At 34.1% G+C, this 60,948-nt stretch overlaps 2 protein-coding genes across 2 annotated transcripts in view; both read right to left on the bottom strand.

The window, feature by feature from the left end:
- LOC128227744 (deleted in malignant brain tumors 1 protein-like) overlaps positions 1 to 18,454 on the bottom strand; it is a 25,434-nt gene extending 6,980 nt beyond the window's left edge. The window contains exons 1-18 of the mRNA XM_052938553.1: positions 18,355 to 18,454; positions 17,383 to 17,542; positions 14,844 to 15,004; positions 14,433 to 14,571; positions 13,499 to 13,644; positions 12,506 to 12,653; positions 12,032 to 12,177; positions 10,409 to 10,568; positions 9,066 to 9,205; positions 8,693 to 8,731; positions 8,025 to 8,178; positions 7,528 to 7,688; positions 6,779 to 6,844; positions 6,109 to 6,256; positions 5,427 to 5,599; positions 4,632 to 4,688; positions 2,026 to 2,248; positions 1,323 to 1,474 (exon numbers count right to left, since the gene is read on the bottom strand). Of these exons, the coding sequence (XP_052794513.1) occupies positions 1,323 to 1,474; positions 2,026 to 2,248; positions 4,632 to 4,688; positions 5,427 to 5,599; positions 6,109 to 6,256; positions 6,779 to 6,844; positions 7,528 to 7,688; positions 8,025 to 8,178; positions 8,693 to 8,731; positions 9,066 to 9,205; positions 10,409 to 10,568; positions 12,032 to 12,177; positions 12,506 to 12,653; positions 13,499 to 13,644; positions 14,433 to 14,571; positions 14,844 to 15,004; positions 17,383 to 17,542; positions 18,355 to 18,454 (2,473 nt within the window). The remainder of the gene's footprint in view (positions 1 to 1,322; positions 1,475 to 2,025; positions 2,249 to 4,631; positions 4,689 to 5,426; positions 5,600 to 6,108; positions 6,257 to 6,778; positions 6,845 to 7,527; positions 7,689 to 8,024; positions 8,179 to 8,692; positions 8,732 to 9,065; positions 9,206 to 10,408; positions 10,569 to 12,031; positions 12,178 to 12,505; positions 12,654 to 13,498; positions 13,645 to 14,432; positions 14,572 to 14,843; positions 15,005 to 17,382; positions 17,543 to 18,354) is intronic.
- A 9,415-nt stretch (positions 18,455 to 27,869) lies between these two features.
- On the bottom strand, positions 27,870 to 54,732 carry LOC128227746 (deleted in malignant brain tumors 1 protein-like). Its single transcript, XM_052938555.1, has 25 exons — positions 54,663 to 54,732; positions 54,225 to 54,384; positions 51,217 to 51,386; positions 50,811 to 50,949; positions 49,693 to 49,838; positions 47,700 to 47,847; positions 47,282 to 47,427; positions 46,792 to 46,951; positions 42,726 to 42,862; positions 42,486 to 42,524; positions 42,114 to 42,267; positions 41,454 to 41,620; positions 40,673 to 40,741; positions 40,147 to 40,294; positions 39,466 to 39,638; positions 39,121 to 39,165; positions 36,044 to 36,266; positions 35,285 to 35,430; positions 34,188 to 34,338; positions 33,628 to 33,794; positions 32,782 to 32,940; positions 30,431 to 30,633; positions 29,748 to 29,883; positions 29,158 to 29,425; positions 27,870 to 28,683 (listed from the first exon to the last, which is right to left on the bottom strand). The coding sequence occupies exons 1-25, from the start codon at positions 54,721 to 54,723 to the stop codon at positions 28,410 to 28,412; spliced, it is 3,789 nt and encodes a 1,262-aa protein (XP_052794515.1). The 5' UTR covers positions 54,724 to 54,732; the 3' UTR covers positions 27,870 to 28,409.
- Positions 54,733 to 60,948: the final 6,216 nt, after the last annotated feature.

Genomic DNA, 60,948 nt, shown 5'->3' on the forward strand with positions numbered 1-60,948 from the left:
GCAAGGTTAACAACTATCACTTCATATAGGCTAATTATGAAAGTATCATTGCACAATCCAGGAAGAAAACACAGTGGAAAAAGATATACAAATTCCACATACAAAATAAAGATAACCCAACCTTCAAGGTTCCAGCCCCCACCTCAATCGAAAAACGGTGTAAAGAAGAATGGTTTAAGATATGGGTAGATGACATGAATTAAATTCTTAATGAATAAGAATGAATGGGGGAACGTAGCAAACGAGCCCTTCTTATTCATTAAAAAATACTTGATCTAACTGGCCTAGAATAAAACTTCATTTGCTGTTACAGAGACAACGCAAAATCTGAAGCAGTGAGTTTGTATTAGGATGAGTGGCAGTAGGCGGACATTTAAACATCCGCGAAAGATGAAATTCTTTCTGATTAAGTCTAGTACTTAATGATTTGCTATTTGCAACTTTTGGCTTAAAAGTGAAGAAGGTTGTATTCTCATATCTTAAAAAGGTAATTGAAGCTGACATTCGTCTTTTTAGAGAGTAAGGAAATAAGAGAAACAGTTGGGGATCTCAAAAATAAATGGTATAAGTGTAATAATGTTAGTCAATTAATTCAGGGTTGAAATAAACATTAATTATTTTACGAAGAAACTCTTTTTTCAAATACCTAAAGACAGGTCTCGTTTTAAATACCTTTATAGCCTCGGTTCAAGTATGTTTTTAAAGGTCATTAAGACGATCAGTTAGTCATATTAGAGAAGGCATTCTATTTTTATGTAGCTTTTTGAGAATGTCGCCAAATCAGGCGAGTAATACCATTACAATATTTTATTAAAAGCTTTAACAGTTTTTAAGGGAGATCTTCTTTTTTATATAAGTTTCCTATTAAAAAGTAACTATCATCGCACACCATTCCCCACTGCCCGTTGTGGTAGACCTCCACCCGACAGGAATATGGACTGTGCCCGTTCACAAGACGGATACCTGGCGGAGACAAAACCGTATTATGCAAGTAGAACGGCATACCGCGCCTTACTTGATACTGAGGTAGAACCCAAATTATCGTTTGTTATGAGAAACAGCAAGCTCGGTCGTTATGTAAGGCGTTTTTGTTTCTACTTTCAATGATACACGAACAAGTGTTGAGCTTCTAAGAAACCCGTTCAATGAAACTAATGTGAATTTCATTCATGGTTTCGATTTGTTGTAAATATAGACTTCAAAACACTATTCCCATGTCCTACATTCAAATCTAAAACGGTACATATTTGATTTGGATATATGAAAAACTTGTTGTTGTTGTGTTTTTTATCTTATTAGTGGAACAATTGTTTTATATATACCGTTTGAATTTGGTACAAACGCAGAATAGGTAGCGTTAAACCCTGTCATTGTGACAGAGCCGTCCGTAGTAAATACTGCAGTCATTGTAGGTCCGGTGGAGCAAATCTCCGTATTGTTCCAGCTTATTCCCGGGGCAGATGTTGAAGTCACGCTTTAAATGACAAGTTATTCAAATGTATCAAATTAAACTTAGCCAACTGTAGGGCTAGGCAACTATAAATGAACTCAAATTTAGTTTCGATACATCAGGATGACAATCTTGAATGCTGTGCAAAAGAAAAATAACGATGCCCTTCGTAATTGAAAAAACGGGTTATAAAGTCCTTAAACGTGTATGCGTTTATGGTGTGTCTTAGATAAACATAAGTACCATTTCTTCAATACGACAACCTGAGCAGGTGCTACTGCAAATTTAGTAACGCTGTCCAAAGATTTAAATAAGAATATCTGTGATGAAATGATAAACATTTTGCAACTTAAAACAGATGGGAGCCCTTATAGTAAAGTGAATATTCCTTCTTATTAAAAGAATCGTTTTCTATCCCTCTTTTATTTTTTTGAATACACTTCTCAATGAGAATTATAGCGAGACGTTAAAAAAATACGTCAACTTCTCTCTGTCAAGATACCATTCCTGTCAAAGGCATTTTTATTGTTGATACCTCGCAAATACTTAAATGAAATATATGTGCATTAGCATACCTGCTTATTATGTTATACGACGAAGAAGGGCCATCATAAAGCTGAAGATGGTCACAACAGGTCTGAAGGTTCATGTCCTCAATATACAGACATACCACGTGACCGCTTGGAACGCTGAGATGGTACTCGCAATGCTGGCCGTTGAAGTATGGGTTAGGATAGTTTGGTGAGGCAATATAGCCCGACCACCCGTTGAAATACCCTCCGCAATAGGGTAAACTAGCTGCAAAATCGAAGAAGCGTGCAAGAAGAATGTAACTGTTACCCCAATCTTTGTAATAATTGCAAGTTAATATGTAAGTCTTCTCTTGAACGATAGTTTAGCAATTGCAATTTGCGATAATATTCATACGTCGACAAGATTGCTCAGATAGTAGCGTTTCAAGCTCATAATCGGGAAGTCAGAAGTTGAACCTTTAACCCGACAGTTGAAACACTTGTACAGATAAATATTATTCTGAAACCCATATGTCTTTTTACTGTTACCAGAGCTGGTCTAATGCATTGAAACTAGAAAGTGAGTCTAACTGCATTTTTGAGAAATACACATATATAAGCAGGTTTTTCGAGGGTATTTATTATAGCATGGCATGTTTTTCAAATACGTAATTGAAAATATTCCGATTCTTTTTGAGAACACGATGTATACTTTCAGTTTTCATTTCGTCAATGATATATCAGGACGATAATACTATAACTTGAATGCAGCACATTTGTTTGAAAATATAATAAAAGTGTATATAACTGATGTTTGTAAGCATTTTAAATGAGTGAATTGCACAAAATCAAGGAATACAAGCCTGCCCAAATCCTAAATCTTGTGCAATAATTGTTGAGCTCCATATTGATATTTTTTAAAAGTAAAACAGATTTCTCAAAAGTTTGTGTTGATCACCCCAAAACGCGAAAATCTGTATTTGTTTTATGATTCCTCCAAAATTTTATTTTAAAACTGTATTTATATGCATCAAAGCTGCTTCACCTTTTCGTAAACAAGATCTCTGAGAAGACAGATACCTAAACCTGAATGTGTGCCACGAATATTAAAATACTGTTTCATCTCCAAAATTTCACATACTGAAGAATATTTCAGCCATAATCACCACATGATCTATGAATACATTATTTATTGAATGTTGAAATTTGAAATATCATGATTATCACACCACTTATCGCACGTTTGGAGTTGAATAAACGATTTTTTTCATTTGCAGCCAAGCCCAGATAAGAGATAACAAAACAAACTAGAGCTTTTTCGACTCGAAAAAATATATGTTATCCCTTCGATTGCAGAACTCCTGTATTAACGTAATATCTTGTGGTCATCGAAAATACCCTCTTAAGAACAACGAAAACATGTCATATGATGTTTCCAAGCCAGTACTTATTGGGGCATATATATTTGCTCTTGTCCGTTTGCCCGTATTAATATATGTGGTTGAAATCTTGTGACACGCACTGTTCGGTTATATAATGATGTAGAAACATCATTTTTATCCCATAGGCATACTTAATTGATATAAGTTCACCAGAATGCATAATTGAAATGATTTGATATCAATACGTGTTAAACTCAAAGTTGATACCTCTTTGTAATACTCTTGACTAAGTAAAAGCACATACCAATGCTTTTTCTTGGCTAAACAACAAACAACACCTTAAGTGCTGATCAACATTCATGTATATGTTCATGGCTTAAAGACTTGTAGACAAACACGACACAAACTTTACACATCCTTAAGACCTTTGCACTCACAGCGATAATAATAATAAAAATCTAGTGCCTCCGTGTTACGATTATAGGATAAATAGTTTAATTAGATAAATAAAAATAGAATTAATCCTATGATATTAATAGCTATCAAGGACATATAAAAGGACAGCTCTAGTTAAAACATAAATGTGAAGTGTAATGTATGTGTTAACTTCGAACAAACTAGCGGAGAATAAATACTGTGAAAAGAACACTTCTAAGATTTCTTATTTGGTAAAGATCGACGGCTTAAAACAACCATTATGAAAAAAATAAAACAATATAAGGTAAAAGTTACTGAAATTGTGTTGTGAATAACTAGTGAATATAATATAAAATACCATAAAATGCGTTTTGTCGTTGTGTTGTTTGTTTATATGAGACTATCAAGGTGTGCCCGCGCCTCTTGGCCTAATTTCTCTTAGCCATCACGACGTACATTGTGTTTTAAATGCCATTAGTGACATGAGATAGATGTGACAGCAATTCGCAGTCAAATTCTGAAATTGGAAAACTTGAAGAAACTAAGTGTGATACAAAAGATCCGGGAGCGATACCCTAGCTCTTTGCGAAATGACCTCTTGGTTCTTTAACGTGCTCGGTGTAAAGCATCGGTACATGGGATACAAGTTTCTTTGGTTGAACCAGTACTAAGTTCACCATTTCCTCAGTTCTACCCTTTTAATGCCGAGCACTAGGCAAGGAAGCTACTGGCGTCATATTTAAACGGCTTTCGGTTTGACGCGGTCGGGATTAGAACTCCCGAACTTCCGCACTCGAAGCTAACGCTCTACCACTGAGCTTTCGGAGCAGTATTGTTGTGCTATTAAGTATATTTTTATTTAATACTTACCAGTAGTATATGGAGACCAAGTGGAAGTAGCCTCTGTTGTCATTGCCGATATTTTTCCTAAATTCAAAATAGAAATATAGAAAAAACACTGTTAGTCATTAAATCGATTTGCTCTTGTTTTGGGACAAAATTTTCTCGGTTATGCTCATGAAAACACTCAATCTTTAATAAGTTAAATGTTAGCTAGCGAAATGGCAGAAAAACAAACAATACAAGTGTACAAAATGGTTAAGTGAGAAGCGTGTCCACACAGGAAGCATAACACTTTTTTTAGAAATCTTATTCACCCGGCCACACAGACTCATTCATTACGAGATGATTATTTTAATCATTGTTGAACCATTGTTGAACACATTAAAAACATCACTTGATAATGCAAATAAAGCTAAATCCTTTTGCTGAATCATGTTACTAATGGTGATTAAAAATCATGGACTTCAGAGAATATATTTGAGCAAATACTTCAACATTAATTGAAGGCATTCAGCTGTCAGTTTAGTTAATTTTTCAAGATAATTTAGCATATTTTATTTCATATTGAAAAACAAATCTGTAAGAGTGCATGCTACAAACCATGAAATAATCCCTGTAATAGGTTTCTATCACTTAAAATATAATTGGTATGTTGGATATAATATTTTTTCGACATAAAAATAAAAGGTTCATTCAGCATTTTAGATTTTTTTATAGTACGTTCATATTTCTTTCATGGTTTCCGAACATTCATTCCTTCATATACATATGACAGCTTACAATACAAAAGTATGAAACAAAACGTATATTATTAAAACTTACCTGAACAATCCACGCCAACATCATCGTAATGACTACAGTTAGTATTCGACAACCAAGGCCCGGAATCACACTGAGCTAGACTCCACTCTCGACCTCGACATTGGAGGTTCTCTATCATGATTGCTCCATAGCCTCGTCCCTCAATACTGTACGAGCGGTAATAGGTCGGGGATCTGTGTGGATGAAACGCGCAGTATTTTTATTATCTTAATTTGGTCAAATTAAAATAGGTCAGAACGAGGCGATTTTGTTCTGTCTATGCCTTACCTAAGATAAAAATGTGATAAATGAATACTTTTTGTCTATCTGATCAAAAGTAATTTGTTCTTACACATAAACATTGGAATTCCAGCCAGAATTATAGAACACGTTGCATATATATTCAGTATGGTAAATTTAATACTCGTGTTCAACAGTTCTGTGTGGAGTATGGGGCTAAACAGTGTTGAAATATTGTCATCGACATGTCCCAAAGGGTAACTAATACCAGTCTGACAGCAAAGTGTAAAAGTCAGAAGGAATGTACTCTTTTACACTTATCTAGAATTTCATGAACGTTTCTCGAACTCGTTTCGGACAAACAAAAACTTTGATCTCACTATAAATATACTCCTTTCCAAATTTAATGAGATTGGGTAACGCTTTAATTCCACTATGAGTATTACCCCTAACTACATTTTACCCGTAGTGACGGAGGATACGACACACGGTCTCTGCGTCCCGGATGTCAAAACCTATATTACAAACAGTTCCCCACTGTCCGCTATAGAACACCTCCAGTCGTCCACTGTCACTGCCATAGCCACCACCAGCAAGTCGAATGTCTCCATCTGATGGTATAAATTACCAAAAACTATTATACCCACATAATGTAATACTAAGAACCGATGTACAATAATGTTAAATTTGGGTGCCTTCTGATTCCAAATTATGTTGGTACCAAATGAAATTCAAACTTTCAACCAAAATGATATATGTTAGCCTTTAGGATTGCTAAATAGTTCATTTTAGTTAAAAAGTAGAATCTGCAATAACTTCAAGAATAACTGATGTTCAGTGCTCAACAACCAATGTCCTTTCAGATGATATGATACCAAAATTATATGGGCTTACCAGTCGGGCATTCAAATTTATCATTCAAACAAATGGCTCTATAAAATAACAAGCTGAATTGTTGATCGGGCTCCCTAAATCGACAGTATCCTTCAATGTTATAAGTGTAAGTTTTGTTAAAACACCGCAATAAACAATGTAAAATATTTCATTCCGACCGTCCGTCCTTTCGTCCATCCATCCATCCTTCCATCCACCCATCCTTCCATCCTCCCATCAGTCAATGCGCATTAACTCACCTACTGGCCTGCCAATGTAAATATGAATCGATCCATATGGCATTGATGTTGATGTTTCTCCATTATCTGCAAATGTACGTGTACAACGTTACTGTACGATTTCACGCATGTACGCGTCTTACCAGTGGTAGAAAGGAGAAATTAATAACGGTTTAAACCGTTTTGTTTGCTGGCATTCGCACAATTGGGGTCAGGTGCCAAATAGGGGTAGGTCGAAAAACCGGATTTCTTTCATTATTTTTAGCCAAAGAATAACATATCCGATTGTTACAACCTTCGTTATAAGCAAAATGGAGTTGTGATATATTTGAACTAATTTACGTCTGTTCTTGATTCAAATGTGTTACTTTTCAGCATACTTAAAAGAAATATGCAAACTCAATTTTAGGACAAATTAAAAAAAATCAATTTGCTTATTATTCACTTCTTTTGAATGAGTGTATATTCTTGACAAACTTAATGGACTTTTTGCAAATGATTTATTTCTTGGTTATGATTTACAAACTGTATAAATGTGTTGCGATAAAACATAAATGCGAAATTATTCGCTTACAAGATCACGCAATGTTTTGTTACGAAAAATCTAAATTGCTTCATGTTTCGTTCCTAATTCTCCTTGATTATTTATACATTTTAGGAACTAAAGAAATTAGTTTACTTCTGAAGTGGCCATGAACGTGATTTTTTACCCAGTTATCGATAGTTATTATAAGTAAGTTTTATAAAGGTATCCAGCGAAACAAACTTACAATAACAGTCAATACTGACATCCTGGGAGTGGCCACACGTATTTGACAGCCAGACCTTGGATGTACACTGTTTTACGTTCGATTCAATTCCCCGACACTGTAAGTCTTCAATAACCACGTTTCCACCGGAAGCTGGTACCCCTTCGTATATCTTTCCATATCTGACAGGAAAAACCGTTCAAGGTTCACAATACATCTCAAATGGAACGGTCGCAAGATAATTTCCTAAATATAAATGATCACAGGTATTTAATAAGTGTAATGTTGCTGGAAGAAGTACCTCTTCAGAAGCCTACTTTAGTGTTCATAGACTAAACGGGGACTACAAAAGGTTCCATGCAAGCATGCATCAAACATATGCTCGAGTTCCATTTCTTTTTGTAATATTATGGTGCAGCATTCAAGTATTTAAGTCGGACTCTTTGCTTTGGTCATTGCATATATTAATATTAAATCTGTCGAGTTTCTTACAAACAGAAATAAGCTATAAATAGTACCCGTAGCCACGGTAGTAACCCAATGTCCTGCATACAACTATCAGATCATTATGGTCGAAGTTTTGTCGACACACAGTCCCCCATTGGTTCTGGTAGTATACCTCAACCCGCCCAGAATGGTTGTGGTCACCGTCAACCAGGCGCACTTGTGCAGCTTTTCATCAATATCATACACAGATATGAACGTTAGTTTATACTCGCGTTAGTTTGTTCATACAGAACGAACATTTGCTCGTTCGCTGGTACGAAACACGAGAAAGCATTACTTTTATCCAAATATCAGGTTGTCAGGTAAGCGCAGTGATTAGCACACTCACCTATCCTAGGCGACCCGGGTTCGATTCCCGACCTGGGCGCATGTGATTTTGGTTTGGGCTCACCAAAACGGACCAATGGGTTTTCACCGAGTACTCCTTTTTACCTCATAACACAAGACTATACTGTAGCAAATCATCGTGTTTTAATAACTTGATTCACAATCTTGGTAAAATAAATAAGTTTTAACAAAACTTAAACATGTTCTAAATATGTACAAAAGAATATATCATTTTCACTATCAATAATCTTAAAGAATGAACTCGAACAATTTGTTGCAATCATAAATAAACAATAAGGAACCTTGAGTCCATCAATAAAATCAATATGTAAGAAAAAACAGAAACACTTACAATAGGACACGGTTGGATATGGTGTTGTACGATGTTGAACTATAAAATAAAACATTTGATTTTAAGATTTTACTGCAGAAAGTATATTTTTAATACGGAATAAAGATGGCTGGCTTCTGTTCTGTGTCATTGGCGTTCACCTTGTGCCATTGAAATGCGTTTATGTTTAAAGTTTTGACTACGGGAATTGTTTTACATAAATTATGAGGCTGCAAGACCTTAACAATAAATTATCGGTTCATAACTAAATAAATAACTCCCGTAAGGCGTTTACAGACAAGTAGTTTTCAGATGTGCAGAGTCTGTTAGCGAGGACTTGATGGTGGTTGGATATTGTTACAGAGCTATTTAAGAAGCCAATGAATTGAAATACCGCTACAATCCACTCCAGCATCTTCACTGCAATGTCCGTCCTTCCAGTCGATTGCACACTGTGATAGGTCACCCTCATAACCATGGCAATTTATTTTGTATATAGATGGTCTTGAAAAATACCTATACAATCGGTACCAGCTGAAAAAGAACGAACAAAGTCAACATACACAAACGCAAAATGATTTAAACATCGTTTTGAATGTGTTGTTTTTAAAGTAACTCTTTCAAAGAATGTTGGCAATATTATTGTTTTGTTCAAATTCGGCACTTCTACTTACTCTTATAAATAAATCCAAACTGGCTGATACTCATTTGAACAGAATCTGCACAGTTTTAGATCATTGTTAACAATGGAGTTGTCCTTATTTATATTGTTGATGATGTTGAATCATTGTTACATGCATGTTGTGCAAATGTTTGCGATGTCTGAAAATTAAAAAAAAACACATGAATGTGTCCCTTTAAGCTAAATATGAGAATACGTACGAGGGGAAGCAAGACAATAATGTTATTAATTCTAAATAATGGCCGGAACCATTTTTCAACCAATGAAATGGCATTGGTTTTTTTCCTGATATATGCATGTTAAATTTAATTTTGTTCGACGTTTTACGTGCCGAAATTATTGGTTGAATTGTCGAAATACTGGCATACTTTAATTGAAACGATATTGTTTGTCTGATTATTTTGTGACGAAAGCGTCATATTTCTATAACAATGCTGTAGGAAGTTCGCGAGTAGCTGCCCTAATATGGTTTTCCTAAGATTACAGACCATTTTAAAATGCAAACAATTGTTTTATTTTTGAACTGACCTATAAACTTATGCATGGATATCGCCTAATTATAAAGAAGCTTTTCATGTCGTTTTGAACGATCAAGGAAAACAACTTATCATCTATTTTGACTGGATAACTTATCATTAAACAGCGGATTTGTTATTTTTGGTCTCAGATTCATATTGAGTTAGAGGAGTTGATGGGGGTTGGATATTGTTACAGAGCTATATAAGTTTATAAATGTTCATAATCCTGCTTAGGCGACAACAACGCCGTCTAGGCTGTCAAGTCCTTGTAAAATCTTGGGGAGAAAAACAACAACAAAGTAACCAAAACGAAATAAACAAACAAACAACGATATCATTATCTTAAATATGGTAGAGTAATTATTAATGAAAAAAATGTCAATTTATTTCAGTTTCAGTTTTGGTTGTTTCAGTTTCTTTAACGTACATATTTTAGCAGGGAGCGAAAACAAGTTCGATTTAAATGGACGTACAATGTCAGTCAATATCAAAACTTATTCAAAACCACTAAAACAAACGATAACCTATACATAATACCTAGGTGTTCCAGTGTTGAATTCCAGTTGTCGGCAAATAACTTTTGCGTCGTTGTAGCTGAATTGATTGTTGCATACGGTCTCCCAAGTCCGGTTGAAACTGTCATATACTTCTACACGACCGGTCTTATAATCAGTTCCACCAGCAAGACGAACCGTGTCTAAAAACAATTTTGTGTTACTTTATAAGTCTACAGTTTCGAGTATAAGTAAGTAAGAGTTAAAACATGGTTTTGTGTTACTGTATTTAGGAAGTATATTTACATTGAAAATAGAACTTTAACTCTGAATGTCGGACTACAAAAGCACAGAGAAATTATTGTGGTTTATCATTGTATGTAACGCAAAATATCGCCAAATATGTCTCTTTCCTGATGTCATTCAGCGACTCGCATTTATGGATCAAAATTGATATAGCTTTACTATGTTTAGGGCCTAGTTTATTTGTTTGTTTATGTTACATTGTACCTTCTAATACTAGCAGGAAAAATCAAGTTGAAAATAGCATTCATGATATAAATTAAAGAACAAGATATCATCACAATTAAGCAACAAAATGATGACATTATAAACATATGTAAGAATTATCTAAAATAATGAATGATGTTGTAAAATTCCCAAATAAAACAAACTGGGCAGTATATGTTAAAACGATATTGAGTTATATAGGGTTTCATCACATGTGGCTTGCAAAAGGAGTTGGTGATATTTCAAGTTTTTTTGTCATTTTTAAAGCAAAGAATACGAGACGTTTAAGTTCAAAATTTAAACAGCAGATTGTCAGACTCCTCAAGAGCTTTATTTTATAGAAACATTTTTAATTTTGAATTAAAACTCTTAAGTGTGTTAATGTACAGAAATTCAAAATTGCTTTAAGCCAGTTTAGGTAACCGTCATATCGGTTGCATATACCCACATTGTTATGTCTTAGAAGACGAATTTCATTTTTTGATTGAATGCAGCCTGTGCACAAATATTAGATCTAAATATATATTAAAGATATTATCCTACTCATCCAAATATGTTTAAAACCATATAATTTCTGAATAGAGATCATTATTGTTTGGTTAAAAATATTTTTATTTTCGTGTCTAAAGCATTTGCTCAGAGAAAGAATTTTATTACTTTACATGATACATACTTATATATATGTTTTAGTACAAGCCGTTAAATACTTTTAAAAGTATATGTACGTAATAATTATTTTGATAAACATTTGCTACTATTTTTGCTACTGTAAAAATCTCAACTAGTTTTAAAGATATATAAACCGCCAATCAAATATTAAATAATGGAAAATGATCATGGACTAGCATAGTCTACTTCATGGTGTATATATGTGTGATGTAATATGTGGAAATAAACTTATGTTCTGTTCTGTGTTCTGTATTGTAACATGTAAAATTGGGACTTCATTTCTTAGTTTTAGAAGCCATTATTGTATAGCATTTATTTACACATATGTTTTTAACAAATACAAAGATAGCGATGTCTAAATATCGGCAAACTTATTGTAACCTTACATTTTTAATAGATTGAATGTACCTTAACAAACATATTGATCTAGCTCTATATAGATCAGTTTATCAGTAGTATCAATTCCCTTAGACATAGATGTACGTACTACAATCCACAGCGGCGGCGTATCCGCTGTTGCAGTAACCTCCAACGTTTGAGGTACACAAAGACACGTCATCCTCACTGCCCGTACATTGTAAGTCTGACACCAGTCCGTAATGGCCAACATATTCGCGGGATATCTGGCCAGGGCTTATAAAAAGAAACTTAACACAGTGATGTTATATGATACAAACATGGGCAATCATACAAACATATCGTCGTCCTTATTGGTCGTGGACAAAATATCCCAACAGAGGCATTTACAAACCAAAATGGTTTAAACAATATTGTTTTTCAATATAACATATATCATTGATTCAGTTCGATAAATTTTGAGTTTAATATTAATAAACAAAGACCAAATGTGCCATGCATTGAAAGAAAACATGTTAAATTATGCACACAATATTGAAGACAGAATTGAGAAGAAAGTCTTATATTAGCTTATTTAATGTCTCGCTTCTGTCTATATTCTTACACGTCAGTTCCATTAAGAGTTTTGCACACGACCCTAGCCTCATTTGGCCCAAAGTCATCAGCGCAGATGTATCGCCATGTATCAGTGACATTCACAAAGACAGTTCCGGTCAGATTGTTATGGCCTCCCATCAGCTCAATGTCTGTGTCTGTGTGGTGAAAACAGATTGATACAAATGTAGGCAGTACTAGACAGTACTAAAGGATAAATGTTCATGATATCTCAGATGATGCTTAAATGTTAACTGTTGTACTTGTTCAACGTAGGGGTAAGTAATTTAGTGACCGCTCGGTCTAAGCTCCAAGTTATCATAAATTTAAACCAAGACACTGCTTGTCTCGAGGCTCAAAACTTGGGAACTAACAGAAACTTAGCAATTGGATATAGCTCATGTTTACATTACTGCTTGTTAAGGCATTATCATGTAATGATTATTATGTTTTGCTTGCCATGGATTTCATTTCAATGTAAGCATTCAATACCAAAATCTATGAAGCTGTTTGTCTTAATTGGTCCAGAAACGCTCTGAACGTTTAAGCCTACACATTTATGTTCGTCTCGCTATACATGTATTTCAATCATATTCGTTATTAATATATACTGAATAGCTAAAATTCAAATATCATTAATTACGACGACCAGTATTATACTAATAATATTTATTTCGAAATAAAATTTTGAGCAATAGGGAGGCAGTATTTTCATAATTGCCGTACGATTAATCGTAAATGAGCCATCAGCCATTAATGGTTGTTGCTTTGACATGTGTTTATTTTAATAGAAGCTGGGGCAGTACACAACCAATAACTTCAAACCTTACTGTTGTTATTGTTTGTTAAATCACAAAGATAAGAGTAAAATGTCTATAATTTGAATATAAATCAAGTTTTCCATCGTGTAGGAAACAATTTTACCACATATTATATTCTAGTAGATCGAATATGTTTCTAACAACACCCCCTAAAACAGAAACAAACAAAAAACTACTTTTACCTAAACATTCCACTCTGACACTTCTGTTTTGACTACAGTATGACTTGTAGAGATTACACTCTGATATGTCAGTTTCATTTCCATTGCAGTTCGCGTGAATCAGTTGAGAGGATCCGGCGTACTGACCATGCAGTATTAATGCATTCCTGTAAATACGCCGTCCTCTTTATACTTCGATAAGAATGCAAATTGTTTTATTTAAGCACAACAATTTCCAGATACAATATAATTCTGAAATCCTAATTAATCTGTAACTTTAGTTAAACTTAATAAAAGTCCCACTGATCAACGAGCGGTTATAAGCTTTCTCAGATTTTCATTTGTTAACGAATTATATCAGGCTCGAACAAGGCACTTGCCATACGATTCTCGGCCTGTCGTTAACTTGATTCCATCTTTTAAACTATGACATGAGGAAGTTATTTAAGAGCGTTCGTGTTTTATGTACGCTGAACCTTTGTTGTACAATATGGAACAGATGCATAAAACCACAAACCACTTAATCATCCACATAAATATTCACATAAAATATAAAAATAAAACTACAATAAAACTCAAATATCTTCTACCTCCCTTAGTGTTATCATCTATCGGTTTGTGCATTGGCTCAATATTTCAGTTATCTTTCTTCAAACACACACTGGTAATATATCGTTTTCTTACTTTGCATTTACAAAATTATATTCCATTCTGTGTTTATGTGTGTGTATGATTTATTATTATAATTTTATATATTGAATGATCAATATTTTGTCGTAGTTAAAGACAAGATTGTAAACAAGATATTGATGTACCGTAATGTGTTTTCTTTCTAAAATAAGGTTATCACTATAATTTTAAATAATAATATGTTTCTTTAAATAAACTTGTACAATAACATTTACCATCTCGGACGATATGCTGTTCTGCAATACACTTGTACAATAACATTTACCATCTCGGACGATATGCTGTTCTGCAATACACTTTCGCCTCCTCGGGACCAAACCCTTGGTCACACATGTACTCGTAGCTCCCAGCACCTCCGATGGCGTAATCAGTTATCCTTGTGTGATAAATGTCAACAGGAGTGTCTGTGTAACAACGGTTAAATACGTGTAAAAAACGTTAAAAAACATGTTAATGTAATTATTGTATAATTATGACTTATGTACAATACACCCTTGTGTGAAATGAGAGTACCGTGAAACTTATATTTGTGCATATAAGAGTTTACGGCTTAAATAATAATAGATTACAAGAGCATATTCTTTTCGCAATACAAGTAAAAGGAAACTTATTTGAAAAAGCTTTAATCACTATTATGTTATGTGTTCTTAAGTATTTTATGTATCGCGGCACTTACTACATTCAATTCGAAGAAAGAAGGAACTTTGACATGTGTGTGCCAGCCAACGGCCAGACTTGCAGAACAAGAGGTCTTCCTCCGAGCCCTTACAGTGTAGGTTATCCATGGTGATCCCCTTATTTTGGATATTTAAGTGCTTCCAAATTGCTGAGCCGTTGCTATATTAAAAGATATATGCATAAACTAATATGTTTTGACAGTTTATACCTTAATGTTTTGATATTATTTAATTATTAAATGCTAATATCTATTTTCTGTTTCTGCAATCGTACAGCTCTTACACGTTAATCTACTAATATATAACTGCAATATTAAAATATGCAATATTAAAATGATACAATATTAACTACAAAACAAACTGGAACTATTTATTTCCGTTGTTCCGATAAAGCCTTTGGATAGAGTTTGCTTAAGGAAAATCAAAGGTTTATATATAACTTTGTAAGAAATTGCCAAATAGTTCTTATACTTTACATTCTGCACGTTGTCAATTTATTTAAAATTTCATTCTGATTAAATCTTTGAAATCGTTCACATGATTTATATGTTTTGCTGCAATCCAATTTTAGTTTTAAGAAATCATTGACAGAAAATCATAGCACAACCGGAGATAACTTAGCAAGAAAGTGTCCAAAATATAAAATGCTAGCGGTGTACACTAATTAACCAATATTTTAATCAATGCTCAAAGTTCCATTCAATAACTTTAAATAGTTTCTGAGTTATGTTTTGGACAGATTATTTTAATAGATATAAAGAATAAGGACAGATATTTCTGCAATAATGGGACCAAAAGTAATAATTTTTGCGCAGTGCATGATTTCATACAGTCATGTTCAAAGATTTGATTCAGATTTTTTTTGAGAAATGCCTCGGTCAAATATTGCTTTTAAAATGAACAAAAGTAAAGAGTGCCAAAAGTTATAATTTAAGTGCACAAATTTGCATTGTCATCTATCCATGTTCAAACAGTCAATCATTTTTTAAAGTAGTTTCTGATTTCAGTTCCTGACAAGAATGGTTTAAATTAAAGCTGCACGCTCACAGATTAAACGTTTTGACATTTTTTTTTGTCTTCGAACGAGCCAATATATATGAAAGTGCATTGATACAAGTGATATAAGATCAGATCGCAGATTTTCATATTTAAGTTCAAAAAATAATGTTTTATGCATTTTTCTTAAACCGTTAGTAACGCTTTTAGCCATTAAACATTAATTTTCGAACGGAAATATGAAAATCTGCGACCTGATCTTTTGTCAGCAGTCTTACATCTCTGGTTTGCAGATATTTACGCCGAAATTTGCTCATTCCAAGACAAAATATAAAAAATCTAAAACGATAAATCTGTGAGAGTGCAGCTTTAAGACAAAAAAACCAAAACCAACAACCAAAAACAATATTAATAATAATAATGATAGTAGTAATAAGGATAATAATAGATTGAAATGTTTTCGGCAATGGCATACTTAACGACAACATTAAACGCTTGCAAGTTAACTAGTTGTTGTGGCTAATATTATACTTACCCATTTTCATTATTAAATATCATCAAAATGCCGTTATCTTTGCAAAAGTTTTATTTTTGAAAACTGTTATTGTTGTTGTTTGTGTTGTTGTTGTTGTTATTATTATTGTAGTTGCTGTTTTTGTTTTGTCCTTCTTTGCGTTTCGAAGACACAAATCTTGGCAGCTAGATGACGCTTAACATGGAATCAATTTGAAATAGCGCGATACTGAGAAAAGCAAATATAAAAATAAATCAATATCTGCCTTTATCTAGCTCATTCATAAAGTTTTGAAACAACGTCGGAAAAACAGCTGAAAATAATCGCAAAGGTTAAGTTGTTGTTTACTTATTCATTTACCAGGATTAATGTAAATTCGATTCCGAGCTTATCATTTTGGAAATAATACTGATATTTTTGGTAGATACATGTATTTATGTTTCTTATCGTTATTCCATTCTTTATTTTTTCATTGTTGTATGTTTTTATATGTTTTCCATTTCAATTTATTTTGCAGTTATTTTAATCTATACATTCGCACAGGAAATAGCCCAAAGGTGTCAGAGTATCACATATTCACAATATCAACAACTCAACGCATTTTTACCTTCTCCAACACAACGAACTATGAATTCAAAACCATAAAATATAGTGAAAATGACATTTATCGAAAAATGAACAAAATCTGATAAACGTTTAACAATAAATATCTTTGAAGAAGATTAGAGGCAGAGAGGTTTAAAGAAATAATGTAGAACTGCGTGATATGATTACGCAATCGTAATAACTCGACCGTCTCAGGCAATATCGGGAGATAAAGTAATAGCCTAGCGTGATCCGATATATGTATCAAGAGATTTGCCCTATTTATGTATTCCAACATAAACCCAACGGGGAAAGATGTATACATTACTGAAAACTTCATATTAATATAGAAACAAGTTTGTTCTCTGTAATCCTCTTGAAAGTTTAGAATAAAAAAGCAGTAATATACTGAAATCATTCAACGAAAACACATAGTCACTTACAAAACGTTTGCAGAAACATTAAGCATCCCACACACAACTTGGGCGATTGGGGCTCCGCTGTGGTAAGGTAACGCGCAAACCGTCAACCATTCCCCACTGATATCGACCTGCAGTGTGCCCTCGGAGCGACTTTTTCCTCCCGCCAAACGCACCTTTGTTTCTGGGTCATGGAATTGTCGAAAAATATATTCTGGCTACATATATATATATATATATATATATATATATATATATATATATATATATATATATATATATATATATATATATATATATATATATATATATATATATATATATAATTTATCATTGACATACTATTATCAAAAATCATCATCATCATCATCATCCTCATCATCATCCTCATCATCATCATCATCATCATCATCATCATCATCATCATCATCATCATCATTTTTATTATCATTGTTATTTAAGGCATGAAGGACTCCACGCGTACTTTGACCAGCCCAATTGCGTTCATATCCCCGATAATGACATCAATCCCGCAATTCATTACAAATATTTAAACCAAAAGTTCATTATTTCATTCAAGAATTGTTAAAAAAATACTTCCAATCATTTAAAAAATCTTTCAGTAATCCTTTCTTACCCATTCTGTAAATAGAACGACCCGACTATAACCGGAAACATTTTATCAAATGACGTCACAATAACGCGGGAAAAGATCAACACAAATCACATTTAAGTGTGTGTTTTGTCTAATTGAAATAAGCTACTTAAGGCTGTTAAGCTTAAGAGGTTTCGAGAAATCAGGGCCGGGTGGTAACCGCAATTGCCGAAAGGCAGTTCATTTAAGGAATGGAAGTGGAGGTGTAAATATTGCATTTCAAGTATTATTATTATTATTATTATTATTATCATTATTATTATTATTACAATGATTATTATTATTATTATTATTATTATTATTATTATTATTATTATTATTATTATTTAAATATAACTTACCCCCATATGACGGCGAGAAGTCAAGCAAAAACACAAGTATGAATGACGCCAAAACTTTCATGGTGATCCAAGTCACTGTACTCAACGCACTTTCAATCATAATTATAAATGTTATTGATGTAACGCTAGTATCAATATATATGCTGGTATCTTTATATGAATAGATTTATCAGTTGGAAATATACTTAATATATGATATGGACAAGCAAATAAAGGAGAAATATACCCATACCTAATCTATTTTCACTTATACAATTATACTTGTATACGATATCAGTCTGTTCTGTATATGTATATCCTTAAATGTACGTAAAGAACATATTATGAGAGAGAGAATATAAAGTTTTATCTATAGCTTTCATTCAAATTCACACATTACAAAGGAAACTAAAATTAAAAAGCTTAAACCATCGGGTCTATTCCGTACCGTATGTATTCTAGTTTTAATCTCAACTAGACTTCGACTACTTTCAGAACCTTACATGACAGTAAACTGGCAGAAATCTTAAAGACAGTCTTGAACTCAAACCAACAAACCCTTACTAAACGTTTTGAGTCTAAGGCTCAGACTCAGGATTCGAAACCGAGAAGAAGACTAAAAAGAGTAAAAGTGGCGAAAAATAATGGATATTTGAAAGTAGAATGATTTCTACGCACACAAAACAACTTTCCTAAAGTTGTTTGTTTAGTTGTTAACAGAAAGTACATTTTTAAAAGGTAATACATATGGTATGTTATAAAACTGGAAAAAAATGATTCAAGTCAAGGAATAAAATGTTATTTTTCTATTCATTCGGATGAACGAAGATATGACGTTTATGTATGTACGTCATGAATATCATCAGGAATTTACCAAGTCGTATCAGGTCATGATAGTGAATCTTATTTACAAGGATAAACCTTTGATACAAACCTTTAGAATGCAGATGCAAAACTCATTACGTTATGAAATGTTATGATTACAGACGTGTGTAAGGGCAATATCTCAGGTTGATGATAGTGGCATTAGTCCCGGAAGCAAATAGTTCGTAACACTAGATCAAACGCAAGGTTTAATGATCAATCAAGGTTGAGACTAAGTGAATTTATTAACTCGACACATGTACGACCACATGCTGGTCTTTCCATATTCAAACAAGTGACTAAGATTTACGCTCAGATCACTCATTTGTGACGTAAAAAAAACTTCCGACTACAATGAAGGAATATTATGTTGTTCTGCTATGGCAGAGGGCTTTGCTTATATTAAGATTCGTTAGGGCGTTTGTCCAAAAGGTCACGTCAATGTATTCATGGTCCGCAGTAATGGATCTTTCACCCTACATATTGAAGCAATTGCAGGCATTTTGTACATGCCATGTCACTAGAACAAAAGGAAAGTGGACTCAAGACAGGACCAGTTGTGTGTGTAGGTAGGTATACACGCGACTCGTGAAAATGTGTTTTTCTATGACACTCGTGAAATTAAATACGATCTAACACTGAAATAAACAAGTTCTCTGTTTCTTTTAAGCTGATTTTCGAAGTTTTATATGTATTTTAATTTCTTTCTTAATTATGCCTTTTTTTGAAAAGGGTGTTTTTCTATGCCGCTACCCGTGGGACGCCCCTCACACAAAATTGTCGCTGATGACGTAGTTGTCAATTTTTTATTACCGGTTTGTTGAGAAAAGTTATCTGATATTCTTTTTTATAGTTAATTAATCGCACGTTTTTAGTGCGAATAGTTTATGAATAATAATCAATGAAGTTTAATTAGTGCATCTATCTTCCAAATGATAACGAAAGCACTTTTATATTAAACGGGGCGTGACTACATAACCAAATTACTTTGCCGCCATTTATTGAATGAAAATTCGAAAGGCCGAACGTGTCAGCAAAACAGTTGCGGATAATCATTGGATATGAAACATATTTTCAGTTTTAGAGTGTGTTCCGTGGTACTTGAGTATTAAGTCATCTCACTGTTTGAGATCAGTTTGTTTCGTTTGAAAACATGTCGTTTTTCAGGTAAGGAGTGAAGACTACGCTATAGGTTGTTGACAAATGTTTAGGCGCGTGTGGGGTAATACAATTATCAGTTAATCTGTAAAAGGTCGTGTGCATTTTCCGGGAAGTTCATATTACGTATAACAACGACATTAATTATTGGGACAGCGTTATGTATTTTTTACATGTTTCTAATCATTCGGTGCTTCTTTGTTGTTTCCGTTTCATTTGACATCGGACGAGTTTTCATAATATTAAAGTTATAATTAGTGACATTGGTGTAAAATGCTTAACGCGATCAAATCGGAACTCACTTTTTGGCGCCTTCTTAGAACATTAGTATCAAACATATAAAAACACGTAAAACTACCGTCTAATCTATAAATTCTTCAGATACATAACTCAATTTAGTACTTACCAACAATGCCGGGTCACGGACGTCCACGTGGGAAAAATCTTCAAGCAACACCAGATATTTCAGAGGCACTCGAAATATACATCGGAAATCAGGATGGTGTAATTGATTTTAAAAACATAATCTAACGATAACGTTTACTACCTGATCGGGGTAGGACTACCCAGCTGGGTATGGTTTGGCTGGTGCTTGCACATCCAAATCTCATCTCGATCCCCACGCTCCTCATATCACCTCGACAGCATATTTTACAGCCACAAACCGCTACTACATTTTGATCCCCACCCACCGGATCCCCTATCCCTCGTATTTAAATACCAGCTGCCTCTACTACAGACATGGTTAGGTTGGCAGTCGATGACTTTTCATCTTTTATGCTAAATCAATTTAAATGATAGGTATTACTTTAATACAGCTTCAGTCTTTGGGGCATCCATCAGCTGCTTCATATTCGAACTTTTTCAAATCTTATCATTTTTTTGTGTCAAATAACATTTTGAATCCTTTGAACTTATCCAATACTTAGATGACTACCTCGGGGCAACTGCAAACACCACGGAATGCGTTAAGAAAATGCAAGTTTTTAGAGGGTTATCCTTAGAACTCGGTGTTCCCATAGCAGAGGAAAAAACTGCAGGCCCTTCGGAGGTTTTAGTCTTCTAAGCTTGACAGCCACAAGTTGGAAGTTTGTATACAGTTGGCAAAGCTTTAATATCATATCCTTAATAAACTCACTTCTAGGTCTGAAATGTTATGGGTCTAGTACGGGAACTCACATGTCTTCATTTAAACATAATCTTTAAAGCTAGTCATGTACCTGACCCTCTCTATAACATTTGTGATCCTCTCGCTACGAGATGGACAAATTCAAGAAACTTGCATTATGAGCCGACTCTGCGCCAGACTCGATACCGGAGTTTGTCAAGAACATATTCATGCAGGAGCTTAACAGCTTACAGGTGCTGAAACAGCACTTAACTCACAGCTGACTTATGCTACCGCTCTTCGGGTTCAGGACCGTTTACGTGAGAAACACTATTTACCTAAGGTACCTTAGACCTGGCACAACTCAGACCTGTCAACATTTTTGTTTAAAGCTTTCTGCTTCGAGAATGGGCTTGTCCCAAACTCCATAATCACTTAAATATCTGGCATCAATAACCAACAAAAGCTTAATTGAAGTCCCAGCGAAGAAGATATGTTAATTAATAAGAAGGCAATGGAAGGCTATCGCAGAACTAGATGGAATGCCACAGACGCCAGGCAACCTCGCACTAGACCTGTTTTAAAAGAGTTGTACACTACATTACCGCGTGACTGCTTCAATTATTATGAGACTTGCCTTTTTCAAACGCTGTTCACGCGAACATACTTCGGCTTATTCAGAATTAGCGGACAACACGTTACACTCTGATGTCCATATAGACACAGCCTCTCAAACAGTAAATTTAACTTGAAGGACGTTTGAAACCAGCTCGGGCATCCAACAATAATTAAACTGCTGAAGGAAACCAGTTTACTATATTTATTTCAGACATTATCAGCCTTTTTGTCATGTCGCCCACAAGTACAGGACCCTTTTAAGTGTCATTTTAACGGCATAGCTGTCTACCAACCTCAATATGACACAGACCTAAGCAACTGCCTCCTGCTTACCAAATACAAATCTCAACACTTCAAAAGTCACAGTCTCCAAATACTAGTAGGCCGAGCAACTGACCATGCAACTCCCGCAGCCATCATGTGGCTTCGCCAATGGAAATCAAACGCCTAAAATCATGCATTCATTGAGCTAAGGCCCACTACTACCAACTTCATCATCAACATGTCACCAACATGCAAATCCACCAAGGCCGGGGCAATCTTGACCTTGACAAGGAACCTGGGCCTGTTTCCGTGGAGGGAAGATCAGCGAAATCCGCAAACATATTAAGACCAGAGTTCGCTTCTTAGATAAACAACCAGAGGTAGTCCTTCATTTTGGCAGAAATGACCTGGTTGGTCACCCATTAGGAATTATTTTCTCTTCCATAAAAATCAAGGTAGGCTACCTTCGTGCTGCCTTTCCATGCACAGCGGTTGTTCGGACTAGTATTCTACCAAGACTTAACTGGCATAATAAATAACTGTCTTCAGGTAATTTGTTTCAACGAACAAGTGTGGCTACTGCAATTTGTCGCTACGAAATACGGTGTTAAAAAGCTGTTTTGGGAAGAAAAAATTACAAGCATCATGCGAATTATATAACGACAGCAGCTCAATTCCATACATTTTCTTCAATGCTTTATTACCTTAAGTATCGGAGGACTAGAACAAGACAAAATTAATCCAATAAAAGAATGCTTTCCATACTCTCTGTAACTGGTTGCTTGAACTTTGACCAACAACACTGTCAAGAGTTGACTAATGAATAATTCTCAATATAAAATATTACATAACTTATTAAATCAAGTATATGGTTAAATTCTAAAAACATGTCCAGAATATTTCACCCTTTTTCAAAATTACAAAGGATTTGGTATTGTCATATAACACATTGATTGATATAAAAACTCAACTTAGTTACTGTTTTTGTTTCGTTTGTGTTATGATTTTAATCGAACTCGGAATAAAATATTATGTTGTTTCTTTTCAAGAAAAAGCAACACATCCATTTAATTATCTTTCTCAGCATTAAATATCCCGTAGGGAACTAGGAAGCAAAGGAACGACCAGAAACCACGCAATCTTGATGTTTTATGTCTTCAACTTGACTTATGTTTCCAAGACCGTGCAGAAATGTGTCCTGTTTTGGACTTTTAACAAAATTATTTCCGAACGATAGTTGTGTCATAACCGTGCATTCATAACAAAAGTCATACTATTTGAAAACATGTCAGATGTTGGGACTATGGAAATTGAATATTTCTGTCTCTGTGGATTGCAAATAATGAACAGTCCTTAATCGCAAACTTTGAGCAGGTTATTTTAGTAATGTTTTTCGTATGTATATATATATATATATATATATGTATAAAATATCACCTATTTAAAAACAAACAAACTGTTTTTATGTCAAACAAGGGTCATAACTTCATAAATATGAACTCTAGGGTTATAGGCCTTTGTCGCGTATTATATCTTTCGTCGTATTCAATACGTTAACAGTTTTATATTGTCTATCTTTAGTTGTTTTAGAGTTGTGACATAGGCTTAACAATTTAACCAACGATGCAAATGATGACGAAGCAAACAAGACAATGACATCCCATCAATTTTCCTTTGAAAATCAGATTAGCTAGAAATTGCCTGCTTTATCATCTCAGTTCTAATATTTTTGTAATGTTTGTTATGTTTGTCTCTCGCTTGCAGAGTGTTTGTTTGGCCTTGATCCTTGTGCGTTCGATCAGATCTTTGTTTCCATAATGGTATTGTTAACAGCAATTCTATGGTTCGTACATTGACAACGTTATTGAATCATCTGTAGCGATCATAGTGTTCCGTATCAAGACGAGCAGCGCTGTATCATTTCGATAACTTTCGTGATCAAGAGTTTTCTTTGCATTTTGTTAAAGATTGAAAAACTACAAAACCGGCCTTCTGTTACCAAATTGTCTCTCATATGTTATATATATACTTTCAGAAATAAAAATGGTTAAAACATTAATGACAAATTATAATAGTATTCCAAACAAGCAGTAATGAATAGCTGAGTGGTGTTACTTTTATTTATTTTTAAACCCATTTCACAGCGGTTTCTTTGTTCATGTAACAAACTTCCAACATCCGCTCAGATGATAATACTTGGAGAAAGACGGGTTTTTGTACTGAAATGTAAACCTGTACAAGTGTGTGTATTGTACACCATTTACAAAATTTAAAATGCTTATCCATTTGTATTTGTATTAAAAATCTCCAAAAAATGATCTTGTTCACTGATAACGATTTTAGTTACTTTTGAAATATATTTATAACTAAATGGATATTACTTATAAGTATGCGAAATAAATGACCACAATTCCATGTTACATAAATTTAGTGGAGTGTTTAATTTTACTGATTGAAATATAATGTAAAATGGCATATGCTTCTATTTTGAATATCCTTGAATAACTTTCTTCTTTCTTTTTGTATCGCGCGATTTGGGGCCTTCGGACATAATTATTACAAATGAAATTATAATTAATAAAAAAATGCCAAAAATAAACATTCGTTCTATAGATATCAATTTCTTCCAAACTTCTTTTAAAGGTTTGTCATCGGTACATCATTTTCTCGACGATTCATGACCATTAGTTCACTCATCCATAGCAACCATGGATTTTGTCCCGACTTATTTTGACTGCATTCATAGTCTGTGTTTAAATCTGCACAATGTATTAAAAAACATAAATGAATCATCACTTCTTTCTAATTTTATGTTCCTTAAAGGTTCAGTGTTAAGAAAATAATAAGAAATTATAAGCTAAGTTGTAATATTGATTCTTTAATTTTGCACATCATTTGAATAATGCTTTTTCAGAACGACGTCATGTTATATGATGACATCAAATTTAGTATTCAAAATGCGCAATACATGGTCTCACTTGTAAACACGTATCTTATGCAATTTAAGTGATATCATCATGAAGTTTTCAGGATTACTTCCTGAAATGTCATTTAATTCAAATACCTTAAAACATTACAATAGCAAATAAAGGTCCGAATGCCCCAAATCGCACGATGCGGCTCATATAATGTTTGCATATCTTACATGATAACATGCGGTCATAAGGCATTCCAAATTCCAATATTTATGTGTCGGATTACTTATATACATCACGTTTGTTTTAACAGAAACTAGCTCAAGACCACACTTACTGTTTTTCAACTAGGATAGTGGACAGCCATGTTAGTGTCAATATGGAACATATAGTAAAACAACTGTTGCCTCAAGCGAACAGCGGAGATGTTTTAGTTACCTTGGCTGTTTAATTTCGCTTCATAGATAAACCAATGACTTAGGAATTACAGAGTTATTGTGAAATTGAACAAGTATATCAGAACTCTACTGATATCCCTGATGACGGCCTATGTACGCAAGGTAGACATACCAGTATTTCATGATTTTGTAATCAAATTTCAGTAACAATTTTTAATCCGTAACGTATTTCTTTTATAAAACTGTGCCTACATAAATATTTGATTTATAGTACTTGATTTTAACAAATGGCACAAATTAAGAAGCTTTTAGCTACAAGGTGTGTTAATGTTTATTACGTTGGCTGAAAATAATAAAGATAAAGTGTCGAACATTATGTAAAGAAAACCACATTTATATATCTTTGAATCATTATCAAATACAAACGTTGACAGATGACAGTATTTAGGTAGATATGTGATAATCATATAATGATATTGAAATGTATGATAATTTATTTATATTAATAATGACGATCGGTTTTATTGATTGGTTTATGTTTTTAGGTCGGCTTTTTGGTTAACAAATCAGTTAGACTCTTCGTTATTAATGCAAAATAATTTCAATGCCTTTACAAAGCGTATCTGATTTCAATTAAATGTATGTGTTTGTATATGTTGCATTTCTTTTCAAAGTGTTCAAGAAATTAAGAACATGTCTTTGTGTTGAACCGAGAGGTGATTGTCAATGGAATCATAGTGAATTTCGCAACAACATATTAGTATTTAGATAGAATGTCAAAATGTATAAGACTCAAGCAGACATTTTTTAAGATAAGCAAGCTCCACAGTCACAGTAGTCCCTGTTTTTTTCGTTTTTCACTATAGAGTCGAACCCCGTTGGCTCGAACTTGATTGGCTCGATTTCATCGTTAGCTCGAACTTGATCTAAAGGACCGATTTTTTAATACTGATTGTTAAAATTCCCGCTTGGCTCGAACACCCGAGGCTCGAGGTATTTTCACCGGTCCCTTAGAGTTCGAGCCAACGGAGTTCGACTGTACATCGTTATTCGTGTAATACAACTAGAACCAGTTGTCAGCGGTGTTTGGCATTTAAATACAAGAAGAAAAAAGTTGCATTTCAGTACATATTGTTTTTTTTTTCCATATTAATCTGATTTCAGTATACGTCTATTAAGAACAAGGGTTTGATAGGACTACATAACTTATATGTCGTTTTAAAGAACTATAGATTAACATTTAAAGATGCACTATTACTCCCAAATAAGATTTTACACATTTAATACAATTGTTTGAATAAACCAAAAAGAATGAATAAATGTCGAAAACAATGGTGCTTATGAAGGATACCGAGTTTTATTTGAAAGAAATGTGCAGAAAACACGGTATTGCTACCTTATGTCACGATATTAGATCGTAGTAAATCTTTTAGCATTCACCAATCATTTAATATTTTTGCGTTTTCAGCTATTGAACACACAGTTACAATATTGTTATCAGTAATAAATATTTTGCAAAAAATCATTATTTAGAAAGTAGATTAGGGTTTATCACTCAAAATTTATATTTGTAATACATGTGTATGTAGTCATTTTGAATAAGAGTGTCACTTTATCAGTTCACAGCTTGTTCTAAAACGTGTTTAAGTCATCTTTTTATTGATGGTTTTATGAAGTGCTATCTTTTCCTGTTACGGACGTTCATATTTTTACTAAAAAATAGTCTCCTACCAACTTTAAAGTTACAAGTTTATTACTTGGACGCATAATAAATCTCATTGGACGCGTTGTTAAAAGCTTACTGAATTAAGGAACCATATCGGGTACGAGCGCAGCTTGAACCCGAATATGGTTTCCTGCGCCCCGTATATCCCATATCGGGTCACCTACTATCCTCGTAAAGTATATACTATGTCGCCAACCTGTTTGCATGTTTAAATGTTTCATTTATTAATCGGTATATTCATCGGAAACGGAAAATAGACGCCATTTTGGTACGATATCAATTTGGTGACCCATTATGGAAAAACATGTTGGAGGCGTGATATGTATCTATATCATGTTAATTGCACTGACATTGCTGATGCAAAGTTTCGAGGAGATTTTCTACCTGATTAAGTTGATTGAGTTCGGATACATTATTTTCATTGACCTTAATATTAAAAAAAAAACTAAAAAAAACACTAACTCATTTCTTTTAATTTGGCTATGGAAGTTTTAAGAATTTGACTTAAGTTTAGAAATGACTTAAGACGCCATAAGAACACAAAGAGGCCAGGGGAAAGCCTTTTATGAATTCTCTTCATTTCCGCCCTCGGGTCATTGTAAGCTGTCGGCGTCCTGTGGCGCCACAAACCCAGGCCCATAAAGCGATAGATCAGTAAGTGCTACAAGCTGACTGCATGATTATATATTTATTAGTTATAAAAACATACATTGGTGAGAACATGTATCGCATCAATCTGTATTTGGCGCCGTTGATGCTGCTATATAGTTCAAAATTCTGCGGGTTGTTTAATAACAAAAGAGATGAAAAAAATAATCGCTGTTCTTCATCTTTAATTTATATGGCTGAATGAACGTGAAATTCCGAGTACTAAGTAACTCACAAAATTAAACACATGCAGACCAAGTATTATATTTCGATTGGAATTTTATTATCAGTTTATATTTAACTTTCAGATGAGCTTTCGTGACTGTCAGTGATGACATCATTGACAGGGCTGACGTGACTGTCGGCGGTGACATCATTCACAAATCTGAGTTGACGACATCGTCTGTGTTGACATTGCTTTCTGCTGTTGCTTCTGTTGTTACTTTTGGGAGGTACACGTGTCCCGCCCGCCTGACCACCGGGTTACACGTCTGTGTGCATTGGCGGGAGACGTCATTGGCGCTGCAGAACGTGGCGTCACACGTGACGTCAATACCCTCGTGGCTGTTCGTGTACTCAAAGTCTTTGAAGACAAAGCGAGTCTCGTGTGCCGACTGCGAAATCAGATGAGTGTTTGAATCCATTTCGCACCTGTGGAAATTATTTTCGTTTGTTAATAAGGTACGTGTATACACATGCTATATCCAATTCATTTCTAAAACAAATAGTCATATATGGCATTTTTGTAATAAGCTAGTTTGGTTACACATAAGTCTACTATGTTTTTGAAACTGTACACAAAGCCATGCATTTCTTACTTCAAGCAAATCTTTCGAAACAGGTTTCCAAACCACCAAAACCTTTGAAACTAAAACTATTTTGGCATCAACAAAAATGCCAACAGGCAATCATTTCATTTTCATTTTCAATCAATCAAAACACACTAGAAGGCGTAAAATTAATCTATTCCGTAATAGCCGATAATAACGTTTATATCATATTACCTTACTCAGCGTTCCTTGTCAACCTAAGATGAAATAGTTGACGAAAGTTTAAAAATGACACAACTCATGGCTTTCATAATTTCAAAGTTGAAGAACAGCTAGATCATTTCAGCAACGTTACCCGTTTTTAATGAGGAAATACTGAAGGCTGTTCGAGGAGCTGTTGGCGGGGCGCGTGTAGCATGAATCCACGCGCATCGCCACGGTCCAGTCGCTAGTCGTCGTGTACATCTTCACATACACGTACGTGTCAACGGGCACGTGCAGCGGGTTTCCGGGCAGCGGCATCTGGAAGTTGGCATCGCGATAGAATGTCATGTTGACGTCGTACTTCCCGGCGCCCGCCACCGGAACCGCCGTATGTTGGTCGTTGTCATTATGGATGTGCCCTTGAGGAGAGTGTAATAGGGTACTATACGTTTGTACAAATAATAATAAGATATGCACTTAATTCCAGGCCTAAGTGCATGTAATTTTGCATTTTAAGACAAACGGACTATTGATTCATTGCATTTAGTATTTTGAAAGCTTAATTCTGTAAACGATCTATTACATACAATGGTGTTACTTTTATTAAACAGCCTTCGGAAGTTCATTCTCATGGAATAACCCTGTATATAAATAATGCAAAACTCACAAAACAACTAATGTACAACGGACTGAATGAAGTCTGATAAGCTGTCGATCTGACCCAGCTTGAACACACAATACCTGAAGAAGTATCGTTTCCTTCGACATCACACTCCACCCCGACTGTCCAGTTGTAACTGCGGATGATGAAACTGTAGACGGGGTCATGCTCGGCGTACACCAGCTCGTTAGAGTAAACCAACGTATTGTTTCTCATCTGTGTGATAGTGTTCAATATTATCATAGTAATCAAAGCCCTCCCCATGGAAGCCCTTAACCAGTATAATGGGTGTGGGGAGAGGGGGGATACGGGAGGGGGGATTGCCCTTCTGCCTTATGAAAGGGGTGTGGGTGGATCTGTATGTTCTGGCACAATCAGAACATATCAAACTTGTGATTTATTTCAAAAATATTGTTTGTTTTAGTTAAAACCTAAAAAAAGCAACAAAAACATAGTGATCAAATAATCACCTGTGATCCAATTATCGGCCTCTCATGTATGCAATGTAATCTCAAGTGTGTTTCTTTGAAATTCATAACACGGTATCAAACTTGGCATTGAAGCCAATTCGAGCCGTGGCTTACGTTAACCGGGAAAACCCTCATAAAATACATAAACGATGTAAGAGAAGAAAAACAAAGTACGTTCTAAGTTAAAAGAAACAACATAATAATAATAATAATCATCATCATGTCCTAATAAAACAAAGGAAATTAGCATTTGGTTGAACGTGAAACAAGAAAACCAATGTTAGTGTACAGACCGTCTCGGATGTTAGACATTGCTGTAAGCCCTGTCGGAAGTGCAGGACGCCCCACTCCTCTGTGCCCGTGCACGAGTTATCCCCAAGGTAGATGTCGGAGGCGAGGGCGCCGGACGAGGCCATCCGCAGGCGATTCATGTCCACCTGGATATCCCAGCCCTGTTCATTACAGCTCACCCGGATCGCATCGTACACAGTGTAGCCTGGAACAGTGATCAGAGTTTGATGTTGTGACTGTAAATCCTAATGCCATGTTAAACTTCTTTAAACTTTGTTTCAGTTATTGCGTGCAGTCTTCAAGATAGGAGAACCGTGGGTATAGACCGAAGGTTTGAGGTATTATGTCCCTTTTGTATTTACTTATTACTTTACCATTTATTCAAATTGAATGAACCTGGAAGTTTCAATTTATTTCCTACCATAAATCTTAATAAACTCAATTACTGAGCATCGCTATTAAATACTTAAACGACCGCCATGTGGTCACTAGAGCATATCCATTGTGCTTTATTGGTGCTTGAAATGAGCCTAGTAATAGAACGTCCAATTCGGAAGCAAGAGGTTGTGGATTCGATCACACTAAATCAATTAAACGGTGCCGGTAGCACGCCTTGCTAGACGGCCGGTGGTGTTAAAAGGGAGACCATGAAAACAGCGTTTACATGTATATTTGTTAGCAGATACCGTGTTTTATTATTTACCTATAAATATTCTGTCAAAACACTGCATTTTGTAACTGAAAATAACAAATGATTGACAAAAAATCCCGTATTACACACTGCAGATTTTTGTTTCCGTATTACACACTAGCCCGGGACTCCTTTTTTCGATCGTACATGTTTGGTTATTTTCGTCATTCCGATTCTATTTCCGATGAACCTGGTTTACTTATAATATAAATAAATCGTTGAAATGGTATTATTGTTCAGTTGTATATGACAGCATATCTTAATAAAGGAAAGAAATGTTTAGCCATGAAAAGTTGGCAGTACCGGCTCGATCGGATAACATTTCCGCCCCAATGCAAACCAATAAACAACATATCCGATGTAATTTCCACAAACACAAATGCTCGGCTACTCAACTGTTACATCACCATCAACCAACGTTGATGGATTTGTGTAATCGATAGTGACAGTGATTGAGTGCCCCTTTAAGTTATTAGTTTCATGAATAAAGCTCACATTAATTAGTTCAACCGTTTACTTGTTTTAAAATGGCGGACGTTTACTTTCGTTTTAGTCAATTCATAAGTGACGTCACACAATGTCGCTGAATTATTTATATTACTACGCCACTCATAGTTTGTATTGTACATGTATACTTGGTACTCTTTTGTCTTGTTGCTTACGTGTTTGTGGGTTCGATGAAATTGAAAGTTAACATAGTTTGCTGTTTTGTTATTCAGAAATAGTTTGAAGGAATATAATAAAAGGAAAATTATGTTAGTCAGTTGTTGTATCACATCTCGTTGCTTGTGGAAAAATCCGTATCGCACGACACCGAAGGATTCTTCCACAAACAACTCGAAGTGATAAACACCACGGATCAACAGACTAACATAATATTCCCTATGTATGCCACGGTATCGGGATAGATAACTTGCTAGCAAACCTACAGCTCGTGTTTCGATTGGTTCATTTTTGACATAAGGCTTTTTAAGCAATTGGGTAACAAGTAATTGCCACCGTAAATATCGGAATTGTTTCGCCAAATCATTGATTTTGATTTGGTTTCAAGGAATGCTGCATGAATTTAAAGATTTTTGTCTCATTAACACTCATTAACATTCCGTTAGACTGTATCAGTGTGTGTCTACCACGTAATAAATTGCGCCACACATGCTACATCAGAAGGCACTATTTTGCTTGTAATAAAGGCCTTAAACAAAGAAAACTTCACTATTTTTCTCCATTTTTAATGAAACATAGCGCAGTCTATGCCGCTTACGGAGCCCTACCTTAGGTCTTTAATAGAGTTTGAGTGAGAGTTTAGTATCTTAAAACACTTTGACAAACCTTTTCACAATACGACCGTCTGACGGAGCACTGTCAAAACATTATTTTGGAAACAGGTTTGTAAAAGTGTTTGATTAAACTAATCACCTAATCAAACTTCGGTAATAAAACGCTTCGGTAATAAAACGAAGGTGGGGCTCTTTGAGTGGCATAGACTGGCCTTTTACATGTTTAGTTCTTTATTTTAAGCAAAATGCGGCCTGCCGATGTCTCATTTATGACGTAATTGATCACTTGGTATACACACACTGTGTATAAACCGGAGATTCTTATAACAAAACAGGTATACTGTGATTGTATTTGCATTATGAACGTTTGGAAGCGGGAGTTTACCTGAGGTTGTCATCCACCAGAGCTGGTAGGCTGTGTACTCTGAGGTCTGCTGCCACCAGGGCTGGGAGGTTGTGTACTCTGAGGTCTGCAGCCACCAAGGATAAGTTGTCCGATGATGTGTTCTTGAAGGGTAATATGTCGTAGTTTCATAGAAGTAGGCTGGAAAGTAAGCGTCTTTGTTATCAAACTTAATTGCACACAGTGGCATGGTCAGAAGTTGTCATTTTAAAGTGAAAACAACACATTTCACAGCAGCCAAACTAAAATAGAAATGTTACAATAGCAGCAAACTCCTAGCCAAAGAGTGTCCGAAGTCATGGCGTATATTTTTTTATATATCGTCACCTTGTCACAAACATCCATGTAATGACTTTTCTCAGTGTAACAACTTTTCTGTGAGACGTACTCTTTGATGTATTTGAATCAGATTCACCATTTCACATACAATGTGTGATTCTTGTATTTTCTATATTGCATTTTTAAGTATGATTGACTATGGAAAAGAGGATTGAAACATGTCCTGTCCAAACAAAATGTGATGAGAGTGTATGCATTTATCATACACTTGCTCGTAAAAAGTAAATTTAGTGTATAATGTATGATTCGAATGATAGTCTCTATATAAAAATAACCAGAGTAGCCAAATTGGGTCATGAATGTGTCTAGTTACACAAAACCCGTCTTTAAATCGGCAAGAACCTTATGGGCGAAGAAGAGTCCAGGCCAAGGTGACGACAATTTTCGAAATAAAGAAGACTACCAAATACTTCAAATTTTAATTCATGTAAATATAACTCGAATTTGATGATTTTGACTTGGCAAAGAGGTATACAATGCAAGCATTACCATGACAGTCGACGCCAGCATCCTCGCCATGACCGCAGTCATTGTCGCCCCACGAATTGTGACTACAAAATTGTACACCTGACTCGTACCCGCTACACTCGAGATTGTCCAGCCATATCATTCCCGATCCCGATCCAATAGATGCATGTTGGTATGGGCGACCATACCTAAGCAATAATTTAAGCAGGTTATAACAAAAGCAAATCGGAACGAGATGGATAAAACATTTATATATGTATTATAAGCAGTCGTTGGTTTTTAGGTTTTAAACATTACAAGTAGTTAACCGGCGTTCGTGGGGCGTATATCTTATTTTCTGACAGTATAATGTCGCCCTATCGAATTAACAAAGTCCACTATTGTCCAAATATGTTCTCTTATCAACTTTTCACTTTGAATATGGTATACGTTCTGGTAAAATACCAAATTCTACTATTATTGTTTAAGCTGTGTTTCTTGACTTTTTTAATGCAAAAATCTGAAAAAGTTAATTACAATTCTTCCATATTCTTTTTCTGTATTATTCATACTTTAGTTAAATCATCAAACATGAAAATTACTGTTCCCCCTGGTAGTATCCAAGCATCCTACAGATGACCTTGACGTCTCTATGATCAAAGTCATCGTCGCATACCGTGCCCCACTGCCCGTTGTGATAGACCTCTACCCGACCCGAATATGGGCTGTGACCGTTAACAAGACGGATTGTATCTGGCGGAGATAATGCCATATTATACAAGTGGAATCACAAACCGCGCTCTATTGGCTACTGTGGTAGACATCCAAATACCGTGTGTCATGGCTGTAGTTCATTTCTAAATTACGTGTACGGCGTAGTTTGTGTTTAACTTCGAATTTATATATCGATGCACAAACATTTGTACACTTCATTTCTGTCATGTTTTCGGTGACACATTGAGTTTTCTTATTGAAATAACAACAATGAAAATAGTTTATTTGCGATAAAAATAACAAATTTATATGAACTACCTTCTGTGAATAATTACCATTAATAAAAATGAGTACGGAAATAATCTTTTAAATTGTGACATTGAAAATGTCAAAAATGTAGCATGGTCTTCAAAACATTATTTTCGCCTTGTGAGACACCGGCATGCAAACATCGACGCTTCAACCGCATAAAACTATTGTTTGGTAGTAATACAATCCTACCAAATAAATGCCACACACAATGTTTTGTACGGTTGACCTTTTACGAGTACCACCAAAATGATATGGTGTCCAATGGCGACCACTTGTATTAATTATAGTTGTTTGAATCAGCAAAACAATAAATAAAGACTTACCCTTCAATATTGAAAACAACAACAACAACAACAACAACAATGCATATTATAAAACGGGATACAATGATTAATAAACGCATTCTTGTCAATGGCTTCGGTGAAAGTGGGACGCCTACTTGGAGTTTGTATATAAAGCAAATTCTCTGAAAATAATCTTGAAAAGAAACATAATCTTTGTTGATTTCAGAGTAACATTTTCTATTTCACTAGTAGTCCTAGAAAAGTCAAATTTTCTGCAAAACTACAGTTGTGGTTGATTTTACTCAAGGCTTCGATTTGTTGCAAATGTCTTTTTAGGAATATACAATATTGTTGTTTTTTTGTCTCAATAACATGTTTTCTAAGCTCACCATTTGAATCTGGAAGTGACGCAGAAAAAGTAATATTAAACCCTGTCAGTGTGACAGTCCCGTCCGTCGTGAACACTACAGTCATTGTGAGCCCGGTATACATAGAGCATATCTCCGTGTCGTTCGTAGCAGATGTTGTAGTTAAGCTTTAAAGAACAAATGATATGCAAACAAAATATAAACCGAAGTTTAGTTTTGATACAACACGATTTTAATCATGCGAGTTAATCAAAGACTATACTCTGAGATATTGAGATACATGTACATGTATGTTTTCTTTGCCGGGACAATATGTAGCTTAGCACAACCTTATGAATACTCCTGTAACGTGGAGAGTTTTCTTTTTTTCTCTATTACACAATGCAGATTTCAATCGTTTTAGTAACATTGTACATTAGGAAAGATCCGGGTCATGTAAACGTGTTTAGTTTATACCAATGCCGATATTACTGCAAAGTAAGCAACGTTTTACTTAACACTGAAATGAGATTATCTTTGGTGAAAATATAAATATTTTGCAGTTAAAAAAGAAGGAAGCCATCAAAGTATATGAAGTATACCTACTTATTATTATTATTATTATTATTATAATTGTTTGGTCCTCATTTCATTTCAGAATACGGTACACAATATTTTCAATAACGAGATGTAAGAAACATACATGACAGCGGCTCTGCCAAGACACCATAATTGTGAACGGTTAATTCAATTGCAGTGTTTCATAAATACGTAAAAGAAATACATTTTGCATTTGCATACCTGCTTATTAAATTATACGACGAGGAAGGTCCATCATAGAGCTGAAGATGGTCACAACAGGTCTCAATGTCCAAGTGTTCAATATGCAGACACATCATGTAACCGCTTGGAACGCTGAGACGGTACTCGCAATGTAAGTTGTTGTAGTACTCGTAAGGATAATTTGGTGAGGTAATATAGCCCGTCAAACCGTTGAAATACCCTCCGCAGTTCGATGAAATTGCTAAAAGTATTGAAAATGATGCATAAAGAAGAATCTACTTCATGTTATTGCTTCCTCGGCCGTTGATATCATAAACAAAATTGAACCCGAGTTTAACAATTTTGTTTTGCGATTAGATTAACGAGTCGTTAGTAGCGCTCCATTATCGTTATCAGAACAGAACAGAATAGACGTGTTTTTAGACTCATACATCAAGTACATTGTTTAAACACATGAAACGAAAGTTTCTGTAAAGTGTTTGTACACGATAAGTGAGTAAATAAGCATATCATTTGTGTTAGATCATCAAGAAATCGATAATCATTTAAGAGTTTCTAACATTTGGAATTAGTTATAATATCCTTTATAACTATCAGCTTATACTCGTGTTTGCTTATTTCACCAAGTACTTAAGTAGACGAATATATCTTCTGATGTATACAGGATATCTACCGGTGCTCCTTAGACACTGGCTGTACAAGTGCTAATTTTTACTTGTAAAATATTTTACAAAAAAAAAATCAAATGAATTTGTTCTACTACTTATGATTACGAATAACCCCATACTTCACATGAATAATTTACTATAGACCCTACAAATCCATCAAAAAGCTGGCAAAATATCCGTCAGAGCTTTATCCGCTACATATTCCTGGTTTAATGCATAATCACCAGAATAATTAAGTACGCTTATTAAAGTGATGTATAACTTCTATGCCTTATCCTGCATATGTCCGGTTTATTTGCAACATCAAACGTCGCTCTGTTCTTTTCTGTTTACGAAATACCACCGTTATGTCTTTGTAATATTGATTTTAAGACCCGATATGTTACGCTATGTACAAATATATATATGATGTTGAACCTCAGAAGTTGTCTTTTCTAAAATGACCATAGCATCAGCAGACAGTAACATAAATAATAAAATATCGTCTTTATCTAAGACAACATGTACGCTATTTAATTCTAGCCCTTCAACAAATAAAGAAAATAATATCGCGGACATTACTTCCACATATACTAAAATGCAGTTTCAAACAGAGTGCGATTCTATAAATGGTTTCTAAACAATTCATCATATAGACACACAAAAATGGATGTCTATTTTATATTTGTAGGCGACCAATTAAAGGTGCTGAGAATGAAAACCACTGGAAGAACGTAACATGTCTGTAAAGTTCAAACGAATCGTAAATAACAAATGTCTTACTGGTTAAATTAGTTTCTGTTGAAGCAAGCATATCAATGTTGACATTACCTTACGTACGAAAACTATCGTGTTCGATACTCCTTGATGGTCGGTTTTGAACAGATGAAGTCATAAGTCATACCAAAAAAGGATTTCTCAAACCGCAAGGGACAACACATTGACATGATTTAGGACGTCGTATGCGCATTTCAACCGTTATAGAGCCGATGGTGTGCTTAACATTAACAGTTCAAAAATATATGTGGTCAATATTGATAAACGTTCATTCAATTTAATGTTGCTCTCTATATGTGAATTTCGAATATCCATGGCAAAAATGCAGTTTTTTCATACTCGTTGCTTTGGTCTTGTGAGTCTTCCGGACCTTTAACATTTCATCACTGGGCTGAAGTTACTCTGGTCTTGCATATCTTTGTTAACGGGTGTGTAGTTTTATTGCCATTAATAGTACTGTTTATTTGTTGACAATTTGAATGTTATATTGGTCCTATATATTTACCTTGGAATAAAATGCTTATACAATTTTATTCTGCTGTTCAATTTGTACTTGTATTTCTTAAATTGCTTTTACCGTATTTTTTCCGCTTTCATAAATTGTACGCTACATGAAATATTTACTTATTTAACTTCAATACTATGTGCAGTAGATATTCGCTTCCAAGCCCCATTCTTAATGTGTACTGTGAGTTATGTATACAAGGGTGGATGTATAGTTTATGGTATCGGGAATTATTTAAAAGGAAATCATTGTTTTACTCACGATCTTAGAGAGCGAGTACAAATAAATAGCTATTGCTTTTTAGTTACAATATGTAGGATATTAAGTATAATGAGATTAGCTGAAGTACAGTAAATCATATTACATTAATACGTGAATAACCTTAACCGACATATAAAAGCACACATTTTATGATCTCTAAATACTACAGATATGTTAAGGTATATTTATTTGTTATAATATAACAAACTGGCTGAGAATATATACTGTTATTTAAGACCAACAGCATTAAACAATGAGTATGTTCAAACAAATTGATGAATGGTAAACACAAGTGACATTTTTCAGTCAACAAAATTAATGAAGATATTAAGCTACAGAGACAAAGATGGACACACAGTGTCATTAAAATAGTTAAATAAATTACTTTTACTCTATACCAAACAATACTGTGTTCATTTCAAGTACCTTCTGTTTCGCCTTGTAAAGGTATTTATTACATTGGACGCCTTGTATATTAGTTTTAAAAACATTTAAACAGTATTATTTTGTGAATTTGTCACGTTTAACAAAAAAAAAATGAAAATGACCTTTGTCACTTTGAAATATTTATCGTTTTTGTATTGCATATTATGTATAACTTTAAGTTCAACGTTTGAAATTAATAGATATTCGTCAAAGAAAAATAATATTTAACTTGTGTATCCAATATTGATTCATGTGAAACCATTTCTCTCTATCTATAATAAGTCTCTTTTGTACTTCATTAACTAAGATGTCTACTTTTTTAATAATTGTTTTTTATGAAAATATCCATGTGCATTGTATGGCTTTTATTTGTATATGCAATAGGAACGAACGTACCCGAATGCATTGATGGAATAAATGATAAACATTGACAAATAATTATAATGTCATAAAAAATATGGATTATTTTTAATACTTACGAGTAGTGTCGCGAAACCAATTGGTAGTAGCTTCCAATGCCCGACCTAAATACAAAATCGACATACAAGAGCATTACCGTTCGCATAAATGGTGTTCTGTCTTCAGACCTTTTTTTTTTCTTTTTTTAAATTTTCATTTAGCTTTCAATACCATTTTAACAGTACATTAAATTTCATTTTCATGACGATTCTAATATTTATTTCACATTCAAATACGACGGCCTAAAAACGAAAATATGAAGCAAAATTTATATTATCAATTAATCCACTCTCTACCTCAACTCTGAATGTCCTCTTATCATCAATGCGCTGTTGCTCAACCCCTAGGCTGAAACAAACGCTTACCTGAGCAATCCACGCTGATATCCTCGCTATGACTACAGTACATATTCGACAACCACTTCCCGGATTCACACTGAGCTAGGCTCCACTCTCTACCCTGACACTGGAGGTTCTCTATCATAATTGCGCCGTTACCTGGTCCCTCCCTAGTGTACGACTTATAATAGGTTGCTGATCTATGTGTGGATAAAACGCATACACTTGATTGTTTGGTAAGAAAATATATTTCTTTTCATATTTTGAAAAAATTCGTACTAATGCACAACAGTTTAGTGTGGAGTCTGCGGCTAAACAGTAATGTTATGGTTTCGTCAACATGTCCAAAAAGGTAAATTAAAACAGTCTCAGAGCAAAGTGTAAACGTCGGATGAAATATTCTCTATTTCACAAGAACTTCTTGAATGTGTCTTGATTTCATTTCGGATATCAACATCTTTACTGACTTTATGCAGTATGTACAAGCCCGAATGTTCTATTATTTACCATGTTTCTAGAATTATCGAAATAATTAATATGTACAAATGTCATTATCGGCTCTAAACTCACAATATACATATATATATATATATATATATATATATATATATATATATATATATATATATATATATATACACACACACACACACACATTGTAAAAGGAAGATTTGGTTGCAGTCCCAGGGCTACCCCTAACTACTTTACCCGTATTTATTGAGGACACGACACACGGTCTCTGCGTCCCGAACGTCGAAACCCCTACTACAAACAGTTCCCCACTGTCCGCTGTAGTATACTTCCAGACGTCCTATACTGTAGTAATCGTTACCGTTTATGAGTCGAATGTCTCCATCTGTTGTGAAATTACCATAACTTTGTACACAAATTCTATACTTAACGTATCCGAGTTTCAATGATATCAATGTCGGATGTCAGGTGACCCCAAATTATGTTGGTGTCATTTAAAAGGGTTCTCAGTGCAGAAAGAGAAATTATTTTTTTCTTTTACCAAAATAATATTTAAAGAATATATTTGGCAAATAGGTCATTACAGTTTATGAAGGGCAAAACACAACAAACATATTGCAATTACTTATTTGTATTTTCACTCAATTGATTTCATATAAGTAATCAGAAACCAATGTCCTACAAATGATACCAAATTCCATCCATCAAACTATCAATCCATCCATCCATCCATCCATCGGTCAGTTATTTAAAGTGAACTCACCTACAGGGCCAAAAGTATAATTACTATCAAACATCGATCCATATGGCCTTTCTGTATATCCTGCATGAACTGAAAACATGCGTAATAGATGTTTGTTTCTGATTTCACGGCAAAAAAATGTAGGGTAGGTATATCCGAATGTTATTACCATACTATGGATCCATACTTTTTATTAAGTAAAATTGTGTCTTATATCATGTTACAATGAAACATTTCGTGATTTGGACTGGGTACATTTGTACGTCTTTCCCGAGCTAGAACCTACAAAAAATGACTCCCAAAATGAGAAATAGTCATAACATTTGTGTTTGCTGGTTATAAAAATATGAATGGCCGTTGCAAAAAATGGGATAGGTAGGGAATATATTTGTAACATCAAAGTAAATTATATCAAATAGTTAGTAGCTTATGGAATTATACCCGATTTATACTTAGCAAATAGAGTTATAGATTTAATTTAATACTGATATTGACCCAATGTTAATGTTTAGCATGCTGGACATACATGAGCACATTCAGCTTTTTTATGTTTCAATTTGAATAGTGTGCATTTTATATACTGTTAATGCTAAACATACTTTTAGCAAATGATTTCTTCTCTGTAATGAATAACTAGTTTATTGAAAAAATACCTACTTTTGTTTAAAATGTGTTGAAATAAAGCAACGATTCGAAATTATCCAAATACAAGATCAGGGAATGTTTTGTTACAGGTTAGTTGTCGCAATATATCGAAAATTACTTTCAATAAGTTTCAAAATGTATCTGACACTGAACTTACAATAACTGTTACAGTCAATACTGACATCCTGAGAGTGGTCACATGTATTGGACAGCCAGACCTTGGATTTACAATGTTTAACGTTGGTTTCGCCACCGTGACACTGTAAGTCTTCAATAACCACATTTCCTCCGGAAGCTGGTACCCCTTCGTATATTATTCCATAACTGACAGGAACAAACGATCAAGGTTTACATAACAATGGAACGGTTGCAAAATAATGTGCTAAATCTAAATTATCCCACGTAGTTAATAATTATAGTGGGTCTCGAAACAAATGCCCCCCAGAGGCCTTAAGGCATATATTAAACCAACGGGTACTACAACAACTACCATGCAATCATCGACCAAACGCATGCTCGAGTTCCATTTCTGTTTGTAATAGAAACGATACAGCATTAAGGTTTAAAAGCCCAAGGCTTTGTTTTGGTTGTTGAATAAAAAAAATACATTTCTGGTTGCATTGTGCTTGTCAAACACTTCATCAGATAGGTAGCTCACAATCTACCATGTTTAGACGCACCAAAAAGATGTTCAACAAAAATAGCCAGCAAGAGAGCATTCTGTCAAATATGCAAATGGAGACATTAGAATGATACTAAATTCTTATTGGATAACAAATAAGTGCATACACTAAATACCATAAATGTTGAAAAGTACCTGTTTCCACGATAGTAATTTAATGTTCTGCATACAACCATGAGGTCCTCGAAGTCAAAGTTTTGTCTACAGACAGTCCCCCATTGGTTTTGGTAGTAAACCTCCACCCGTCCAGAATGTGTATGTTCACCGTCAACCAGGCGTACTTGAGGGGCTATATATCAATGTAATATAAAATATGAACTTCATGTTATCCAATTGTTTTCAAATAATGTCCAAAAGAATATATTATTTTCCTAATCAATACTTTTCAAAGAAGGAAGTCGAACAATTTCTCTAACGAGCTATACAGTCTGATAACTATATGAATACACATTTACGATACTTGAATCTAACAATACAATGCATTTGTACAAACACAGATGCACTTACAATACGACACAGTTGGGGGTGGTGCTAGACCATCTCGACCTTAAATATAAACCAGTATACTTCATGAAACAATACTATATAAGTTTACAGCATATAATCAGTTCATAACAATATGGTAAATTGCCCCAAGGTCCGTGCTTTCACAGACAAGAAGTTTTCAGATGTGCAGATTCTGTTAGCGATATCTTGATCATGGTTCAATGTTTATTACAGAGCTAAAAAGCTAATAAGTTGGTATACCATTGCAATCCACTTCAGCAACATAACTGCATTGGACGTTTTCTCCGTCGATTGCACACTGCGATAGGTCATCCTCAAACCCATTACAAGTAATACTTTGTATAGTAGGTCTTAGGTTATAACTAAACGCTGAGTGTCTACAAATGAAAAAATGAGAATATAAAGTCGACATGTGCTTATACAAAATCTCAAACAAGGTATTGAACCGATTTGACTCAACACCGAATAGCACAAATGGCACGGAAAAACACAAAGGCACTGAAACACCGAAAAGAAGCTAAAAGCCGGAATAGGCAGGCAAAAAGCGCTAAACACACCTCAAATCAAGTAATAAAAATCAAGTGACAGCCAATTGATGTTTACTTAAAGCAAGCAAGTAATTCTTACGGAGAATACCGAACAGCCAATCAAAAGACACAGAAATCAAGAAATCAACTGCATTCCTCACGCAGAGCAAGTAAACAACACTAAAAAGCAAGGCAAGATACACCGACAAATTGTTTTTTCCGTTTTTTTACAGTGGTTGTGCATTGCTTTTCGACCGTGAAAATCCGGCATTGCTTTTTGTAAACATCATTTGCTTTTCGCTAGTTCCTGGCTTTGTTCCAAGTTGTGGGTCTTTCACTTAAACACCGAAAGCAACTCAAAAACACACACCAAAAAGCACATGATATCTACAAAATGCAGGAAAATACAGATAAGCATGATCAAAACCAAGCAAAGATTTTGTTTTTCGTGCATATTTGCTCGCTTTTCGTTGTTTCCCATGCTTTTCGCCATTCATGGAAACATCGAAAAGCAAAAAAAACACGCAATAAACATAAAAAAGCATTTCTGATGTCTTTGATTGAGTTAAAAACGGAAGGCACAAACATGCAAATACATATAAGATTGGGGGACTTTGTAACATGAGTATGAATATGTTTTCTGAATTCAGAGTAAACTTGAGTTATCCTTGTTCATACATCCAAAATAGGCCAAGTGGAGATGCTCTAGGTATGGCCCTTTAAGTGATTAAGTAACTTATCGATGAAATATAGACAAGTCATAATGATATTTTTTATCTATTCTCGAAAGATATAACAACGCAGTCAAAGGTAAAGAAAACGTATTCAAACATATAAGGAAGAAAAATGAAATAAGACAAACAGAAATACGAATCGAAGTATAAAGTCATTATAAGTTGTGAATTCAACTTCAAAATAAACAGTTATATTCATTTCTCAGGTTTAGAAACAAAAATCGTAGGAGGTCGATTGAAATAGGCAACTTGCAACTGGCAAAGACTTCCACTAGATGATAGATTGTGAAGATATTGTAGTGAAAAGTTAGATGTTGAATTTCACTATTTGTTTGACTGTAACCATTTAGACACTGAAAGAAAGCAACTTATAAAACCCTATTTTTAGACATCATACTATATATATAAGCTAAAGCAATTAATGAATTCAAGCAACAAGCAAATGCAGTGTAACTTCAAGTAAACATCTACTATGTTTTCCAAAAATAGATAAACATCGGCATTTTTTCCAGATGCTGTTCGTTGTTTCCTTGCTTAATGATGCTTTTTGTGCTTTTTGCCTTGCTTTTAAGTGTCTTCCGTTCCTTTCGCCATGATTGTTCGTGCCTTTTCGTGCCTTTCGTACTTTTCCGTGTTTTTCTTGCTCTTCTGTGCCTTTCGGTGTTTAGTCATATCGGTATTAAATGTGGTATGAAGACCTTTTGATCTTTGTGAAGCAAAAATGACTCAACATGAACAAAATAAGAAAATAATCCGTGAATGAGCGCAACTGGCAGGTACTCATTTGGATTTTTAGGCTAAAATCATTCAATTTTCAATAGCGTTACTAACGCCGATTTAAAATAGAGCATTGTCTGTCATAGATTGACAAGAATGTAAACAATAAAGCTCAATTATAATGTTTGTTGATGTTTATTATTGTTTTAGCGTCCTGGCTACCTTTCACATGAAATAATTATTTCGATGTCTTATCCTAAAATAAACGTGAAAAAGTCCCTTTCAGTTAAACATAAGAAAATATACGAGGATCAAAAAAAAAATTCATTTACAAACACTACACAATGTCTGCCACCCACAAAATATCTTTTTAACTCTGGGATTCGGTGAATGTTTTTGGCCGACTCGTATAATGCCGGCAGCAGCTCGTAAGGGGCCCGGTAGAGTTTTTACAAGGATTGTACGTTGTCCGTGCTGATTTGTAACACCATTAGGCTCGTAAGAGCTTGCTGTTACTCAAACGACTATTGCAGGGGAGTTGCACGGTCAAAGTACGATCTCCGTATGATACTTCGGACACCGGAAGGTGAACTTGTGATGTCCGCACGTGTCCCGCATGGCGTTACGTACGCCGTACGGGGTCCGTAAGACATCTTAGAGGATTCAAGGCGGTATAAAACTTAGGTCATTGCTAGCTCTGCACGCCTTGTCTGTGATGACCCTACACATTTCCTACGATTGCACCCTCCAAGTGATCTTTCGGGGACCTGAGGCATGTGACCCTTCTACGATTGTACGGATCCCGTGAAGATTTTAACAATCGGTGGAATCGTTCCATTTTTTTAAATCGCACGGACATCGTTCGGATATATGACCGAGGTGTTAATGATTGAATTGCCAATATTTTTGTCGTTCACATCAATATTGAAACTCAAAAGCATATCTTGTGACGTAGGCGTCATATTTCTAAAACAGTGCTGTAAGAAGTACGATGCAACATCGTTCCAACAGTCCCAAACAGTACTTACAGTACCTTGATTGACAAATATGTGCTAACATAGTCGACCCCTCAAAAGGCGTGTTTCATTTACCTTCCAAAGCTACCATATTGTGAATAAAATGTTAATTTGTGGACATGTGTAATTATAAAAAGTTTATCATTGCCAAAAACACGAAATTAATTGACTAACATAAATTCAAGAGATACCAATTGACAGCATGAGTTGAGGAATCCAAGTGTATACGAGTACAAAGTGTCCGCACACATGATGTATCGGATTCCTTCTTATTGAGACTTCTCGCCGATCAGACACATCTGTTATTTCCCTTTGTCAATGAAAAGCACTGTCGCTACTATTCACGCGCATTAACGTCGTACATTTTAACAACAAGACTCACAGGGAATAACATTGTATGGTTAAAAAGTAGAAACAATTCTAGTGTGTGCCATCTTACCATCCGGATAATGGGAGAGCGTTTGTTTGAGATGTGAAAGGTTGGGTATTTTAACCTCGACCGCGTTTAACCAAAAGTTGTTAAAAATATAGCACTGGTAGCTTCCTAGCGCTCGGCTTTGAAAGAGTAGTACTGGGAAATGGTGTAATGGTTTAACCCAAGAACGTTGAATCCCGTATATCGGTGCTTTACAATGAGTAGGTTAAAAAAACAAGATGTCTCTTCACAGATGGCTAGGATATCACACCCGGATCTCTTGTACCTCACTCAGCTTAAATATCTTTATTTGACTGGGAATCGCAGTCACTTATCTCATGACAATTTATGACATTTAAACAAAATTTAATTTTAGTCGCGATGGAGTACTACGGCAAGGTCAAGCCATAGTGCAGCCCATAATTGCGCACAGACCTTGATAAACTCGAAAACATAACCATATATTCAGAGCATTACTAGATCAACATTCATGTCAGAAATTTGTGAGTACGCGATATTATGTGTATGAAACATTTTCCACGTTTATCCTTAATTTTCTCTTAGTAATATTACTTATGAGTGTGTTTATTTTATGTTTCCTATCAATCGAAATTTTGATAAACAAATCAAACGAATCGTGGGAAGCAATCACGATAAAAATCTAGGAGAAGCAAATCGTATACGCGTTCTGCAGTAATCTATTTTTAAAATTGAAACGAGCCATTGAAAATAATCGCCTTCCAAATACACAATATGTCAAAAACATACAACAATGTGATCAGATTGCTTTAGTTTCTTAAGGATACAAATATCAGCAGTAGGGGCGAAAATACGTTTGCTTGAAAGCGACTGCACTATTCATGAACCTTCACAATAGATCAAACCAGTACATATTACCGATGCCTCCCATCCAAGAATCCCAGTTGTCTGCAAATAACTTGTGCGTCTCTGTCGCTGAAATGATCGTAGCATACGGTCTCCCAGGTTTGGTTGAAGCTGTCATATACTTCCACACGACCGTTCTCATAACGAGATCCACCAAAGAGACGAACCGTGTCTGAAATATGGCCATTGATAACAGTACGAGTCTTAAGGTTCGATTATTTGTCTGTAGGTGTGGTTTTGTGTAATTGCACTTATAAAGTATATCAACAAAGCAATTTGGAATACATTTCTAAATATGTATCTTTGCCATAGTATGTATACTTCATTTCAAAATATTGAAAGTTACTATTCAAACACATTTATTAAAACAAATATAGTAATGTCTCCATATCTCAAACAAAAATATTTACTCTTATAAAATGTTAAATGTACATTTTTAAAATACAGTGATCATCATCAATGCATGAGAAGTGCCAATTCCCTTAGACATATATGTACGTACTACAATCCACAGCGGCGGCGTATCCGCTGTTGCAGTAACCTCCGACGTTTGAGGTACACAAAGACACGTCATCCTCGCTGCCCGTACATTGTAAGTCTGACACCAGTCCGTAATGGCCAACATATTTGCGGGATATCTGACCAGGGCTTATAGAGAGAGGAACGAAGTGATATTTTATGGTACGAACATAGCTAGTTTTACAACTTTGGCGTCGTTTTTATTTGTCATGGGCAACATATTCCAACAGAGTCATTTACTAACCAATCTAAAACAGCTAAACCAAAACAATACATGTTATATCTAATATTACCATGCAATATATCTCTTATCAGCCACTCCTAAAGTCTAATGCTATTGGTGTGCTGCTTTTTCTTAGGATGCTTTGTGAACGAGTTTATATAACAACAAAAATGCTTACACATTAGTTCCACTGTGCATTTTGCACACGACTCTAGCCTCATTAGGCCCGAAGTGATCAGCGCATATGTATCGCCATTTATCAGTAGCGTTCACATAGGCAGTTCCGGTCAGATTGTTATGGCCTCCAATTAGCTGAATGTCTGTTTCTGTGTGGTTAAATCAGATTGATAGAAATGCAGGCTATGCTAGGTCTACAGTACTGAAGGCTTAAATATTGATGCTGATTCAGATGATGCTTATACATTAATTTCTGAAATGTTGTACTTATTGATGAACGTTGAGGCAAGTAATTGTTTTGCGCTCACCCTTAGCCCCTATTTGTCAACAATTTAAACGAAGACCCTGTGTCTATGACATTGTTCGTTAAAGGTATTATTGTTACATACTAATATGTGCTTACCCTGAATTATTGTTCAATATGATCATACAATACCAGGACATATTATTATAAAACTATTGGATCAGAAACGATCTTTACGTATCCTACTTAACGTATGGGCCTACTTATTTAAGAATATCTCGCAATGAATGTATTAAAATAGAGTATTGAAATAACAAACCTGATCAACTATAAACAAAAAAAAACAATCAATACTATTTTCATTTCAGTTAATAACTGTTAATTTCATTTAATTCCAAATTATTAAAATGCAGTGGTTTGAGCACGCAAAGTAATATGACCTAAGATCTTTAAAGTTATACCCTGCGAAAAAGGTGGGTATTTTTACTTCTTAACTTTACTTTTTGTGAAATGCTTGTTCATGACACTTGCATACAGCTCGATCCAATAATACGGTGCCGCGTACATACACTCATTTGGCCATGTGACCGTAAAAACGGACTACTTTTTATTTGATGCAGTTTCTTTTCAATACATGTCATTCTCTATCATGGACCTATAAATATTAAATATTAGATCTATTTAGGTCCAGTATAATATTTGATAATTAAAAGGAGCGCAGTATAGGTTTATGATTTGTTTTATTAATTAACTATATTATAGCTTTATTTTTGCTTGGGAATTTGTGGTAATGTAGTTATATGTTAAAAAAACATTTATAAATGCTCACATTGTTTGTACACAAACTATATGCCTTTGTTTGGTGTCTATCATTGCAGACAAATGAGTTAAATATGATAGCCTTCGGTTTAACCGGTTAATCCCTCCACTTTTCCATCCGCAGCACTTACCTAGTGTTCTCCTGTACACAGGCATATTCAATATGAATATATACTATTCAAAATAAAGTCAGATAATCATCAATCGCAACGAATTGTCTTATATTGATACATTTAGGGTTTAAAATATTATTTTGTCCAAAATGGATATCAATAATGTAAATTAACGCAAAACTACAGAAACAAGTCCAGCAGTCGAAAAACATTTTCAGTGTCCCATAATGATCTACATATGTAAATCAGCGGTCATTACTCGTACACACGTATATTTAAACAGTAGCTAGACCAGTTCACAGTCTATAATTTCAAACGTTAAGCATGTGAATGTTTGTAAATATGTGCTTGTAAAATGTCTACAACAAATGCATCGTGTAGGAAAAACTTTCAGCACCAGGAACAACAATTAACCTTAATCAATATAGAATATGTTTCGTTACAGTGACACTCTTATTCAAATTCAATACATACTACTGTATAACAAACATCAATTTCGACTGATAAACCTTAACTACTGATAACAAGATTGTACCCGTGAATTTAATAGCAGAAAGCGCAAAAATATGAAATGATTGGTGAATGCTGAAAGATTAACTGTCGTCTACTATAGCCTCATAAGGTAGAAATACCGTGTTTTATGCTAATTTCTTTCAAATTTAAATTGGTTTCCTTCATAAGATCCATTGTTTTTAACATTTATTCATTCTTTTTGGAATATAAAAACAAAATTATTAATTGGGTACATCTTATTTGGGAGTACGAGTGCATCTTTAAACATCCCCTTAAAGATGTCAAAAAATAAAACTACGTTTTACCTAAACAAGCCACTCTGACACTATTGTATTGTCCACAGTTCGACTTTAATAGGTTACACTGTGATATGTCAGTTTCGTATCCATTGCAGTTCGCGTGAATCTGTTGAGAGGATCCGGCGTACTGACCATGCATTATTAATGCATTCCTGCAAAAAAATCGTAATGTTACGACGTTCACTTCACGCTTTGATGAGAATAATGCAAAATGATTAATTTTAGAATAAAAATTTGCAGATATAACATAATTCTTAATTCTTTAAGTAGCTGGAACTACAATGAAACTTCATACAAGTCTCACTAGTCAAAGTTACTCTTAACTAGCTGCTAAAGTATTACACCTCACATACACAAGTCACTAGCCATAAGGTTCTCGGTGTCTGCCATACATTAAATTTAATGTTTAAAATTATGATATGAAAAAAGGTTTTTTACAATGCTTGTACATGTATTTCATTTACAAAAAAAATATTGTTGTACAAAATGGTGCAAAGGCGTAAAAACACACACAATAAGAATATCCACAATGTTGAAAAATGTTGTTGTTTTTCACAAAATTGTCTTCTTACATCCTCCGTTCTATAATTCAAAGAAACGGGATTTTTTAAAAAAACAAACAGATACAGATTCAATGTGCGTGTTATCATATATAAACGTGTGCCATGGCTCATCCCAGAATATTAAAGAGAGGTTATTTCATTTCACAGTACAAATTCTTGTAATGGTCCGCCACCATGAAATATTTAAGTTATCTTTTCTTCATAACAAACTATGGTAATAATTGTGTTCCTACTTTGCCAAACGCGTATGGAATTCTATTCCATTCTGTAATCGTGATAGCACTTTTTTTAAAGAATAATGAAATACTTGTATTACTAAAATGAATGTCTGTTGTGATGTATGATCATTGTTTATTGTTGTTTGTCCTAATGATGGAATATAAGTGTTTATCATTAACGATATTGTTAATCCATGTTTATGTGTAATCTGTATTTTCTTGTAGCTGAAGACCACTTTGAAAGCAAGATACTAATGCCCAGTAATGTTTTATCTTAAAAAGTAAAGTTATAATTATAATTATTTTTATGATCCATGAACTGTATTTGTACAATAACGTTTACCATGTCGGACGATTTGCTGTTCTGCAATAAACCTGCGCCTCTTCGGACCCAAAGCCTCCGTCACACAGATACTCCATGGATCCAGTACCCCCGACAGCGTAATCCGCTACCCTTGAGTTGTCGAAGTCTACTGGCGTGTCTGAGTAAGAACAGTTTCGTACGTTATGTCTCATGTATTTAGATAAGTTTGCCATTTGAATTATGTACCATTAACTTGTAAAATAAAAGTTTTATGGAACTAAAATGACTGTGTGTAATAGTTTGCGTCTTAAAACTTACGTACATTATAAAATATGGTATGTTCGCTGAAAAGTATTTTTGTTAAAATTTAAATCACCACTAGGATGAATGTTCTTGGCCCGTTTCTGTATCACAGTAATTACAACATTCAACTACATTTACTCACTACATTCAATCCGAAAAGCGAATCCGTTACTATGGCATGTGTTTGCCAACCAAAGATCAGACTTGCAGAACAAGAGGTCTTCCTCCGAGCCTTTACAGTGTAGGTTATTCATCGAGATCCCCTCATTTTCATTTGAAGGTGTTTCGTGTATATGTGCTGTTGAGCCGTTGCTTTATGAATTTTAAATATGCATACAATAAAATGTGGACTTGAGAACAATTAGATAATATAATGAAATAATATCGACAATATATTGATATGTTTCTGTGATGACAACTTACAAATTAATTCGCGAATACATATAACTGCAGTATTTGAACGATATCAAATCAATCTTCCTAAAGCAAACTGGAAGTGTTGTTTTCAAAGCACTGAATCGAAAAGTTCATGAGCATATTAGTAGAATTGAAAGTAAGACTTAAAGGGTAGATAACAATGGAGAAAAAGGTAACGTTTTCAATTACTTCCTTCTATGGTTTTTTTTTCAGATTAATAATTAAAGACAATATTTATTTGATTTATTTGATATTAATAATGTTGTTTACGAAGCGCCGCAATCAAGGAAGGGTTTCCCTCCTTAGCGGGAGCATGTAAAAATACATGCTCTTGGCTGTGGAAGTTAAAGTATTTAATACGTGCAATGTCAAGGCCACACAAATTGATCAATTAATAGCGTCAAGTTAATATGAGAAATATCGATATAACAACAAGCATAGAAACTTAATTTATCTTCATTGAGAAATATACAGCAGGGGAAATGAAATGTTTCCCATAAATGTAAAACTAAATGACAACATTAAATGCTTAAATGTTGACCATGTTCTTATCTTCAACGTTTATATAATAGCATCAAAGTAAGATTCCATTGTATTTCTTTTATTGTTTAAAGCTTTGTTTGATCTTCTTTTTGGGTTTGGAAGAGAATGAAGCGTACCAGCTGATCATGGAAACAATTTGGAAAGACCTGATGTGAACACAAAAGGGTGATATGACAATGCGGCAAAAACAAGTTTTTTTCTCCATTCCGAACAGTTTCAGAGTAATACACGTAAAACGGGAGATAGCTTGTGTCGAAGGGGAAACGTCATTCAATAGATGAAAATAAAATGTTGGATGGAGAAACGCCACTTGTTGCAATCTAAACCTTAAGTGAAATTCAATTGCAGTCCGCTAGACACGGAAAGCAGTTAAAAGTTATTATTTAAAATGCAGTTCATTCATAAAATTTTGACACCATCTTCGTACATACTGCAATAGATAAACTGAATTTGTACAGCGGTTAAGATGGCTTTTGAACAGGGCCAACGTTCACAGAAGGCTATACTATAAAGTGGTCAAAATAGTACGATCTTTCAATGCTTGAATACACATGACATCTGAATCTTTTAACTAAAACTGAAATGACGTATAGTTATGTATAATTGATTACTTTTGCAGTTATCAATATTGATGAACGTTAGATTCTGAGCTTATCGTTGTGAAAATAATATTATCCTATTACTAATTTATTCATGTTCTCAAGTACTGTTAATTTTATTTTCATTGTTTTATGCCTTTATTTCTTTTCCATATCGATATTTTGTCGATATTTTTATTTATGATATGCCTAATAAATTCCTTTTCCATATCCAACAGTGAAAATACAGCACGCCGTATTGAAAAATCCGAATCATGATACTGTCGTTTTCTGATTCCCGTATCATGCGAGTACCGTGTGTAATCTCGGAACTAATTCCGCGTTGCTAAAATAGCGTGACCCAAAAAAAGCTGGTAAAACCTGTTAACTTTTAAATACATTAAATTAACTAACTTTACTCACCAGAAGCATGTTAATATTCAGGAACATGGTTCTCATGTTCTTCAAATAATCATAAGGATAAGCAAGAAGAAGAGAACACTTTCAATCTATCTAGACAGCTACTTCACACACGTTTCAGTGAACTAGTTGTTTGCCATTTCGAACTTCATAAATTGTTGCATTATCCATGTTTATTATTATAAATATGAGCAGCTCGCCAATGCAAAGAAGAAGGCGAATTCGCGTCATCGATAGCAATAGCGATTGACTTCGTTTCGCTGTAGTAGCCTCCCTTGACTTCATTATACAAAACGAGGTAACACATTCGAATTCATACGCGCATTTGACAGATGGTGGTAAATTCAAATAAAATTGAAACCGAAAAATAAAAAGGAATAATTAAATAGACAGGTATATAATAAATGGAAGATTACGATTATACGCTTTTCTGGCGACCAGCATCTCGTCTCGTTCGGTGAGTAAACATGTATCCGTCCCGATCTGCGATCTCGACGGATACGTGTTTACACACCTAACTTGACGTGATACAGGTCACCAGAAAAGCGTCCTATCATAATATCCCCTATTTATACAATCGCAATAAAAATAAGGTGTCAAACAAAAGGGTTAGCGACGGGAAAAGATGCATCTTTCGACGATACATTACTGAAAAAGGTGATATTTCAATATTGAAATGAGTTCAGTGTTCCATGCAAAAACTTGCAATTATCATTTATTCACTATGCTTTTAATGCTACGCAGTTTTATGATTCATAAGAATTAATTATGTTTTCAAAACACACTTATTTGGAGCCTCTGAACTTGCAATATTATATATGATATACTTTAATATATAATTAACTTTATTATATAATCAAAAATTTATAGTTTATTAATCAAAACGTTTAATTTCTTTGTTACATTATTTAAAAACTGCTTTTAATTTACAATATGTGATTAGTTTATAACTTAGGCCAAACACATCTTATACATACAAGCCGAGTCATTGTTATCTTAAAACTATAAATATGGTATACGAATAAAATATTACCAAGCTCAAATCGTTGTACACTTATATAATACATTAAAAGAAATTAAGAAAATAATAAATAAATTAAGGAATCTAGAGTAAGTTCAAAAAAGAAAAGAAAAAAATGAAAATATATATGTATATACTGTATGCATTAAGCGAACAAAATCAATTACTAACAAAGCGGTTGCAGTAGCATTAATCATCCCACACACGACTGGGGCTATTCCCTTTGTATTGTAGCCAGTGTTCGAGCATACCGTCAACCATTCCCCTCTGATCTCGACCTGCAGCGTGCCAATGGCGCGGCTATGTCCTCCCGCCAAACGCACCATTGTTTCTAGGACATGGTATTGTAAAATAATGTATTGTGGCTACATATAGAAAATTGATAAACCACCACCACCACCACCACCACAACCTAATCATCATCATCATCATCATCATCGTCGTCATCGTCATCGTCATCGTCATCGTCATCATCATCATCATCATCATAATTATTATTATTATTATTATTATCATTATTATTATTATTATTATTATTATTATTATTATTATTATTATTATTATTATTATTATTATTATAAGTCTTTCAATAAGTGATGCGAAACTTACCGCCATAGGACAGCGAGAAATTAAGCAAAACCACAAGTATTAAGGATTCGAAACGATTCATATTGATCGCAGTCACACTACTCAATGAACATTCGATGCATGTTAATCATGTTATTGCTGTAACAATATGTGTAATATCTAAGCTGGTATCTTAATTTGATTAGATTTCACAATCAGAAATATACATACACGATATGGACAAGCAAACATGAATAATATATACCCGTACCTTCACTTTGTTCAATGAATCAATTTTACCTATTTACGATACCAGTATGTTTTGTATCGAAATGCAATTGTGTTTCATATATAAATATATAACGAGAGAGTTAATATATAGTTTTCACTCAAATACACCGTTTACAAGGAAACTAAAATAAAATGCGTATATCGGGTATATTTCGTTTGTTTTCATGTTTTATGTTTAACTAGACCAAGTTTACTTGTGAGAACATTATATGACAGCAAACAGGCAGTAAGCCAAATAAAGAATTGACCTCGAGCCTACAAACACTTTCGTTCTGAGGCTGAGTTTCAGACTAAGGGTTCAAAACAGAAATTAACTTTATAAATAGTATGTTCACTAGAAGATTTTTAAGGATAATTTTATCTTTATTTTAAGTAGCAAGTTTGTATTAGTTAATGTTCATATTTTGAATTATATGGAAGATATCGCAAGCGAGCGCGATGATGTGCTCCATTTAATTTAAGATATTAACGATAATAACAGTTTGACCTATTTTGTCACGTACGCAATGGAGTTTGATCATGCAGACTGCAAACACGAAGAGAGACTGACTTATGTTCTTTTTCCATGTCAAGTCGTCTGGGTATTTTATGACAAATATTTTTCCAAAATACACACACAACACAGCGATTTCATTGGCAAAGGAGAGCAAACTCGAAAACTCTTCATCATACTAACAATAACTTGCATTAAATATTTTGTTTAATTGAAAACAAATAAAACATTAGTAATTCATAATACATATTGTGTTTGTTCTAAATCAAAAAAGATTTTTTTATTTTATTTTTCTCTCTGATAAACGAAGATGTGACTGTTTGTTTTTAAATCATTAACATCGTAATAAATAAATTAGCAATGTCATGTCATATCGTGATAGTGTATCTTGTTTTGTTAACATGTGGAACTTATTGATACAAGCTCGCCGAATCCTGACCATTACTTTTTTATATGAGATGGTAACAGCCATAACAGGGGTGATATCTTAAAATTGATGATTCTGGCGGATCCGGCAGATCTAGCTTTTAAATGGGACTGCATGCATTTTATTATAGGTTGCGACTTATTCGACACACCGACAAGCAATTAAGTAGCATATAAGTAGCTCATTTACTGGTGTAAACAACTCCACGAAGCATATTTGAACTTGTTACACTCCATACCATTTGTTGGTTCTTTTCACACAACCAAATATATTTTCTACAAAAGATGTGTCAAGAATTTACGCTCAAATCTCTCTTTTGAGCTGTAAAAAGAGCTTCCTAATTCAATGAAAGAATTAATGTTGTTCTGCTATGGCAGAAGGTTTCCTTATATCGATATATTAAGATGCTTGTCCAGAACGTCAGAACAACTTATTCATGGTCCGCAGTGATGTATTGGATCTTTAGCCCCACTTATTAAAGCGATTGTAGGCATTCCGTATCTGCCCAGTGACCAGGACAGTAGAATAGTAGATCCATGACAGGACCATTGCAATGCCAGAGCATCGATATTTGAATAACATTCTATTTAAGAGTATTCATAGTTTGACTTGCAATTAAAGGGCAACAACATTGATTGGTGTAAAAACTTGCAAAAAAGCATTATTATGTTTAGAACATTTGACTTTAACGATCAAACAAAAAAGCATAAGATTTTTGTACAGACAAAAAATATAACCGTTTATAAATGAACTTTTTAATTAAAAGCTACGTGGCCACATGGTTTCAAAGTTCAAAAAAGCGCCAAAATATCGCTTATGGTCTTTTACCTGTACACAAATCATAGATATTTTTGGTTTTGACCATTTAAGTCAAAAGAAACATAGTAATGCATTAAAAAATAATTATTTGCATCATCCTATATTGTGCCCCTACAATCTGATGACATGTCTGAACATACGTTGCATGCTACAGAAATGATATCAAGTATTGTGTTTTCATTATTTGCTGTTGTAGAGACAAAGTCTGATGTTCAAATGCTTTTATTTTTTTCAGTTTCGAGATACGTTTTATGATTCGGACAGTCAGTCAAAGAGCACAATACTCTGAATATGAAGCTACTAAAAGATACTACATGTATTTAATAATATGTTGCCCATAAAAGGCTGAACACTCGTCACTTTTTATGTTAAAGTGACACTTTTATTCAAAATCAATACATACACATGTATAACAAATATCAAGTTTGACTGATAAATTTTAACTATTTATTAAATAATGCATTTATGGAAAAGATTAATTACTGAACACAAGAATGTTACCGTGTATTTAATAGCAGAAAGCGCTAAAATATTAAATGATTGGTGAATGCTAAAATAATTATTGTGGTCTCTTATAGTCTCATAACTTAAGGTAGAAAAACTGTGTTTTATGCTCATTTCTTTCAACCTAAACTCGGTATCCTTCATAAGAACCATTGATTTCGAAATTTATTCATTCTTTTTGGAAACTTTAAACAATATTATTAATTGTGGTAAATCTTATTAGTGAGTAAAAGTGCATCTTTAAATGCGTTTTATTTACAATTCGTATTTATGTTGTTGAACCAGGTATCAAATGAGAACATATTGCATTTGAAGCATTTACGAGTACGATGAAGCAATTGTCCTGGATGTGGTACTTATATGCTCAAAAAGAAGCTATATTCCAACCTCGAAATATATATTTCAATTTATATTCATGTAATCGGTATGTAGGTTGTCCGGTTAGCGCAGTAGCTAGCGCTCTCGCTTCTCACCAAGGCGACCCTGGTTCGATTCCCGGCCTGGGCGCATGTGAGTAAAATATATAATGTTTAAACTAATCGATATGTATTATTATTTTAAGGAAAACGATTATCTTTCCCTAATAATTTCAATGCAGAAAGCAACGGCATAATAAAACAAGGATGGAGTTGTATGAATGTATTAATTATAGAAAGCATGACTGACAATACTTCTTAAAATTACATTAAGCAATGTTCGTAAATATCAATTTAAATCAGGACATTGAGAAATTCATTTTGCATCACTGCGATATTGGAATTAACGCTTTAGCATGGCGCATGTTTGATTTCCATCGCGGAGTGCTACCAATTTCCTGGAAATAGATGGAGGGGAAGTGCCACAGTTGGAAGTTTCAAGATGAAACTGCCTGCATTTCCATATCTATGGAAACCGCACAGAACATATTCTATAGAGATGGTTTTGAGCAAAAATCTGTTTAAACTTGAATAATCTGGCTTCTCAAAAATGGAAATATATTCAATTTGTTTCCATACGATTAATATATAAGCGTGCATAATGCCGATCATAGAATTTGCAAAAACTCATGTGAAAAAAAAGAAACAAAAATGCTAATATATCCAATTAGCCATCACTATTCAAATCATATTCTTGCGTTCAAAAATATTCAAACATATGCTCTAACTGGCTCATGGCCAATAGAGATACATTGTATACACGAGTAAACTTGTTCGTATTCTTTAAATTAGCCTCAAAGTTTAATAATATTATAAAAAGCATTAAGACCAAAGGACAAACAACATATTCCAGTTCAATTACTTTTGTAGTACTGACTTATGAATATAAATAGCTTGTTACACAATGTGTCGTGGGGTTAATGCTAGGTCCAAAAATTACAAATATTCTCAAGTCAAATCTCTATCTCAATCCCAAGTCATGTTACCACATGGAATCAATGTATAATTTGAAATCTTGCATGTTTTTTTCGTTTTTGCTAAAAACGCTCTTTTCTCATATAATGTGTTGATGAATAGATTTTTTCGATATTTATAAAGAAAACTAATTATAGAGCAAATAATATTCTTGAGTAATTGTTGAAAACAATGAATTGTACTCAAAAACATTTCTGGCTAAGGAATATTTTCACCAAGGAATATTTAATAAAGCGTAAATCAACATATTCTTTGATAGAATGTGCTTTAAAAGGTGTAAACCATAAATGATTTTTAATAACTTTTGATGATATTGATTTAACGAGTAAAGACTGAGATTTGGTTTAAGTATTTTCGTGATATTTTGGCCAGAAGGTACAAAATGATATTAAACATGAAGGGGTTGGTACTTTCTGGCATTTACCATAAGCTGAACATGCACGCATGGACCTGTGGCATTAGAAATGAACAGTTTCAATTTCTGTTGCAGTTTATTGGCACTATCAGCAAAAACATGCCTTTGGCCATTGGAAATGGGTTATAAAATTTAGGGGTATATTTTTCGTTATGACTGGATTAAATCCAATCACTTCCTGATACATTTTCGTGCAAACAATGATTTAGAAGATGAAGCACACTATATAATACTTTGACTTGTGCTTACAGTACAATTTCCAATATAAGTAACAGTTATCCCTTAACAATTTGGGCATGTGATTCAACGCTGCTGTGCCAATATCGGCCTTCTCTACTGTCCTAACGGATTATAACCATGCTGTTATCAAAAACCTATAAGCAGGAATTATTATCAGAAATGGTCCGTTTTGATGGAATGAATAAATGTGATTGCTAGATTAATCGTGTGATGGTTGTTGCAGTATGAGAGTTATACTTACTTTTGAATTAAGGTTATTTAGTAAGTAAAGCTTTTGTGATTACATTTATAAAATAATAGAAGAATATATACGTACATTAAATAGACCCATTCGAATTCAGAAAACAGGTAAAACGTACAATTTCCATTTTAATGATTGAATATTGAAATATAATTATAAATATACATGTTTTGTATATATACATGCACTATTAATTTTTTAATTTATGTATTTTGTAATTAAAATTAAAATTGTACAAATATATTTATGAAATCAGCTGACAAAATGTATAAAAGTCACGTGATCAACATTATTAAGTCCCTTTTATCAGGATAAAGCTCAGGGGTGCTTTTTATTCAATATGCAACTTAATTCAATATTATGCTTACATATCTGAATTAATGGTAGAACCGCTCCTACTCACTATTTTTGTTATGGTTGAATTTGTACCATTTTCTCCTTTTCAATAGTTTCGAGACATTAAAAGAAAATAATTATCAAAATAATCATGATAAACTTTGTTTTGGTTTATAAATACAACTTTGAGCACGATAAATGGCTAAAAATATATTTTACTTAAACCAGTTATGCTCAAGATGTTTCGAAAGAATTTGGGCCTGTTGTTTAAGCATTCATCTGAGAAAAGGGGGTTCATGCAATGGCATTACAAAGCGTAATTCAAAGTTGACAATAATTTGATCGCTCATTGAATTGTCGATAAAATGCTTAAAAGATCTGTATCTCGATTTGTTTGTTAATTTGCGTGTATTGCTATGGTATTATTTACTCTTTAGCGATACAACATCCTTATAGAGAAAATTATAAAATTACATGACAAAGTCTTTTATTCTACATTTTACCCGCGGCAAACATTATATCATACATTTTAGAAAAGTATTCGCCTTTTTACACGTATATGGTTTAATTGGAAAAAAAGGTTGTCCCTTACACCTTTTTCTGATAAAAGCGGATTTGGTTTTGACATATTTCACATTCATTGGTATAAAACGTATATAAAGCATGATTTGACTTTTATCGAACGCGGAAAAACACATTTTGTTATTACTTTTAAAAAAAACCGGCAATACATGCTTTAGATGATTTTTCTCAGCAATATTATCCCGTTAGGTACTAGGAAGCAACGGGAATACCACAATCACGCAATCTTGATGTTTTATGTCTTCATTTCGCCTAATGTTTCCTAGACCATGAAGAAATTTGTCCTGTTTTCGTCTTTTAACATGATTCTTTCCGATCGTCAATTGTGTCACAACCACGCATTCATGACAGAACATTTGAAAACATGTTATGTGTCGCTTTTTTAATTGAACGGAAGCGAATTCTGTCCCTGTAGGATGTAAATGATGAAGAGTTCTTCACTGCAAACGTTAAGCAAGGCTTTTTTTTATAGTCATGTGTTAAACTTGGATATGATGATTAATATGAAATTTCTTGTTGATTGACCTTGTTGAGACTATTTTTTTCTTCCAACGTGAACTGTTTAAAACGAAAATTACTCTACCTAGTG

The sequence above is a fragment of the Mya arenaria genome, chromosome 3, assembly GCF_026914265.1.
Source record: "Mya arenaria isolate MELC-2E11 chromosome 3, ASM2691426v1".
In the NCBI taxonomy this organism is placed as follows: domain Eukaryota; kingdom Metazoa; phylum Mollusca; class Bivalvia; order Myida; family Myidae; genus Mya; species Mya arenaria.

Excerpts from the sequence above, each read along its gene's own strand:
- LOC128227746 (XM_052938555.1), bottom strand. The coding sequence starts at position 54,723 with ATGAATCGTTTCGAATCCTTAATACTTGTGGTTTTGCTTAATTTCTCG. Across the intron at positions 42,863-46,791 it reads TTCTTGGATGGGAGGCATCG|ACACTCAGCGTTTAGTTATA; the intron begins GTAATATGTACT and ends TTTCATTTGTAG. Across the intron at positions 35,431-36,043 it reads TCGTATAATTTAATAAGCAG|CTTAACTACAACATCTGCTA; the intron begins GTATGCAAATGC and ends TGTTCTTTAAAG.